At 49.4% G+C, this 53983-nt stretch overlaps 1 protein-coding gene across 1 annotated transcript; it reads right to left on the bottom strand.

The window, feature by feature from the left end:
- Positions 1–25124: 25124 nt before the first annotated feature.
- On the bottom strand, positions 25125–38728 carry LOC140722080 (zinc-binding protein A33-like). Its single transcript, XM_073036879.1, has 6 exons — positions 38318–38728; positions 38144–38239; positions 37039–37272; positions 35990–36012; positions 35775–35893; positions 25125–25740 (listed from the first exon to the last, which is right to left on the bottom strand). Exons 1-6 carry the CDS (start codon positions 38726–38728, stop codon positions 25208–25210), a joined length of 1416 nt encoding a protein of 471 aa, XP_072892980.1. The 3' UTR covers positions 25125–25207.
- Positions 38729–53983: the final 15255 nt, after the last annotated feature.

Genomic DNA, 53983 nt, shown 5'->3' with positions numbered 1-53983 from the left:
TTCTTTCTCAATAAAAGAACAAACCAGTTCCTCTCCATCTGGAAGGACTGGTGCTCACCCTCACCAATTTTCCTTCCGCTCCTCCCACCTTCTCCAGACTCGAGGGCTATCCACGGGTATCTGCATGAGCCCCAGCAATGCCTGTCGAAGAACAGCCCATATTCCAGGCCTTCCCCAGTAACGCTCCCCAAATCTTCCTCAGAAACATTAATGACTGCATTGGTGCTGCTTCATGCACCCATGCTGAGTTTATCAATTTCATCAACTTTGCCACTAACTTCCACCCTGCACTTGAATTCACTTGGTCCATTTCAAACACCTCCCTCCCCTTTGCCCTTCTCTCTGCCTCCATCTCTGGAAACAAACTGTCAACCGACATATTTTATAAAGCTACTGATTCCCACAGGTAGCTTGACCATATCTCTTCCCACCCAGTCTCCTGTAACTTTTCTAAATTCCTTCATTTCCACTGAATCTGTTCCCAGAATGCAGTTTCCCCTTCCAGAACATCAGGTATGTCCTCCTCTGTAAAGAACAGGGTTTCCTTTCCTCCGCTACTGATGTTGCCCTTACCTGCATCTCCTTCATTTCCCGAACATCTGTGCTCACCTCATCTTCCCTCTGCCTCAACAGTGATAGAGTTCCTCTTGTCCTAACCTACCAGCACGTAAGTGTCTGCATCCATCACCTCATCTTCCATAAACCTCCACCATCTCAGAATCAGAATCAGGTTTATTCTCACCGGCATGTGTCATGTGTCATGTACTGTATTTTGTTAACTTAGCAGCAACAGTTCAATGCAATACATAATATAGAAGTACAATATCTATCTATATATATATGTAAATCAATTACAGTATATGTATGTTGAATAGATTAAAAACTGTGCAAAAACAGAAATATATATTAACAACGTGTGGTAGTGTTAATGGGTTCAATATGTGCATTTAGGAATCGGATGCAGAGGGGAAGAAGCTGTTCCTGAATTGCAGAGTGTGTGCCTTCAGGCTTCTGTACCTCCTTCCTGATGGTAACAGTGAGAAAAGGGCATGTCCTAGGTGCTGGGGGTCGTTAATAAAGGACGCTGACTCAGAGACATTGCTCCTTGAAGACATCTTGGATACTTTGAAGGCTGGTACCCAAGATGGAGCCGACTAAATTTATGACCCTCTGCAGATTTTTTCGGTCCTGTGCAGTAGCACCCTCCCCCCCCCCACCCCCACCCCCCATACCAGACAGTGATGCAGCCTGTCAGAATGCTCGCCACGGTACATCTATAGATGTTTTTGAGTGTTTTTGTTGACATGAAGTATAATCGCTGTCTTGCCTTCTTTATAACTGCATCAATATGTTGAGACCAGGTTAGGTCCTCAGAGATCTTCACACTCAGGAACTTCAAACTACTCACTCTACGTGTTCCTTCGTCTTACCCTTCCTGAAGTCCACAATCAGCTCTTTCGTCTTACTGACGTTGAGTGCCAGGTTGTTGCTGCGACACCACTCCACTAGTTGGTATATCTCACTCCTGTACGCCCTCTCGTCACCACCTGAGATTCTGCCAACAATAGTTATATCATCAGCAGGTATATGGATGGTATTTGAGCTGTGCCTAGCCACATAGTCATGGTATCCGATCACCAAATTCATCTTTACCTCCTCCCTTCTCTACATTCCGCATGGATCACTCCCTCCATGACTCCCTTGTCCATTCACTCTCCCTACTAGTCTCACTCCTGATACTTAACCCTGCACGTGGCCAAAGTACCTATTCACCTCCTCCCTCACCTCCATTCGAGGACCCAAAATGTCCTTCCAGGTGAGGCAACACGTCATCTGCTGGGTCATTTATTTGGTCTGCCGCTCCCAATGCAGCCTCCTCCACACTGGTGAGACCTGTTGTAAACTGGGGTTCTGCTTCATCAAACTCCTCTGCTCCATCTGCCAAAGATGGAACATTTTACTTCCAATTCTCATTCCCATTCCGACCTGACAGTCCACGGCCTTCTCTTGTGCCACGACGGAGCTACCCTCAGGCCGAAGGAAAAACACCGTGTAGTATGTTTGGGTCGCCTCCAAACAGATGGCATGAATATTGATTTCTCCTTCCCGAAAAAAAATTCCCTCCCTCTCCCTTCTCCTTCTATCCCCCACTCTGGCCCCTTACCTTCACCTTCCTGACTATCATCTCCCCGTGCGTCCCCTCCTCCTTCCATTTCCCCTATGGGCCATTCTGCTCTCGTATCAGATTCCTTCTTCTCCAACCCTTTACCTTTCCAACCTACCTGGCTTCACCTATCCCTTTCCAGCTATCCTCCCTCCCATCCCCCACCTTTCTATTCTGGGGACATTCCACTTCCTTTCCAGTTGTGAAGAAGGATCTCAGCCCGAAATCCCATTTCCATAGATGCTGTCTGACCGGTTCCTCCAGCATAGAACATAGAAAATCCACAGCACATTATAGGCCCTTCCGCCCACAATGATGAGCCAGCCATGAATCCTGCTCCAGAAGCTGCCGAGAATTTCCCAACCACACAGCCCTCTATTTCCCTAAGCTCCATGTACATATCCAAGAGTCTCTAAAAAGCTTTTATTGTATCCGGCTCTACCACCTTCACTTCACATTCAATGCACCCACCACTCTTTGTGTGAAAAATTCACCTCTGACATCCCCTTGTACCTCCTTCCAAGCACCTTAAAACTATGCCCCCTCATGTTAGCCATTTCAGCCCTGGGAAAAAGCCACTGGCCATCCACACGATCAATGCCTCACATAATCTTATACACCTCTATCACGTCTCCTCTCATCCTCCGTCACTTCAAGGCCAAGTTTACTCAACTTGTCTCATAAGATATGCTCTCCAATCCAGGCAACATCTTTGTAAATCTCCTCTGCACTCTCTCTATAGTATCCACAATCTTCCTGTAGTGAGGTGACCAGAACTGAACACAGTACTCCAAGTGGGGTCTGACCAAGGTCTTATATACCTGTAACATTACCTCACGGCTCTTGAACTCAATCCCACAGTTGATGAAGGCCAACACAACATACGCCTTCTTAACCATACTGTCAACCTGCGCAGCAGATATGAGTGTCCCCTGGACAAGGTCTCGCTGATCCTCCACACTGCCAATATTCTTACCATTAATATTACATTCTGTCTTCAAATTTGACCTACCAAAATGAACCACCTCACACTTACCTCAGCTGAAGTCCATCTGCCACTTCTCAGCCCAGTTCTGCATCCTATCGATGTCTGCTGTAACCTCTGACAACCCTTCAGACTATCCACAACACCCCAACCTTTGTGTCCTCAGCAAATTTACCAACCCATCCTACTGCTTCCTCATCCAGGTCAATAATTAAAACCACAAAGAGGAGGGATCCCAGAACAGATCCCTGCGGAAAGCCACTGGTCACCATCTTCCATACAGATAGGAACCATCTACAACCACTCTTTGCCCTCTGTGGTCAAGCCAAAAAGCAAGGTCTCCTTGGATCCCTCGAACTTCTGGTAATGCCCCCAATCCCTCTCCTTCACCATTCCCCATCCCCCTTTTCCCTCTCCCACCTTATCTCCTTGCCGCCCATCGCCTCCCTACGGTGCTCCTCCCCTCTTTTTTCCTTCCATGGCTTTCTGTCCTCTTCTGTCAGACTCCCCCTTCTCCAGCCTTATACCTCTTTCACCAACTTCCCAGCTCTTTACTTCACCTCTCCCCCTTCAGGTTTCACCTCTCACCGAGTGTTTCTCTCTCCCCTCCCCACCTTTTAAATCTCCTCAGCCTTTTTCCCACCAGACCTGCCGAAGCGTTTCGGTCCGAAGTGTCAATTGTACTTTATTTCCATAGAGGTTGCCTGGCCCGCTGAGTTCCTCCAGCATTTTGTGTGTGTTCACCGTGTACATCGAGTCCTTCCTGGTGACTTGTGGTCGGTGGTGTTAGTCTGGAGGAACTCTGCCCAAGTTCATTAACGCAAAGTTCACATGCACAGGCGATAAACAAAGTTACTGGCGGGTGCTTCCTCACCGGGGATTGGGGCCTGTTGTCCGCAGCTGCCTGAGGGTGACCGGCCTTTCCTCGCCGGGGATCGGGGCCTGTTGTCCGCAGCTGCCTGAGGGTGACCGGCTTTTCCTCGCCGGGGATCGGGGCCTGTTGTCCGCAGCTGCCTGAGGGTGTCCGGCCTTTCCTCGCCGGGGATCGGGGCCTGTTGTCCGCAGCTGCCTGAGGGTGGATGGCCTTTCCCCGCCGGGGATCGGGGCCTGTTGTCCACAGCTGCCTGAGGGTGGATGGCCTTTCCCCGCCGGGGATCGGGGCCTGTTGTCTGCAGCTGCCTCAGGGTGCCCGGCCTTTCCCCGCCGGGGATCGGGGCCTGTTGTCTGCAGCTGCCTCAGGGTGCCCGGCCTTTCCTCGCCGGGGATCGGGGCCTGTTGTCCGCAGCTGCCTGAGGGTGGCCGGCCTTTCCCCACCGGGGATCGGGGCCTGTTGTCCGCAGCTGCCTGAGGGTGACCGGCCTTTCCCCGCCGGGGATCGGGGCCTGTTGTCCGCAGCTGTCTGAGGGTGCCCGGCCTTTCCCCGCCGGGGATCGGGGCCTGTTGTCCGCAGCTGCCTGAGGGTGACCGGCCTTTCCCCGCCGGGGATCGGGGCCTGTTGTCCGCAGCTGCCTGAGGGTGACCGGCCTTTCCTCGCCGAGGATCGGGGCCTGTTGTCCGCAGCTGCCTCCGAAACCCGCCTCCTGCTGCTGGGAGATCGGAGCTGCTGATGGATCTCTGGTGCTCTCACCTCTCTCCCGTGCAATCCGACAGACTGAAGGGCGAGGGAGGATGGGGACCGATGACCCTTTCTGCCGTCCTCAACCCTCCTCCACTCCCTGGTCACCCCGCTCTGGATCTTTTCATTGCAAACTGCCGACGAGACATCAACCGTCTCCACTTCCCCACTCCTCCCTCCAATTCCAACCTCACTACTTCCAAACTCCCTGCTCTCCACTCCCTCAGCACTATTCCTCACCTCACCTCAAACCCGCGGATCAGTGGGGTGCTGTAGTAGTCTGGCGTACTGACCTCCACCGCTGAGGCCCAGCGACAATTCTCAGACATCTCCTACTTACTTACCCCTCGAACAGGACCTCACAGAGGAGAACCAGGCCACTGTCTCCCTCACCATCACCGACTTTATAAGCTCTGGGGATCTCCCATCCACTGCCTCCAACCTCATAGTTCCCGTACCTCCCCTTTCTACCCAAGATCCACAAACCTGCCTCTCCAGGCAGACCCATTGTTTCAGCTTGTTCCTGCCCCTGAACTCATATCGACATATCTCAACTCTGTTTTATCCCTCCTGGTCCAGTCCCTTCCTCCCTACAACAGTGGCACTTCACACTCTCTGGATCTTTTCAATGATTTCACGATCCCTGGCCCCAATCATCTGATTTTCACTCTGGATGTCCTGTGCCTATATACCTCCAACCCCAACCAGGAAGGCCTCAAAGCTCTCCATTTCCTACTGAACAGCAGACCCAACCAGTTCCCCTCCACCGCCACTCTCCTCTGTCTGGCAGAACTGGTCCTCACTCTCACTCATTTCTCCTTTGGCTCCTCCCACTTCCTTCAAACCAAAGGTGTAGCTATGGGCACTCACAAGGGTCCCAGCTTTGTCAAGGGTACCTTTTTGTCAGCTTTGTGAAACAGTTTATGTTACAAGCCAACCCTCGTGTCCGTCCCCCACTTTGCCTAGACTACATCGACGACTGAATTGGTGTTGTTTCCTGCACTGATTCTGAGCCCTTCGATTTCATCAACTTTGCCTCCAACATTCACCCCGCCCTCAAATTTACCTGGTCCATTTCCGACACCTCCCTCCCCATTCTCGATCTCACTGTCTCTATCTCTGGAGACAGCTTATTTACTGATGCCTATTATAAACCCACAGACTCTCACAGCTACCTGGATTATACCTCTTCCCACCCTGTTACTTGTAAAAACAACATCCCCTTCTCTCAATTCCTCTGTCTCTGCCACATCTACTCTCAGGAAGAGGCTTTTCATTCCAGAAAGATGGAGATGTCCTCTTTCTTCAAAGAAAGGAGCTTCCCTTCCTCCACCATCAATGCTACCCTCAACCACATCTCTTCCAGTTCACGATGTCTGCTCGCAGCCCATTCTCCCGCCAGCCCACCAGGGATAGGGTTCCCCTTGTCCTCACCCGCCACCCCACCAGGGATAGGGTTCCCCTTGTCCTCACCTGCCACTCCACCAGGGATAGGATTCCCCTTGTCCTCACCTGCCACCCCACCAGGGATAGGGTTCCCCTTGTCCTCACCTGCCACCCCACCAGGGATAGGGTTCCCCTTGTCCTCACCTGCCACCCCACCAGGGATAGGGTTCCTCTGGTCCTCACCTGCCACCCCACCAGGGATAGGGTTCCTCTGGTCCTCACCTGCCACCCCACCAGGGATAGGGTTCCCCTTGTCCTCACCTGTCACCCCACCAGGGATAGGGTTCCCCTTGTCCTCACCTGCCACCCCACCAGGGATAGGGTTCCCCTTGTACTCACCTGCCACCCCACCAGGGATAGGGTTCCTCTTGTCATCACCTGCCACCCCACCAGGGATAGGGTTCCCCTGGTCCTCACCTGCCACCCCACCAGGGATAGGGTTCCTCTGGTCCTCACCTGCCACCCCACCAGGGATAGGGTTCCCCTTGTCCTCACCTACCACCCCACCAGGGATAGGGTTCCTCTTCTCCTCACCTGCCACCCCACCAGGGATAGGGTTCCTCTTGTCCTCACCTGCCACCCCACCAGGGATAGGGTTCCTCTTCTCCTCACCTGCCACCCCACCAGGGATAGGGTTCCTCTTCTCCTCACCTGCCACCCCACCAGGGATAGGGTTCCTCTTGTCCTCACCTGCCACCCCACCAGGGATAGGGTTCCTCTTGTACTCACCTGCCACCCCACCAGGGATAGGGTTCCTCTTGTCATCACCTGCCACCCCACCAGGGATAGGGTTCCCCTGGTCCTCACCTGCCACCCCACCAGGGATAGGGTTCCTCTGGTCCTCACCTGCCACCCCACCAGGGATAGGGTTCCCCTTGTCCTCACCTACCACCCCACCAGGGATAGGGTTCCTCTTCTCCTCACCTGCCACCCCACCAGGGATAGGGTTCCTCTTGTCCTCACCTGCCACCCCACCAGGGATAGGGTTCCTCTTCTCCTCACCTGCCACCCCACCAGGGATAGGGTTCCTCTTCTCCTCACCTGCCACCCCACCAGGGATAGGGTTCCTCTTGTCCTCACCTGCCACCCCACCAGGGATAGGGTTCCTCTTCTGCTCACCTGCCACCCCACCAGGGATAGGGTTCCTCTTGTCCTCACCTGCCACCCCACCAGGGATAGGGTTCCTCTTCTCCTCACCTGCCACCCCACCAGGGATAGGGTTCCTCTTCTCCTCACCTGCCACCCCACCAGGGATAGGGTTCCTCTTGTCCTCACCTGCCACCCCACCAGGGATAGGGTTCCTCTTCTCCTCACCTACCACCCCACCAGGGATAGGGTTCCTCTTCTCCTCACCTGCCACCCCACCAGGGATAGGGTTCCTCTTGTCCTCACCTGCCACCCCACCAGGGATAGGGTTCCTCTTCTCCTCACCTGCCACCCCACCAGGGATAGGGTTCCTCTTGTCCTCACCTGCCACCCCACCAGGGATAGGGTTCCCCTTGTACTCACCTGCCACCCCACCAGGGATAGGGTTCCTCTTGTCATCACCTGCCACCCCACCAGGGATAGGGTTCCCCTGGTCCTCACCTGCCACCCCACCAGGGATAGGGTTCCTCTGGTCCTCACCTGCCACCCCACCAGGGATAGGGTTCCCCTTGTCCTCACCTACCACCCCACCAGGGATAGGGTTCCTCTTCTCCTCACCTGCCACCCCACCAGGGATAGGGTTCCTCTTGTCCTCACCTGCCACCCCACCAGGGATAGGGTTCCTCTTCTCCTCACCTGCCACCCCACCAGGGATAGGGTTCCTCTGGTCCTCACCTGCCACCCCACCAGGGATAGGGTTCCCCTTGTCCTCACCTACCACCCCACCAGGGATAGGGTTCCCCTGGTCCTCACCTGCCACCCCACCAGGGATAGGGTTCCCCTGGTCCTCACCTGCCACCCCACCAGGGATAGGGTTCCCCTGGTCCTCACCTGCCACCCCACCAGGGATAGGGTTCCCCTGGTCCTCACCTGCCACCCCACCAGGGATAGGGTTCCCCTGGTCCTCACCTGCCACCCCACCAGGGATAGGGTTCCTCTGGTCCTCACCTGCCACCCCACCAGGGATAGGGTTCCTCTGGTCCTCACCTGCCACCCCACCAGGGATAGGGTTCCCCTGGTCCTCACCTGCCACCCCACCAGGGATAGGGTTCCTCTTCTCCTCACCTGCCACCCCACCAGGGATAGGGTTCCTCTGGTCCTCACCTGCCACCCCACCAGGGATAGGGTTCCTCTTCTCCTCACCTGCCACCCCACCAGGGATAGGGTTCCCCTTGTCCTCACCTGCCACCCCACCAGGGATAGGGTTCCCCTTGTCCTCACCTACCACCCCACCAGGGATATGGTTCCTCTGGTCCTCACCTGCCACCCCACCAGGGATAGGGTTCCCCTTGTCCTCACCTACCACCCCACCAGGGATAGGGTTCCTCTGGTCCTCACCTGCCACCCCACCAGGGATAGGGTTCCTCTTGTCCTCACCTGCCACCCCACCAGGGATAGGGTTCCCCTTGTCCTCACCTGCCACCCCACCAGGGATAGGGTTCCCCTTGTCCTCACCTGCCACCCCACCAGGGATAGGGTTCCCCTTGTCCTCACCTACCACCCCACCAGGGATAGGGTTCCCCTTGTCCTCACCTGCCACCCCACCAGGGATAGGGTTCCTCTGGTCCTCACCTGCCACCCCACCAGGGATAGGGTTCCTCTTCTCCTCACCTGCCACCCCACCAGGGATAGGGTTCCTCTGGTCCTCACCTGCCACCCCACCAGCCTCTGTGTCCAGCACATAATTCTCCGTAACTTCCACTATCTCCAACACAATCCCACCACCAAGCACATCTTTCCCTCCCCCTCACTTTCTGCTCTCTGCAGGTTTCTCCCCCTACACGACTCTCTTGTCTATTCACCCCTCCTCACTGATCACCCTCCTGGCAAACAGAACATGTGGTACACATCCTCCCTCACTACCATGCTGGACCCCAAACAGGTGAGGTGACACTTCACCTGTGAGTCTGTCGGGGTCGTATACTGTGTCCGGTGCTCCCGGTGTGGCCTCCTGTACATCAGTGAGACCTGACATAGATCGGCAGACTGCTTCGCCAAGCACCTATGCTCCATTTGCCAGAGAAAGCAGGATCGCCTAGTGGCCACCCATTTTAATTCCACTTCCCATTCCCATTCCGACACGTCAATCCATGGCCTCCTCTACTGTCGCGATGAGGCCACGCTCAGTTTGGAGGAGCAACACCTTATATTCTACTTGGGAATCGTCTGACCTGATGGCATGAACATCGATTTCTCACCCCCTCCTTCACCATTCCCTGTCCCCTTCTCCCTCTCTCAATTTATCTCCTTGCCTGCCCATCGCCTCCCTCTGGTGCTCCTCCCCCTTTCCTTTTTCCCACGGCCCTCTGTCCTCCCCCATTGGATTTCCCCTTCTCCAGCCCTGTACCTCTTTCACCAATCAACTTCCCAGCTCTTCACTTCACCCCTCCCCCTTCCCGGTTTGACCTCTCACCCTGTGTTTCTCCCTCCCTCCCCCCACCGTTTAACCTTCCCACCTGGGTGGGTGACACAATCCTTGCTTGGGTGACAAATGATCATGTGAGCGAGGCTGAGTGATGGATGGGCCGAAAGGGGCAATGGAACAGTGAGTGAAGGAGGGGCAGAAAGAAACCCACACTCAGACATCGTGTTAATGCTCTGAACTCAGGATTCCGCCAATCCAGCTGATAAACGTTTGGACGTTCAGTTCATGGCGGTACCGCTTTCAGCCAGGTGATGGGGATAGTGAGCTGTCCAAGGATCAGTTTGACGGTGAACATCCCCACCTGCTGCTGGGAACCGGTACTGCAAGGGGTGCAGGGAAAAAGAAAGTCAGATTCTCTTCAGCCCTTCTTCACCTCTTCCCACCCCAGACTCACCTGGTATATCTATCACATGTCATTTGTACTCCTTACCCTCCTCCGCCTTATTCCGACTTTAACCCTCTCATTCCCAGTCCCGATGAAGGGAAACATCGTCTGTTTATTCCTTCCATAAATGCAGCCGTTCCCGCTGAGTTCCTCCAGCATTTTGTGTTGCTCGGGATTTCAAGCGTCTGCAGACTCTCGTCTGTCAGATCCATTTGTTGTTGCTTGCTTGTTTGTTTATTTGAATCAGATGCTCAAATAACTCAAAATAAACTGAAAATACTTGACCTGTATTCCCAGATCTCTTGGTTCTGCTGCACTCCTCACTCAGGTAGGCCCTACCAAAGTGCAACATTTTGCAGTTGTCCACACTGAATTCCATCTGCCATTTTCCAGTCCGATTTCCAGCTGGACCAGATCCCACTGCAAGCTCTGTTAGTCCTCCTTGCTGTCCACTACACGCCCAATCTTGGTATCATCTGCAAATGTTCTAATCTTCAGCAATGAGACCATTTACACGGAGCCCTGCCACAAGAAAGCAGCAACCGTCATCAAGGACTCCAACCATCCACACCATGCTCTCTTCTCTCCCCTCCCATCGAACAGGACGTTCAGAACCCTTAGGTCCCACACTGCCAAGTTCGTGGACAGCTGTTACCCTACAACCATCAGGCTCTTGAACCGGCGTGGACAACTCACTCACCACAACTCTGAACCGATCCCACACCCTAGACTCACCTTCAACAACTCTTTACAAGTAATTTTTCTTCATTCTGACAGCAGTGCACACTGCCCACCGTCCCACTATTTCAGTCTCCTGCAACGCTGCAGTCGGTGACATCAGCGAGGAACCGCGTGGTCCACAGGGCCGCGTCCAATGGCGCGCGTCTTCCAGGCCACACCTGGAGATACTGAAACGCGGGACCACACGATGAGAACCCACTGCCCGTGGAGAACCATAGTCTGAACTTCGACTGTAGAGCACTGACAGGACCCCAGCCATCTTGAAATGAAATTAGCCTATCTGAACATATCTTAAAAGCTCCATATGTACCCACACCACCCCAGGCACCCAGCACTCTCTGTGTAAGAAAAAACTTGCCCCTCACATCTCCTTTGAAAATACCCCCCTCGTCTTAACTGCATGCCCTCTGGTATTAGAGATTTCAACCCTAGACAACAGATACTGTCTGTCTACTCTATCTGTTCCTCTCATAATCTCTATCAGATCTCCCCTCAGACTCCGTCGCTCCTGGGAACACAACCCAGCCTCCTATTATCATGTTGTGTAATCCAGGCAGTTCCCTGGTAAACCTCTTCCGCATCCTCTCCAAACCCTTCCCGCGATCCCTCATGGTCTTACCTATCAGATCCTCTTCTGCTCCATGTGGAATAACCCCAGGGTCTCCAGACTATGCATGGAACGACCATCTCTCATCCCCGGACTAATTCCAGTCAAACATTTCTGCACTCTCTCTACATCCTGCACATTTTCCCTGAAGCCTGGCCCTCCTCCCCAGGACTGAATCCAATCCTCAGGGTCACAGATTCATCATCACCGCTTGCATGTGTGGTTTTGCAGCAGCAAAGTTCAAAGTGAAAGTAAACTTTATGATCAGAGTACAGACACGTCTCCACACACAACCCCGAGATTCTTCTTCTGTGGGCACACTGAGCAAATCTATAGAACAGTATGTAAACAGGATCAACGGACAACAAACCATGCCAATGCAAATATAAATAACTAGCAATAAATAATGATCATGAAATAACAACATAAAGAGTTTGTAAAGTGAGACAATTGGCTGTGGGAACACCAGAAGCAGAATGAGTGTATTTATCCCCTTTTGTGAAAGAAACTGATGGTTGAGGGGTAGGAGCTGTTTTGAATGTGGTGGAGTGGCCAGTCGTGACACTTGTACCTTCTGCCTGATGGCAACAGCGAGAAAAGGGTTAAATGTGATGACATAGGAACACTATAAACTACAAAAGTAAATACAGTGTAATAAAAAGGAATAAAGAAGAAAATATAGAGGTCCGATGGGTTAGATTGTCCGGGGTCAGAGGTCAGTTGTCTGCGAGTCTGAGCCAGGATGTGGGGTTGCAGTCAAGGACTGAAGGCCTGTCCTGTGTTTGGCCCAGAGGAAGCCTGTCCAACACCAAGGACCAAAGGCCTAGAGGGAGCTTGACAGAGCCAAGGACTGAAGGCCTAGAGGCGGCCTGTCCTGTGGCAGGCCTAGAGGAAGCCTGTCCAACACCAAGGACTGAAGGCCTAGAGGCGGCCTGTCCTGTGTTTGGCCCAGAGGAAGCCTGTCCAACACCAAGGACTGAAGGCCTAGAGGCAGCCTGACAGAGCCAAGGACTGAAGGCCTAGAGGTGCCCTGTCCTGTGTTTGGAAGTGTGTGAGAGAGAGAGAGGGTGGGAAAGAGGTTGTTTTGCTGTTGTGGTCTTGTTTTTGTTGTGTTGTTGTTCTGACCGTTCTGGGCACCCTATGGCAGAATGTGTGGTGATACTTTCGAGCTGCCTCAGCAAATCCTCGGCTGTGTTGGTCTTTAAACAAAGGACACATGTCTCTGTACGTTTTGATGTAGGTGTGATAAAAAGAATCGGAATCTGAATCGTTCATGGGCTCACGGATATTGTGTCCATATAGGACCGTTCAAAGATCTGATGGAGGAGGGGAAGAAGCTGTTTCTGAATCATTGAGTGTGGATCCTCGGGGTTCTGTACCTCTTCTCCAAAAGGTCTTGGGCAATCAGTGACACAAGAGATTCTGGAGACACTGGAAATTCAGAACAACTCACACACAAAATACTGCAACAGAAATTTTATTGTTTTCTTTATTTTTCAAAATATCAACTATTTATTTCTCTCCATAAATACAACACAGTACAGGCGCTTTGGCTAATGATGGAGTGCTGACATTTTAGCCTGCTCTACCATAAACAGAACCCTTCCTTCCACATAGCTCTCCACTTTTCTTTCATCCTCGTGCTTGTCTGAGCATCTTAAATGCCCCGAATGTATCTGCCTCCCCCACCACCCTTGCAGAGCGTTCCACGCACCCACCAATCTCTGTGTAAAAATCTACCTCTGACAACCCCCCAGACCTTCCTCCATTCTTCTTAAAATGATGCCCCCTCGTATTAGCCATTGCTGACCTGGGAAATACTTCCTATGGTTTATGCTGATTGCCCTCCAGGTGAAAACACTGTCCCTCAGATTCCTGTTAACTCTTACCCATCTCTCAAGGATTCAAACCTTATCACTATTGACTAAGGATGTAATATCAACTAAATCTTGCCTTAAGTAAACACTAGCATCGGTGACAGTGACATTTTTACAGGATTGTTGTAAAAATCCACCCAATTCGGGTGTCACAGTAGCCCAGTCGTTAACGTAACACTATTTCAGAGCCTGTGCCCGGGGTCAATTCCCGCTGCTGTCTGTAAGGAGTTTGTAGATTCTTCCTGTGACCGTGTGTGTTTCCTCCGGATGCTCCGGTTTCCTCCCACATTCCAACGATGTATAGGTTGGGGTCAGTAAGTTGTGGACGTGCTGTGTTGGGGCCAGAAGAGTGGTGACTCTCGCCCGGAGCACAGCCTCAGAATGTGTTGGTGACCGACACAAACGACCCATTTCACTGTATGTTTCAGTGTGACAGGCAAAGCCAATTTAAATTCACAAATGCTGTTCAGGGAGGACAGCTGCCTTCCTTATCCCCTCTGGACTGGACGAGACTTCGGATTCTTGGCAATATCACCGTCCCAGAGTTTCCCCCGCTACGCTGATCGTCAAGCCACCCGACCCAGGAGTGAAGGATGAGGGACAAAATGGGCCAGGGAAGGGAACCGATCGTCCCTGGAGTACAACAGTAAGACACTTTGAAAAGCAGCTGACTGGAAACTGGCTGTCAAAGAGTGAAGAGCAAATTTAGGTCAACAGGTTTTGAAGGAAGTCAAGTTTCAGAATGAGAAGGCAACGGGATAGAATTACAGTCGTGTGTTACCAGACTTAACCCACACAAGGCGCTGTAATGATTAACAAATGGAATGCCAGGTTATTGGGTGAGACAGGGGACAAGAGAAAAATATATCAGCACTATGCGTGGGGGTGGGGGAGACTGGTGAGTCATATCTCTTCCGAAAGAGATGACAGGTGAGCAAGGCAGGAAAGCTGAGAGCAAAAGCTGTGAACAGAAACTCTGGCAGGGAAATGACAAACAATGGGAACGTCTCCGCAGCTGAGCGATAGAGACTTGGTTCCAATTCTGCTCACCGCACTTTAGGAAGACAGGATTTCCCAGTGTGGGTCAAGAACTAGAATCAGAATCAGGTTTATTATCGCTGACATATGTTGTGAAATTTATTGGTCTGCGGCAGCAGGAGAGCGCAGTAAATAATTTTACTGTACGTTACAATAAGAAATAAATCCGTGGTGCAGAGTAGTGAGACTGCTGATGGTCCATTCAGAAATGTGATGGTGGAAAGAACAAAGTGTCCCGAAAACATCAAATGTGTCTTCAGGCTCCTGTACCTTCCCCTGATGGCATCGGAGAACTTGTCCTGGATGGCGAGGATTTTAATGATGGACTCCACACTCTGGAGGCAGCCTCATTTGAAGATATCCATAATGGTGGGGAGGCTAGTGCCACGATGGAGCCGGCTGAGTTTTCAAACCTCTGTGATGGTTTCCGATCCCGTGCAATGGTACCTCACACTGTCGGTATGTGACTGGAATGAATGCTCCCTACAGGACATGTGTGGAGTGAGGGATTTTGATTGTGCAAAAAGACTGGGGAGGAGGGAAGAGGGCTGTCCTCCAAGCAAAGAGAGATCAGGTGAAGTCCTGCCGAATTTATTGTGGTGTGTACAAGGCATCGTTACAGTCTGGAGACACGACAGGCTGCAGATGCTGGAATCCAGAGCAACACACAAAATGCTGGAGGAGTGTCAGTGGGCCAGGCGGTATCTGTGGAGGGAAACAGGCAGTCCAGTTCTGTTCAGAGGAAGGGTTTTGAGGGGAAATGATGACTGTCCATCTCCCTCCATAGATGCTGCCTGACCCCTAACCCCGCTGAGGAATCAGACACCCCACCATCTCCAGCAGCTCATGTGTTGCAATGAAACACTTTCAGCAGCAATACAGGCACAGACAATGGCAGAAAACTTAAATTCTGCATCAGGTTTACAAAGCAGTGAAGGAAGTGAGCTAGAAAGGACGAGGGGAGAGTGAACGGAGGAGTTTCCCATCATGAACGGTTTACAGAGGATAGTTAACAGAAGACCAGGCAGTAAACAGTTTAATGGGGGTGGGGGGAATGGTGGAAGTGAAGGAAATGAATTCTGTGCTAAACACGAAACAGCAGAACCTCACTTCGGGAAGTCTGATCACCTGTCTGTACTTCTACTCCCGGAGTACAGGCAGAGACTGAAGACTGCAGCACCAGCAGTGAGGACCAAGAAGGTTTGGACAAGGGAAGCACAGGAGCACCTACAGGACTGCTTTGAATCGGTGGACTGGACTGTATTCAGGGATCCATCTTCGAATCCAGATGAGTCTGCCGCAGTTGTTTAATGCCGGCTTCATTAAAACCTGTGTGGATGAGTGTGTGCCTATTAAAATTTGCCGTACATTTCCAAACCAAAAGCCGTGGATGAACCAGGAGGTATGTCGTCTGCTGAGGGCTAGATCTGTGCTATGAGTCTTGGCAACCCAGGTCTGAACCAGAAAGCCAGTCAGACTTGTGGAGGGCTGTTTCAAGAGTGACGAAACAATTCCGAGCAAAGCTGTAGGCAACATCGGATGCATGGCAAATCTGGCAGGGTTCGCAGGACATTACTTCCTACAAAGCGAAACCCCATAGTATGACTGGCACCGATGCTTCACTACCAGATGAGCTCAACGCCTTCTATGCCCGCTTTGAAAGGTGCACCTGGTGACTCTGTGATCTCTGTCTCGGAGGCCGATGTCAGGCTGGCTTTCGGGAGGGAGAACCCTCGCCAGGCAGCAGGCCCTGTTGGACTACCTGGTCATGCTCTGAAAACTTGTGCCAACCAACTGGCAGGTACATTTTCAACCTCTCGTAGTACCTCCATCAGGATGCTGTTCATTCACTGTAGCTCAGCGTTTAACACTATCATTCCTACGGTCCTGATCAATAAGCTACGGAACCTGAGTCTCTGTATCTCCCTCTGCATCTGGATCATTGACTTCCAAACTGGAAGACCACAATATGTGCGGATTGGTAATAATATCTCCACCTCGCTGATGATCAACGCTGGCACACAACAGGGACGTGTGCTCACCCACAGCTCTACTTTCTCTGTGTGGCTGGGTAAAGCTCTAATGCCATCTATGAATTTGCTGATGATAGAACCATTGTTAGTAGGATCTCAGGTGGTGACGAGAGGGAGTACAGGAGAGAGATATTCCAGCTAGTTGAGTGGAGTTATAGCAACAACCTTGCACTCAACGTCAGTAAGACCAAAGAACTGATTGTGGACTTCAGAAAGGTTAGGACGAGGGAACATGAATCAATCCTCAGAGAGGGATCAGAAGCGGAGAGAGTGAGCAATTGGCTCCTGGGTGTCAGCTCTCTGAAGATCTAATCTGGTCTAACCAGAACAGGAGCTATTTTTCATTGGGATTTTGAGGAGATTTGGTTTGTCACCTAAACCAGTTGAAAACTTCTATAGATGTACCATGGAGAGCATTCTGACAGGCCGCATCACTGTCTGGTTTGGGGACGGTGTGACTGCATGGGATCAAAAGCAGCAACATAAAGTTGTAGAATTAGTCAGCTCCATCTTGGCTACTAGCCTCCATGGTATTCAAAACATTTTCAAGGAGCGGTGCCTCAGAAAGGCAGCGTCCATCATTATGGACCCCCATCACCCAGGACATGTCCTCTTCTCCTTGTTACCATCAGGAAGGAGGTACGGAAGCATGAGGGCACACACTCAGTGATTCAGGAACAGTTTCTGCCCCTCTCCCATTCGATTCCTAAATGGACACTGACCCTGTGAACACTACCTCAACTTTTTAATAGAATTGCTTTTGCACAATTTTTAATCTAGTCAATATTATCTGGATAGACAGGGTCTGATTAGGAATAGTCAGCATGGATTTGTGCGTGGAAGGTCATGTTTGACTAATCTTATTGAATTTTTTGAAGAGGTTACGAAGAAAGTTGACGAGGATAAAGCAGTAGATGTTGTCTATATGGACTTCAGTAAAGCCTTTGACAAGGTTCCGCACAGAAGGTTATTTAGGAAGATTCAATCGTTAGGTATTGATATTGAAGTAGTAAAATGGATTCAATAGTGGCTGGATGGGAGATGCCACAGAGTAGTGGTGGATAACTGTTTGTCAGGTTGGAGGCTGGAGACTAGTGGTGTGCCTCAGGGATCTGTACTGGGTCCAATGTTGTTTGTCATATACATTAATGATCTGGATGATGGGGTGGTAAATTGGATTAGTAAGTATGCAGATGATACTAAGGTAGGTGGTGTTGTGGATAATGAAGTAGGTTTTCAAAGCTTGCAGAGAGATTTAGGCCAGTTAGAAGAGTGGGCTGAACAATGGCAGATGGAGTTTAATGCTGATAAGTGTGAGGTCCTACATTTTGGTAGGAATAATCCAAATAGGACATACATTGTAAATGGTAGGGCATTGAAGAATGCAGTAGAACAGAGTGATCTAGGAATAATGGTGCATAGTTCCCTGAAGGTGGAATCTCATGTGGATAGGGTGGTGAAGAAAGCTTTTGGTATGCTGGCCTTTATAAATCAGAGCATTGAGTATAGGAGTTGGGATATAATGTTAAAATTGTACAAGGCAGTGGTAAGGCCAAATTTGGAGTGTTGTGTACAGTTCTGGTCACCGAATTATAGGAAAGATATCAACAAAATAGAGAGAGTACAGAGAAGATTTACTAGAATGTTACCTGGGCTTCAGCACCTAAGTTACAGGGAAAGGCTGAACAAGTTAGTTTTTTATTCTTTGGAGTGTAGAAGGTTGAGGGGGGACTTGATAGAGGAATTTAAAATTATGAGGGGGTTAGATAGAGTTGATGTGGTTAGGCATTTTCCACTGAGAGTAGGGGAGATTGAAACAAGAGGACATGATCTGAGAATTAGGGGACAGAAGTTTAAGGGTAACACGAGGCGGAATTTCTTTACTCAGAGAGTGGTAGCTGTGTGGAACGAGCTTCCAGTAGAAATGGTAGAGGCAGGTTCGGTATTGTCATTTAAAGTAAAATTGGATAGGAATATGGACAGGAAAGGAATGGAGGGTTATGGCATGAGTGCAGGTCGGTGGGATTAGATGAAAGTAAGCGTTCAGCGTGGACTAGAAGGGCCGAGATTACCTGTTCCCGTGCTATAATTGTTATACGGTTTTTTGGTTATACGTATACTGTAATTGATTTACTTATTTATTTACTTATTAGTTTTTGTTCTTCTGTATGATCTATTGCATTGAACTGCTGCTGCTAAGTTAACAATTTCACAACACATGCCGTTGATAATAAACCTGATTTGATTCTGATTCCTTCCTCGGTTTAGCGATCTGTCTGTGTATGAGTGGGCCACAAGTACCTCATTTCGACTTTCTTCTGGGCAGTCGGTGGGCAGTTAATGTTGGCCCAGCTACCAATGCCCACATTCCAGCCGAGTTACAGCATTGTGTTCTGCTCCTCCTGCAGTACCGGTTCCCAGCAGCAGGTGGGGATCCTGCACCGTGAAACGAGAAACAAGGGAAAATCCGCAGTGCTGGAAATTGTTAACTTCTCCCTCTCCCAGTGTGGAGCACCTTCCTGCTTCAAATTATCCTCCATCGTCCCTGTACCAAACAAGACCAAGGTAACAAGCCCGAACGACTAACGTCCTGTTGCACTCACCTCAATGATAAGCAAATGCTTTGAGAGTTTACTCAAGGACTACATCTACAGCTTGCTACCACCCACCGGACCCCCTACAATTCACAACCGATCAACAGATGATGCAATAGCCACTGCTCGACATACCGTCCTTACATATCTGGAGAAGAATGATGCTTATGTGAGAATGCTGTTCTTGGACTACAGCATTCAACACAATTCCCTCCAGGCTCGACAGGCAGCTCAGAAACCTCTGCCTTGTGCATCTGGATCCTGGACTTCCTGTCAGATCGCCAGCAGCTCCCTCACCTCCACCCCTCTGACTCTCAACACACGAGCTCCTCAGGGCTGTGTCGACACCCACAGCTCCAATCTGCTAATTAAATTTGCTGACGACACGACAACCTGTACACAATCAGAGCAAGGTACGCAAACCTGTACGCAAGGTGTTCACCCTGTACACATCAGACTTCCAATATAACTCGGAGTCCTGCCATGTGCAGAAGTTCGCTGATGACACGGCCATAGTGGGGTGTGTCAGGAATGGACAGGAGGAGGAGTATAGGAAACTGATACAGGACTTTGTGATATGGTGCAACTCAAACTACCTGCGTCTCAATATCACCAAGACCAAGGAGATGGTGGTGGACTTTAGGAGATCTAGGCCTCATATGGAGCCAGTGATCATTAATGGAGAATGTGTGGAGCAGGTTAAGACCTACAAGTATCTGGGAGTACAGTTAGACGAGAAGCTAGACTGGACTGCCAACACAGATGCATTGTGCAGGAAGGCACAGAGTCGACTGTACTTCCTTAGAAGGTTGGCATCATTCAATGTCTGTAGTGAGATGCTGAAGATGTTCTATAGGTCAGTTGTGGAGAGCGCCCTCTTCTTTGTGGTGGCGTGTTGGGGAGGAAGCATTAAGAAGAGGGACGCCTCACGTCTTAATAAGCTGGTAAGGAAGGCGGGCTCTGTCGTGGGCAAAGTGCTGGAGAGTTTAACATCGGTAGCTGAACGAAGGGCGCTGAGTAGGCTACGGTCAATTATGGAAAACCCTGAACATCCTCTACATAGCACCATCCAGAGACAGAGAAGCAGTTTCAGCGACAGGTTACTATCGATGCAATGCTCCTCAGACAGGATGAAGAGGTCAATACTCCCCAATGCCATTAGGCTTTACAATTCAACTGCCAGGACTTAAGAACTTTTTTTTTAAGCTATTATTAATGCTTTTTGAGTTAGTGATTTAGATGCATATCATATTTTTACTGAGTTAAGTATTGTATGTAATTAGTTTTTGCTACAACAAGTGTATGGGACATTGGAAAAAAGGTTGAATTTCCCCATGGGGATGAATAAAGTATCTATCTATCTATCTATCTATCTATTGATTGGCCTAATCTCAAACAATAGCGAGGTGACCTACAGGGTAGGAGTCATCTCTCTGATACAGTGGTGTCAAGAAAACAACCTCTCCCTCAATGTCACAAAAACAAAGGAGCTGGTTGTGGATTACAGGAGGGATGGAGACGGGCTAACCCCTATTGAATCACTGGATCTGGGGTTGAGAGGGTAAAGAGCTTCAAGTTCCTCAGCATCCACGTCACCGAGGAACTCACGTGATCTGTACACAACAGCGCCTCTTTCACCTCAGACGGTTGAGGGAGTTCGGTAGGGGTCCGCAAATCCTAAGAACTTTCTGCAGGGGCACAATTGAGAGCATCCTGACTGGTATATGGGAACTGTACCTCTCTTAATCGCAGGATTCGGCAGAGAGTGGTGCCGACAGCCCAGCACATCCGTACGTGTGAACTTCCCATGATTCAGGACATTTACAAGGACAGGTGTGTAAAAAGGGCCCGTAGGATCACTGGGGACACAAGTCACCCTGACCACAATCTAATCCAGCTGCCACCATCCGGGAAGCGGTACCACAGCATAAACCCCAGGACCAACAGGCTCCAGTGCAGCTTCTCCCATCGGGCCATCAAACATCACACTGACTGTTCTGTTCATTATAAATTACTATGATTGCACATTGAGACGGAGATTTTTACTCCACATGTATGTGAAGGATGTAAGAAATAAAGTCAATTCAATTCAATCCGAGCAACACACACAAAATGCTGGAGAAACTCAGCAGGGCAGGCAGCATCTACGAAAAAAAGTACAGTCGACATTTCGGGCCGAGACTCTTCAGCAGGACTGGAGAAAAAAACATGAGGAATCAGTCAAAAGGTGGTGGGGGGGGGAGGGGGAGAGAAACACGAGGTGATGGGTGAAACTATGTTCCCAATCTATGTCGGGTCTCACCGATGTACAGGCCACACCAGAGGCACCAAACACAGTGTATGACCCCACCTGTCACACAGGTGAAGTGTCGCCTCACCTGGAAGTGCCAGGAGGGAGTTCAGTGGGAAGGGACGAATGGACGCGAGTCGTGTAGGGAGTGATCCCTGCTGAAAGCAGAAAGTGGGGGAGAGGGAAAGATGTGCTTGGTGGTGGGATCCTGTTGGAGACGGTGGAAATTACAGAAATTATTAAGAGTGAGGACAAGTTCCGCTAGACGGAAGAGAGTGGTGGTGGAAGGGAACTGGTTGGGACGGGTGTCCAGAAAGAAAGAGAGAGCTCTGAGACCTTCCTGCTGGTGGATGAAGTTGTACAGGGACTGGACATCCACAGTGAAAATAAGATGCTCGGGGCCAGGGAACGTGAAATCATTGAAAGATCCAGAGTGTGCGAAGTCACTGAGGGTTCACTCCATCCTGTGACAGTGACCCCTGACCCTCAACTCCTCAGACAGGGGAAACATCCTCCCTGCATCCTGTCTGTTGAGCCCTGAACGATTTTGCGCTTCCCCGAGATCTCCTCTCATTCTTCTAAACAGGAGAATGTTATGTTCTCTGAGAACATACAACAGTACGGAACAGGCACAGAAACTGAAATTTCTGATGTGGACTGTGAAGTTTGTCTAAAGTTACAACAGGATCTCAATCAACTGGGAATATGGGCAAAGGAATGGCAGAAAGAATTCAAAATAGAAATGGGCAAAGTGACAACAGTACATTACAGCACAGGAACAGGCACAGAAACTGAAATTTTCGGAATATACACAGTGAATGTCAGGGCCCTGGGGAGTGTTGTAGAATAGAAACACCCAGGGGAACAAGTACATAGTTCCTGAGAGTAGAGACACAGGTAGATGGTGTAGTGAAGAAGGGGTCTGGTACACTGGCCTTCATCGATCGGGGATTAAGTACATGAGATGGTTTGTCGTGTTACAGCTGTACAAGACATTGGGGAGACCACACTCAGAGTACTGGGTGCAGTTCTGGTCACCGAGCTGTAGAAAGGATGACATTCAGCTGGAATGTGTGCAGACAAGATTCACAGGAATGTTACCGGGGCTCAAGGGCTTCAGGAGAATCTGGATCAACCTGGACTGTTTTCCTGAAGCAAAGGAGACTGAGGGTTGACATTATTGTGATTGATGAAATCCTGCAGGGCAGTGATGAGGTCGATGGTCACAGTCTTTCCCCAGGGGAGGGGAGTCTAAAACTAGAGGATATAGAGTTAAGCTCAGAGGGTAAAGATTAGCAGGGGACCTGAGTGGCAAATTTCCCACACAGTCGGTGGTTGGTAAATGGGATGAGCTGCCGGAGGAAATGGTAGAGGCCGATAGAATTGAAACATTTTTAGGACATTTGGACAAATTCTTGATTGAAAACGTTTAGAGGAATGCTGGCCAAATGCTGTCAAGTGGGACGTGCTGAGGAAGCCACCTTGGTTGTCAGGGACATGTTACGTCGAAGGGCCGGTGTGTGTGCTGTCACCTCCATTAGTCTCATTAGGAAGAGTGGGACCTCACATCAGAGCAGGGCTGTACAGGGGGGAAGTCAGGAAGTTTTCCTGCATCCGTGTTTGAGTAATCCCAGTGTATCCAAACCTCACAATCTTCTGCTGCATCAAGATCCCCCATTTCAGTGTCGAAGATATTTGCCTGACAATTTAAATAATCGATATTTAATCACCTTTCCACCCTCCTGCTTTACACCTCTATTTATTCCCCGGACCCTTCTATCCTCCCTCTGGTCAGTCTGTACACTGCTCTGAAGAACATCAGAAACAGAAGCAAGGAGGCCATTCAGCCCCTCACACCTGCTCTCCCATTAGACATGATCAATACCACTTCCCTGTGCTCATGCTGTTTCTACTGATTCACGTTGTATCCAAAACTCTCTCCACGTCTCTCCTCAACATAGTTAATGTGTAAATGTGCAGAGCCCTGTTAGATTGTGAGCTGTGTAAATACATTTATTCACCTCTGAATGGTCGTCCCCTCACTGTGTCTCCTCATCCTGACACCCCCGTTACCAGAAACATCATCCCTGCATCAACCTGGGGAGCCTGGAGTAAATCTCAGACTCTCTCTCTGTCTCCGCCATACACAAATACACACAGGGGGCTTCACCATTTACATTTCTCCATTGCGTCAGTCTGCCCGAGGATTGTGCTGGGATCAGCCTGCATGTGTTGCCACACTTCCGGCTCCAAAATATCATGTCCACGTCTCTCTCCCCTTCACCGTACCTCTCTGGGTAGTTCCAACCTGAGCATCGATGTCTCTAATGGTCCACTCCCCTCTCCTATCACATTCCTCCTTCTTTATCCCCCTTCCAGAGGAAATTACACTGCACTCCCATTTTTTCTTCAATCAGATGCTGGAAGAACTAAAACAAAACAGAAATTACTTGAAACCCACAACAGAGCAGGCAGTGTTTGAATCAATTCCGGGAGAGGTCACCGACGTGGAACGTGAAACCTGTTCCTCTCTCCACAGATCCTGACCAACCTGCTGTGTTTTTCCAGCATTTCCTGCATATAAACTGGGTCCAAAACTGAATATCTGATTCAAAGTAGAGATCCGGACTCTATTTGCCTCGTAAATTAGAGGAACAGCTCCCCATTTTCCGTCAGGGTGATTGGCAACCTGGCAGCATCAACATCGAACTTTCAAACTTCTGGAAGTCGTTCCCTGTCACTTTTCCTGTTTAATTGTCTCTCTCCTCCTGCTCCACCAGCCCCATCACCCTCTCTCTTTCCCCTCCTTCCCCACCCTCTCCATCTGTCCATCACCCACACACTCCCCCCCACCCTCTCCATCTGCCCATCACCCACACACTCCTCCCCACCCTCTCCATCTGCCCATCACCCACACACTCCTCCCCACCCTCTCCATCTACCCATCACCCACACACTCCTCCCCCACCCTCTCCATCTACCCATCCCCCACACTCCTCCCCACCCTCTCCATCTGCTCATCACCCTCACACTCCTCCCCACCTCTCCATCTGCCCATCACCCACACATTCCTCCCCACCCTCTCCATCTGCCAATCACCCACAACCTCCTCCCCACCCTCTCCATCTGCTCATCACCCTCACACTCCTCCCCACCTCTCCATCTACCCATCCCCCACACTCCTCCCCACCCTCTCCATCTGCCGATCACCCACTCTCCTCCTGACCCTCTCCATCTGCCCATCACCCTCACACTCATCCCCACCCTCTCCATCTGCCCATCACCCACTCTCCTCCTGACCCTCTCCATCTGCCCATCTCCCACACACTCCTCCCCACCTCCCTCCCTTTACTCTGGGGTCACTTTCCCCTCCTGTCAGATTCCAAAATCTTCAGCCCTTTGTCACTGACAGCTCTCACCTCCCAATTTCTGACACATTTCCACCCGTCCCTCATCTATCACCCCTCCCTCAGGTATTACCCCTCACCTGGATGCACCCCTCACCTGCTCATTTCCCTCCATAGATGTTGCCTGACACGGTGGGAGACCCAGGCGCTTTGTGTGTTACCACCACAACATGTCCCGTGTTACCAAGATTAACCCTGACCTCCCTCTCCCAGTCAGCACCACCACCACTTGCCCCAGTTACCCTGTCAGTCCCGGTAGACTTTAGCAGCCGGGGAGCTCAGGACCCGCCGCCCGCGGCTGCTGCTGAATCCGCAGTGTTTCTGTTCCGTTGACGGATGCGGTGAACGAGTTAAAATTAATGGATCGATAATTCTCACATCGTGTTTATTTCACTCTCCGCACATTTATATTTACACTGACTTACTCCTGACGCCGGTCCGGGACCCGACCCGTTTACAGACCCGGAGCGGAACCGGAGCAGATTCTCAGCCACTCGTTTTTATATCCAGTCCCGAAGAAAGGATAAAGTTTCTCCGTGAATTTATTCCCAGTGAAGGTGTGGAGATGGGACTTGGTCTCCGCGTTGTAAAATGAAACTGTCCCGGACTCGTAACTGAGATAAACTCCCACCCTCCCGGGGATGGGATCGGCAGGGAGACGGGACAAAGGGGAGGTGAGAACCCACATCACGTCATCACGCCGCGCGATGATCCAGAATCCGGTCTCCGGACTCGGTGTGACCCCTCCCTTCCTCTCCACAGACTCTGCGGCGACTCCCAGATACCACCACCGATTCCCCGTCACCTCCACCTCCCAGTAATGTCTCCCCGATGTGAATCCCTCCGATCCCAGCACACAAGCCCGGTCTGTGAACCTCTTCCCGGTGTCAGGGAGATTCCTCCGGGTCCCGGTCAATCTCACACTCTTCCGATCCTCAGACACCTCGAGCCGCGGATGCGCCGTTTCCACATCCAGGGTGACAGAGACTGGGGGGAGAAGCAGAGAATTAGAGAGTCCCCGGGGATCGGGGGGGAGACTCGGGCAGCGCGGCCCCCGGGATCGGGGGGAGACTCGGGCAGCGCGGCCGCGGGGATCGGGGGGAGACTCGGGCAGCGCGGCCCCGGGGATCGGGGGGGAGACTCGGGCAGCGCGGCCGCGGGGATCGGGGGGAGACTCGGGCAGCGCGGCCCCGGGGATCGGGGGGGGGACTCGGGCAGCGCGGCCCCGGGGATCGGGGGGAGACTCGGGCAGCGCGGCCCCGGGACCGGGGGGAGACTCGGGCGGCGCGGCCCCGGGATCGGGTGGGCGACAGGACCCTTTCCCGGGGTTTTACCCAAATACAGCGGATGGACAACCGGCATCGTCCCGAGGTTTTTCCTCGACATGGAGAGCGGATTTTCCTCGATCAACAAACACAAAATTCTGGAGGATCTCAGTGGGTCAAGCAGCGTGTGATAAGGGAGATGTACAGTCGCTGTTTCAAGCCGAGACCTTTCCTCGATTGGAAAGAAAGACGGGAGATAGCAGTGGAACCGGGTATGAGAGAGACCCAGAATATTCAGCCTCTCCTTATAACCCAAACTCTCCAGTCCCAGTAACATCCTTGTAAATCTGTTTTATACCCTCTCAGTTTAATGACATCCTTCCTGTAGAAAGATAACCAGAACTGTACAGGGTGATCAAAATCATAAAGACAAGAAAGTCTGTAGATGCTGGAAATCCAAAGCAACACACACAAAACCTTGGCCCAAATCATCAACTGTTTATTCATATCCATAGATGCTGCCTGACCTGCTGAGTTCCTCCAGCAGTTTGTATGTTACTCTGCTCCAAATGTGGCCTTCCCAATGTCTTGTACACTCATAACGTGACGTCCCAGTTCCTGTACTCAGTATTCTGTCTGATGAAGGCAATCACCTCCTGGTCTCTCTGTTCCACAACACTCTCCAGGGCCCCCGATTGATGTGTAAATCCTGTCCTGGTTTACCTTCCAAAATGCAACACCCTCATCTCTCTGAATTAAAATCAAATTCCATCCAATGGCCCAGAGACCCAATTAATCAAGATCTCTTTGTAATCTTGGATAAACCATGAGCAAGAGGGTTATGTAGTGGATAACACAATACTGTTGCACCTTGGGGCATTGCAGAGTTCAGAGTTCAATTCCAACACCATCTGTAAGGAGTTTGTACTTTCTCCCCAGGACCTCGTGCATTTCCTCCGGGTGCTCCCGATTCATCCCTCAGATTGGGGAGGAGTGGACAGCGAGGAAGACCATCATTACTTGCAGTGGGATCTGGAGCAGCTGGGAAAATGGGCTGAAAAGTGTCAGCTGGAATTTAATGCAGACAAGTGTGAGCTGTTGCTCTTCGGTAGGACCCCAGTGTCGGTCTTTCACAGTGAATGGTCGGGCACTGAGGACTCTGTTCTACAGCAGATCTGGGAACACAGGTCCAGAATACACCGAAAGTGGTGTTACAGGTAGATGGATGTTACGTTGAAGTTGTCTGAGACCTGGGGCCGCCTAATTTGGGATATTGTGTACAGTTTTGGTCACCTACCTACAGGAAGGATGTAAATAAGTTTGCAAGAGTACAGAGAAAATTTCCAGGGATGTAGCTGGGACTGGAGGACCTGAGTCATGAGGAAAGATTGAATAGTTTAGGACTTTATTCCTGTAACATAAAGACTGAGGGGAGATTTGATAGAGGTATACAAAATTATGAGGGGTATAGATAGGGTAAATGCAAGCAGGCTTTTTCCACAGAGGGTGTGTGGGATTACAACCAGAGGTCATGGGTTAAAGGTGAAAGATGAAAAGTTTAAGGGGAACATGAGGGGAAACTGCTTCATTCAGAGGGTTGTGAGAGTGTGGAACGAGCTGCCAGCCCAAGTGGTGCAAGCAAGCTCGATTTAAACATTTAAGTGAAGTTTGGACGGTACATGGATGGTCGGAGTTGGAGGACCATGGTCTCGGTGCAGGTCGATGGGAGCAGGTAGTTTAAATGCTTCAGTATAGACCAGATGGGCTGAAGGGCCTGTGTTGTTAGTTTCTATCACTCTGTAACGCTTGTACAAAGACATAACGGTTTGTAGGTTAAATGGTCATTGTACATTGCCCCGTGATTAGGCTGGTTTTAAATAGTTGGGGTGCTGGGTGGAGCGGGTCGTTGGTCTGGGACGGCCTGTTTCACACTGTCTCTAAATAAATAAATAACCTCTTCACTGTCCATGAAACCACCAAATTTAGAGTCCTTCACAAACCTACTAAACACTTCACCTACATTCTCTCCAAATCATTCATATGAATGATGAAAAACAGTGGACCCAGCACCGATCCCTGCAGAACAACCACTGGTCACAGGACTCCACCCAGACAACTCTGTATCCTATTCCAGATCGTACCGTATCCCATGTGATCTAACTCTCTGCTACCTTGTCCAATCCCTCGCTAAACTCCATGGAGACGATGTCTACTGCACTTTCATCAGCTGTAATTTATTTATTGAGATACAGTATGGAATAGGCCCTTCCGACCCTTTGACCCCCACCACCCAGCAACCCAAATTAATCCGAGCCTGACCATGGAACAAGTTACAATGACCCCCACCACCCAGCAACCCCTGATTTAATCCGAGCCTGACCATGGGACAAGTTACAATGACCCCCACCACCCAGCAACCCCTGATTTAATCGGAGCCTGACCATGGGACAAGTTACAATGACCCCCACCACCCAGCAACCCCTGATTTAATCCGAGCCTGACCATGGGACAAGTTTCAATGACCCCCACCACCCAGCAACCCCTGATTTAATCGGAGCCTGACCATGGGACAAGTTACAATGACCCCCACCACCCAGCAACCCCTGATTTAATCCGAGCCTGACCATGGGACAAGTTACAATGACCCCCACCACCCAGCAACCCCTGATTTAATCCGAGCCTGACCATGGGACAAGTTACAATGACCCCCACCACCCAGCAACCCCTGATTTAATCCGAGCCTGACCATGGGACAAGTTACAATGACCCCCACCACCCAGCAACCCCTGATTTAATCCCAGCCTGACCATGGGACAAGTTACAATGACCCCCACCACCCAGCAACCCCTGATTTAATCCGAGCCTGACCATGGGACAAGTTACAATGACCCCCACCACCCAGCAACCCCTGATTTAATCCCAGCCTGACCATGGGACAAGTTACAATGACCCCCACCACCCAGCAACCCCTGATTTAATCCGAGCCTGACCATGGGACAAGTTACAATGACCCCCACCACCCAGCAACCCCTGATTTAATCCGAGCCTGACCATGGGACAAGTTACAATGACCCCCACCACCCAGCAACCCCTGATTTAATCCGAGCCTGACCATGGGACAAGTTACAATGACCCCCACCACCCAGCAACCCCTGATTTAATCCGAGCCTGACCATGGGACAAGTTACAATGACCCCCACCACCCAGCAACCCCTGATTTAATCCGAGCCTGACCATGGGACAAGTTTCAATGACCCCCACCACCCAGCAACCGCTGATTTAATCGGAGCCTGACCATGGGACAAGTTACAATGACCCCCACCACCCAGCAACCCCTGATTTAATCCGAGCCTGACCATGGGACAAGTTACAATGACCCCCACCACCCAGCAACCCCTGATTTAATCCGAGCCTGACCATGGGACAAGTTACAATGACCCCCACCACCCAGCAACCCCTGATTTAATCCGAGCCTGACCATGGGACAAGTTACAATGACCCCCACCACCCAGCAACCCCTGATTTAATCCGAGCCTGACCATGGGACAAGTTACAATGACCCCCACCACCCAGCAACCCCTGATTTAATCCCAGCCTGACCATGGGACAAGTTACAATGACCCCCACCACCCAGCAACCCCTGATTTAATCCGAGCCTGACCATGGGACAAGTTACAATGACCCCCACCACCCAGCAACCCCTGATTTAATCCGAGCCTGACCATGGGACAAGTTACAATGACCCCCACCACCCAGCAACCCCTGATTTAATCCGAGCCTGACCATGGGACAAGTTACAATGACCCCCACCACCCAGCAACCCCTGATTTAATCCCAGCCTGACCATGGGACGTTACAATGACCAATTAACCTGCCAACCAGTACAGGTTTGGACTGTGCAACTAGAGCACCTGGAAGAAACCCACGTGGTCATGGGAGAACGTACAAACTCCTGACAGGCAGTAACGGGACATGAACCCGGGTCGCTGACAACATAAGGACGTACCTGAATGAGAGAGAGGCTGAGATCCTGTCAGAGTCTGCTAAGTTAGCAGACGAGTCTGCTTTAACCCACAAGGTAAAGTTTTTCCCGAGCAAGAGCTACCAAAGGAGTAGCAGGGATAACAAAGATAACCCACCGGCTAAACCAGAGAGTAAACCGGGGACTAGTGATAAAAGTCAGGAGGAAGGGAAGCAGTCAAAAGAAAAATTTCCCAGTTTCAAGTGTTACTTTTGTGGGAAGCCTGGTCATGCGGCATCCAATTGTTTTGCTATGAAAAGGGAAAACAGGACAGAGAGAGAGAGAACCCCAAATGCCTGCGTTCAGACGGTTGAAACACCGCTGAAGAAGGAGGGGTCTGACCGAGTTCAAGAGGGATTTGAGAGATTTATTTCAAATGGGTTTGTGTCTGTGAAGGAGGGATCAACTCCGGTTCCAGTGAGAATCTGGAGCGATACTGGAGCTTTTCAGTCACTGATATGAAAGAGTGTTTTGGAGTTCGGTGCTGAGATGGAGATTTGAGAGTCGGGGGCGTTGAGAGTAAGTGTTCAGCACGGACTAGAAGGGCCGAGATGGCCTGTTTCCGTGCTGTAATTGTTATATGGTGATATGGTGGTGAATATTATCAAAGGTATTGGAAAGGGGACTGAGACCGTGCCTTTGCATAAGATAATTCTGAAATGCGACTTGGTATCTGGACCAGTCACAATAGGGGTGCGATCTGAACTACCGATAGACAATGTTGATCTCTTACTCGGAAATGACCTTGCAGGTGGGCATGTTTACCCAGAAAGTGGTGAAATGCCATCGGTCATTGTAAAGCGTTAGGCTGCAGTCGGTCAACGATCGGAACAATTTTAAAGGATAAAGTGAGAAAGGCTCTGCCCCGATGAAAGCTACAATGATTACTAAGCAACGCAGTGGTTTAATTATTGGGTTTTGGGTTTTTGATCCTCCACATCAAACCGGCACGGTGAAGAGCACACTTGGGAGTGGTCTGTCACTGTATCGAACCTGGCGCTGAAATATTGGTTCTTAAGTGTTTTATATGCTGTTGTGACGGAAAATAACTGGTTCTTTGAGTCTCAACAGTAGAGGCCTGGACACACACAGTTTTAATACTAAGGAATTTATTTACAAGGGCAAGTCGGGTCAACACAAGCAACTACAATACACAGGAAGCGGTGTGGGGACAGGGTACGGTTACACAAACAAAGAACAAGGGAAAGGCACTACAACAGCTATCCCCCTTGACCTTGGATAGTTGTGGCTCCCTTATCAGGACAAACGATAGACCTTACCAAGCATAAATCAATGCACTTACCTCCAATGTGGTTGCCTGTAAGAGAGGGCGAGCTAAGGGCAAGTCTCACCTTTTAAATCATGGGGCTGGGCGCAATAATCCAATTAAGGTGACCAATAATTTAGGTGTGCATTGATTAGTTGGGAGGGACCAATGTCTAACCATGTCAGCAACTTCCCTATAATACCACGGGCTCTTAACTTGGGAAGCAGCCTCATGTGTGGCACCTTATCAAAGGCCTTCTGAATCTCCAAATATACAACATCCACTACATCCCCTTTATCTATCCTACTTGTAATCTGCTCAAAGAATTCCAACAGGTTTGTCAGGCAGGATTTTCCCTGAAGGAAACCATGCTGATTTTATACCATCTTGTCCTGAATCACGACGTCCTGTGTCACCATGTGCTCCATCACCTCATCCTTAACAATTGACTCAAACTTCTTCTCAACCACTGAGGTCAGGCTAACTGGTCTATAATTTCCTTTCTGCTGCCTTCCTCCTTTCTTCAAGAATTTTCCACTCCTCTGACACCATGCCAGACTCCAATCATTTTTGAAAGGTCATTTCTAATGCCACCATAATATTTAATGCTACATCTTTCAGAACCCTAGGGTGCAGTTCCCGTGGTCCAGGTGACTTATGTACCTTTAGGTCTTTCAGCTTTTTGAGCACCTTCTCTCTTGTAATAGTAACTGCACCCACTTCTCTTCCTTCACACACTACATCAGGCATACTGTTAGTGTCTTCCACAGTGAAGACTGATGCAAAATAGTCATTTAGTTCATCCGCCATCTCCTTGTCCCCGGTTTTTATTTTTCCTGCCTCATTTTCTGGCGGTCTTATATCCACTCTCATTTCTCTTTTATTTTTAACATACGTGAAAAAACTTTTACCATCCACTTTGATATTATTTGCTAGCTTGCTTTCACATTTCATCTTTTCCTTTCCAATGATTGTTTTAGTTGCTCTGTTTAGGTTTTTAAAAACTTCCCAATCCACTATCATCCCACTAATTTTTGCTTTGTTGTATGTCCTTTCTTTTGCTTTTACAATAGTTTTGACATCCCTTGTCAGTCATGGTTGTACTATTTTACAATTTGAGTATTTCTTCGTTTTTGGAAGAAATGAAAACATACTCACGTCCTGCAGCTTCCTCATTTCCCCAGAAACACACACCATTGCTGCTCTGCTGACATCCCTGCCAGCAGCTCTTTCCAATCTACTTTGGCCAACTCCTGTCTCCTACCACTGTAATTTCCCTTACTCCGCTGAAATACTGCTACGTCAGCATTTACTCTAGTGATCACCAACCTTTTTAAGCCCAGGATCCCCTACCTCGGCCATAGTCAAAGGCAACATCGACCCCCAGATTGATTAGTTACACACATGCGCACTGGGGCAGGAAAGACCGGAAGTAAAACCCCGCAACCCGGAAGTAGAAATAATGTATAAACTCCAGGGGTACACACCCTTTTTTGCACCGCGGACCGGTTTAATATTGACAATATTCTTACCGACCGGCCGCCGGCGGGGGGTGGGGGGGGGGGATTAAACACGACCGGAATACAGCGATACTCGAAGCAGGTTCCTTATGTCCAGTCTATTCCACAAATTAGTTTTTGCGGCTCTCGGCACTTAGCTTTTGTCCCACTTGCTCACGTTTTCTCCGCTCAAAAAACTCAGCGGGTTTGTCTTTAAGTGCGGGGTGCTTGGAATCAAGGTACCGAAGCAGTTTTGAGGATTTCACTGCCTCATTAGACAGCCTCCAGGCCCAAACTGCAGCCTCCGCCCTCCGCCAGACACCCTGGCCAAATGTGGCTGGTTGTGGGTGGGGTGAGAGGACAAGGTCAGGGCCGGAGGTCCCCGTGCCGGTTCCAGTCCGGAGAAAGCGACAGAGCGGGGAGTGTGACAGGGCGCCCGCCCACCTTGTAGGATCTATCAGCTGACAAAAGTTTGTATCAGCAGATCGCAGCGCGGTAGCTGCTCTGCTACTTACGGAACCCTGAGCCCGAATTAGTTCGTCTGCGAATATTTTAGCACCGGGTTCCCCACGAACATTCGGTGTGGTGAACAGGTTTAGAGGCGACGCCCACCTCTCCGCGCTCCAGGCCAGTACCAACGGCACTTCTCGCCGGCCGCGTGAGGCGAACCAGTGATTCCTGGCGCGAGGGTATCACTGCATTTAGGCGACTGATGACCTCGCATGGGTTCAAGTTGAACAGTGGGCAAGACAGGGAGTGAGGAAAGGTGCAGCTGACTCATATCGTTTCCTCACGGCCCGGTGGTTGGGGACCACTGACTTACACTGTGTAAACACAAAGTACACTGCAGATGCTGTGGTCACATCAACACGTACAAACAAGCTGGATGAACTCAGCAGTCAGCAGGTTGACTGCTCATTTCAACGGACGCTGCCCGACCTGCTGAGTTCATCCAGTGTGTTTGTACGTGTTGAATTACACTGTGTAATGCGGGGGAGCTACACACACGCGCACTGGGCAGAAAGAACGGAACAAAACCCCGCAACCCAAAAACAATCTTTCAACGGTATTTGTGTATTTATTTTTGAATTTTTTTCGGGATCTACTGGGAAAGTCTCAAAGATCGACCAGTCGATTGTGATTAACGGGTCGGCGACTGCTACTTTACTTTCTCTCTTATCAAATTTCAAGTTAAACTCAATCATACTGTGATCACTGGTTCCTCAGGGTTTTTTACCTTCAGCTCCCTAATCGCCTCTGGTTCATTACGTAACAGCCAATCCAGTATAGCTGATCCCCTAGTAGGCTCAATGACAAACTGCTTTAAATGCCATCTCTTAGGGATTCAACAGACTCACTCTTGAGATCCATTATCAACCTGATTTTCCCAATCAACCTGCATGTTAAAATCTCCCATGACTACCAGAACATTGCCCTTTTGACACAGCTTTTCTATTTCCTGTTGTAATCTGTGGTCCACCGCCCAGCTCTGTTGGAGGCCTGTGTATAACTGCCATCAACGTCCTTTTACCCTTGCTGTTTCTGAACTCAACCCACAAGGATTCAATATCTTCCGATCCTATGTCACATCCTTCTACTGATTTGATGCCATTCTTTACCAGTAGAGCCACACCACCCCCTCTGCCTATCTTCCTATCACTCCGATATAATGTGTAACCCTGGACATTCAGCTCCCAACTACAACCATCCTTCAGCCACAATTCAGTGACGGCCACAACATCATACCTGGCAATCGGTAATCGTGCAACAAGATCATCCACTTTATTTCTTATACTACGTGCATTTAGATACAACAGCTTGAGTACCGTATTTGCTGTCCTTTCTGATTCTGCATCCCTAAAGTTTTGATACTCAGCCTGTTGGCTGCAACTGAGTTCCATCACCTGCCTGCCCTTCCTGACAGTCTGACTGCAGGCTATCATTACCATTTTTACCATCCGTCCTATCCTGAGTCCCTTCACTCCAGTTCCCACCCCCCTACCAAATTAGTTTAAACCCTCCCCAATAGCTCTAACAAACCTGCCAGCAAGAATATTGGTCCCCCTTGGGTTCAGGTGCAACCCATCACTTCTGATCAGGTCATACCTCCCCCAGGGGGATCCCAATGATCCAAGAACCTGAAGCCTGCCCCCTGCACCAGCTTCTCAGCCACACATTTACCTGCCAGATCATCGTGTTTCTACCCTCACTGGCACCTGGCACAGGCAGCAATCCAGAAATTAGTACCCAGGAGGTCCTAATCTCTGGATTAGAGAGAGGCAGGAGTGGATATCGGACTGCTGGAAAACAATGCTGGAGAGGTAGTAATGGGGGACAATGAAAGGGTGGATGAACTGAAGACATATTTTGCATCAGTCTTCACTGTGGAAGACACTAGCAGTATGGTGGAAGTTCCAAGTGTCAGGCGACGTGCCGGGCGTGAAGTTAGCATTACTAGAGAACAGGTTCTTGGGAAACGGAAAGATCTTTAGGTAGCTGTCACCTGGACTAGACAGTGTACATGCCAGAGTTCAGAAAGAGGTGGCTGAAGAGATCATGGAGGCATTTGTAACGATCCTTCAAAAATCACTAGATTCTTCAATGGTTCTGGAAGACTGGAAATTTGAAAATGTCACTCCACTGTTCAAGAAGAGAGAGACAATAAAGGAAACTCTAGGCCAGTTAGTCTGACCTCAGTGGCTGGGAAGATGGTGAAGTTGATTATTAAGGAGGAGTTGTCAGGGAACTTGGAGGCACATGATAAAATAGGCCATGGTTTCCTCAAGGGAAAATCTTGCCTGACAAATCAGTTCGAATTCTTTGAAGAAATAACAAGCCAGATAAACAAAGGAGAACCAGTCGATGTGGTGTACTTGGATTTTCAGAAGGTCATTGACAAGCCATATTTGGCATCTAATTACGACTTAGTAGTGTCTCATAAACAAGCACAAGTGAATCTTATGTCTTACCGTGTTTAATGCCGCCAATCACTTCTTCCGATGCTATGTCGAGCAAATAGGGGTGATCGAATTTTTCAACCAATAGGGCACCATCTGTCACTGACAATGTGTGGGTATCATCACTAATCCTGTAAATATTATACAGATGGTTATAAACTGACCATCAGTGATATTTGAACTATTTTACAAATCCATACAGAGTTTCAGTGAAGACCATGTCCTACCTCCTCTTCCGACGAGCTTCCTCCTGAAATAAATAAAACACAGATCTCAATTGACTGAGATGACCGTCGGCATCCGAACAGCAGGAATCTTAGACAGGTTATTAAAAACTGCTGAAAATTCCCACTGAACTCATTCCCACTGAAACGAACTGAGAAAGAGGGACATTGAACCATGGGAGAAAGTACAAGGAATATTTATGAGAATTATATGATAACAGAGAGAAGGAACTTACAGGAGAGACTGGACAGGTTTTAAGATTCTGAATGTATTTGATCGAAAATATTTCTGCTTGTGTGGAGACAATAAGTCAAAGATAAAACATCAGTTGGTTGTTAATAAATCCCACAAGAAATGTAGTGAAGAGAATGTGGAACTCACTGCTACAGGAGTGGCTGAAGTGGAACAGCAGAGATTGAATGTAATGGGGAAGCTGGATAAACACATGAGGGACCATGGATTTGGGGACACTGTTACTGGGTGTGGTGAGTAGGTGGGAGGAGGCTTGTGCACCAGGGAAACTGATAGGAGAGAATGGACTGAAAGTCCTGTCTCTGATGAAAATTGGATATAATCTGATGAAAAATATTTCTGAAAAACAAAAGACAGTGCAAAATTCTCCAAAACAATGAACCTGATACAAACCAGATATAGATGGTAAATCCGATGTGTAGGTCACATTCTGGAATTCAACCTCAGTTCCCACTGATCAACAGAGAGACCCTCACACCCACTGCACCAGACACACTCACAGTCTGTGACTTCAGTGGGATGTTACTCTGAGTCTCAGGGGATATTATACGTGGGAATCACAGAAGTGATCACTGGCTCAGTGCTACGATCAGAGTAAACATTCCCGAGAAGGATGCAGACTGTCCAGCGATGTACAGATGTTGTGAGAGGCCGGTTTGGAGACAACAACCCTGAACAGTCAAAACATCCGTCTGGTTTCAATCAGTTTACAACTCCAGTATCTGTAAATCCCACACTGAGTTAAAATACATCATTTTGTGCCTATGTACTTTTACAGGACCAAACTGAAATCTCTCACCATGAGGAATATGATATTGTCTTGTTGATCCATCTGTTCCTGTAACTTTGATATTTCCTTGTAGATGGCATTTAAATTCTCTTGAATCTCCTGAAGATTTTTCTCCATTGGATTTAGAATCCTCTCCTCTTCTTCCCTGAGATCTCGGAGTGCACGCTGCTCTTTCTCGGTGATAATCCGGCGCAGTTCATCAAACTGGGATGTGATGTGGGACTGAACATTTTGTGACTGTTCCTGTCGAATGAAAGGAGAGGCTGGTTTATTATTTGGCCCTGATGTATTTCCTTATGATATGGAAGGGTCTGTCCAGCCCATTATCATCCAAGAGGACCACAACCTTGCCGTTGGGTTTGGAGGCTTGTGTGCCTCAATGGCCCAAAGAACTCTGTTGGCTGGAATGTGGGCTTTATGCTTTGACCCTTGGTAGGGTCACCCATGCCAAACAGGTCAAAGGGTAGAGGCCAGAGTAAGAGTGGTCCACTGGTCCTCCAGGTTCATGGGTTCAGCTCAGGGCTAACAATACTGACTGGTAAAACAAAACTGTTACGGAAACAATGAAGAGTCTTTCTACATCTGAGTGCCATGTTATTCCCGAGTCTCCACTCAGGACCTGCATGACTGACAGTAGTGAAAACCGAGAAGTAGCTACTGACATGTTGAATGAAGACATGAACACTGCCGGAGATGGAGGACCTTCCCCAAACTCCAGTGGCATAACAGGCAGCAAGTGAGTGGTTCCCAGATATTCGATCACATTTCCCTCAAACCCAGTCTTCCTCACTGACCCATTAACTCCCACCTGATTCACATACAATACCCCTTCACAGGGTTAATTACAGTTGCCAATTTACTGTTCAATCCTGAACAGTCAAAACATCCGTCTGGTTTAAATCAGTTTACAACTACAGTGTCTGTAAGTACCACATTGAGTTGACTGTCGGCTAAAAGAAGGTACTGGTTACAGAGAGAACGTGCAAACTCCACGCAGACAGCACCAGAGGTCAGGATCGATCCCAGGTTACTGGAGCTGCGATACTCTGCTATTCTGCATTAAAGGGAACAAAACTACACAACAAGATTGTAAATTCTGCTCAGGAAGCCTCACCCGAACTCCAGAAATCTTCTCTTTCTGCTGCTGCTCCATTTCCTGAAAGTCTGATTTCCTTTTTACGAGAGAGTCCAAGGAAGATTTAACCCGATCCTGGGAATTAAAGAGTTAATGGATTAGACAAAACAAAAAGACAACATAAACAGACGATCGAAAGCGGGTTAGTTTTACCTGGTAAATTTTAACGGCTTCCTTAACCGGCATGAAGTTGTGAGACTTGTGATCCCGCGCAGTCGCACAGATCAGGCAGATCAGTTTCCTGTCCGTCTCACAAAACAGCTTCAGTTCTTCCTCATGTTCCTCGCAGTGAAGTTTACTTTCCTTCCCTTTCGGATTCAGGTTTAGTTTCCGAGCTTTCTCAGACAGATTTGCTAAAACCCGATTGCCCTTGAGGGTGCGGTCTGCAAACTCCTCTCTGCATTCCGGGCAGGAGTTTCTCTCCTCCCTTTCCCAACACCGTGTGATGCAGGAGCGGCAGAAGTAGTGACCACACTCCAGTGACACCGGATCGGTGAAGAAATCCAGGCAGATGGGACAAATTACCTCCTCGATTAAACTCTCGACCTGTCCTTTCGAGGCCATGTTAACTCCCGGTACTTCCGGGTTCAGGATCCTTTCACTTTCGGGAGCTGCTGAACCCTGCAGTACCGGGAATGTCCACTAGGCGCGCTGCAGTCTCGGGAATGAACAACGTTGCTCCAAGTGTTCTCTGGGCAGGAATCGCGGCAATTTCCACGTCAGGGTGGGATGAGAAACACTTTAAAGAGGTCTGAATATAAATAAATAAGAGTCTCTAAAAAGCCTTTATTGTACCCGGTTCTACCACCTTCACTTTGCATTCAATGCACCCACCACTCTTTGAAAAATTTACCTCTGACCTCCCCTTGTACCTCCTTCCAAGCACCTTAAAACTATGCCCCCTCATGTTAGCCATTTCAGCCCTGGGAAAAAGCCTCTGGCCATCCACACAATCAATGCCTCACATCATCTTATACATCTCTATCACGTCTCCTCTCATCCTCCGTCACTTCAATGCCAGTTTACTCAACTTGTCTCATAAGGTACGCCCTCCAATCCAGGCAACGTCTTTGTAAATCTCCTCTGCACTCTCTCTATAGTATCCACAATCTTCCTGTAGTGAGGTGACCAGAACTGAACACAGTACTCCAAGTGGGGTCTGACCAAGGTCTTATATACCTGTAACATTACCCCACGGCTCTTGAACTCAATCCCACAGTTGATGAAGGCCAACACAACATACGCCTTCTTAACCATACTGTCAACCTGCGCAGCAGATATGAGTGTCCCCTGGACAAGGTCTCGCTGATCCTCCACACTGCCAATATTCTTACCATTAATATTACATTCTGTCTTCAAATTTGACCTACCAAAATGAACCACCTTACACTTACCTCAGTTGAAGTCCATCTGCCACTTCTCAGCCCAGTTCTGCATCCTATCGATGTCTGCTGTAACCTCTGACAACCCTTCAGACTATCCACAACACCCCAACCTTTGTGTCCTCAGCAAATTTACCAACCCATCCTTCTGCTTCCTCATCCAGGTCAATAATTAAAACCACAAAGAGGAGGGATCCCAGAACAGATCCCTGCGGAAAACCACTGGTCACCATCTTCCATACAGATATGAACCATCTACAACCACTCTTTGCCCTCTGTGGTCAAGCCAAAAAGCAAGGTCTCCTTGGATCCCTCGAACTTCTGGTAACGCCCCCAATCCCTCTCCTTCACCATTCCCCATCCCCCTTTTCCCTCTCCCACCTTATCTCCTTGCCGCCCATCGCCTCCCTAAGGTGCTCCTCCCCTCTTTTTTCCTTTCATGGCTTTCTGTCCTCTTCTGTCAGACTCCCCCTTCTCCAGCCTTATACCTCTTTCACCAATCAACTTCCCAGCTCTTTACTTCACCTCTCCCCCTTCAGGTTTCACCTCTCACCGAGTGTTTCTCTCTCCCTCCCCACCTTTTAAATCTCCTCAGCCTTTTTCCCACCAGACCTGCCGAAGCGTTTCGGTCCGAAGTGTCAATTGTACTTTTTTCCATAGAGGCTGCCTGGCCCGCTGAGTTCCTCCAGCATTTTGTGTGTGTTCACTGTGTACATCGAGTCCTTCCTGGTGACTTGTGGTCAGTGGTGTTAGTCTGGAGGAATTGTGCCCAAGTTCATTAACGCAAAGTTCACATGCACAGGCAATAAACAAAGTTACTGGCAGGAGCTTCCTGTGAATCTGAGAACAAACTCAGCACTTCCATCAGACTGAAATCTTCCATGGCTTTCTGTCCTGAAGGTGCCCGGCCTTTCCCCGCCGGGGATCGGGGCCTGTTGTCCGCAGCTGCCTGAGGGTGGCCGGCCTTTCCTCGCCGGGGATCGGGGCCTGTTGTCTGCAGCTGCCTGAGGGTGCCCGGCCTTTCCCCGTCGGGGATCGGGGCCTGTTGTCCGCAGCTGCCTGAGGGTGGCCGGCCTTTCCTCGCCGGGGATCGGGGCCTGTTGTCCGCAGCTGCCTGAGGGTGCCCGGCCTTTCCCCGCCGGGGATCGGGGCCTGTTGTCTGCAGCTGCCTGAGGGTGCCCGGCCTTTCCCCGCCGGGGATCGGGGCCTGTTGTCTGCAGCTGCCTGAGGGTGGCCGGCCTTTCCCCGCCAGGGATCGGGGCCTGTTGTCCGCAGCTGCCTGAGTGTGGCCGGCCTTTCCCCGCCGGGGATCGGGGCCTGTTGTCCGCAGCTGCCTGAGGGTGACCGGCCTTTCCCCGCCGGGGATCGGGGCCTGTTGTCCGCAGCTGTCTGAGGGTGCCCGGCCTTTCCCCGCCAGGGATCGGGGCCTGTTGTCCGCAGCTGCCTGAGGGTGACCGGCCTTTCCCCGCCGGGGATCGGGGCCTGTTGTCCGCAGCTGCCTGAGGGTGACCGGCCTTTCCCCGCCGGGGATCGGGGCTTGTTGTCCGCAGCTGCCTGAGGGTGACCGGCCTTTCCTCGCCGAGGATCGGGGCCTGTTGTCCGCAGCTGCCTCCGAAACCCGCCTCCTGCTGCTGGGAGACCGGAGCAGCTGATGGATCTCTGGTGCTCTCACCTCTCTCCCGTGCAATCCGACAGACTGAAGGGTGAGGGAGGATGGGGATCGATGACCCTTTCTGCCGTCCTCAACCCTCCTCCTCTCCCTGGTCACCCCGATCTGGATCTTTTCATTGCAAATTGCCGACGAGACATCGACCATCTCCACTTCCCCACTCCTCCCTCCAATTCCAACCTCACTACTTCCAAACGCCCTGCTCTCCACTCCCTCAGCACTAATCCTCACCTCACCCTCAAACCCGCGGATCAGTGGGGTGCTGTAGTAGTCTGGCGTACTGACCTCTACCGCTGAGGCCCAGCGACAATTCTCAGACGTCTCCTACTTACTTACCCCTCGAACAGGACCTCACAGAGGAGAACCAGGCCACTGTCTCCCTCACCATCACCGACTTTATAAGCTCTGGGGATCTCCCATCCACTGCCTCCAACCTCATAGTTCCTGTACATCCCCTTTCTACCCAAGATCCACAAACCTGCCTCTCCAGGCAGACCCATTGTTTCAGCTTGTTCCTGCCCCTGAACTCATATCGACATACCTCGACTCTGTTTTATCCCTCCTGGTCCAGTCCCTTCCTCCCTACAACAGTGGCACTTCACACTCTCTGCATCTTTTCAATGATTTCACGATCCCTGGCCCCGATCATCTGATTTTCACTCTGGATGTCCCGTGCCTATACACCTCCACCCCCAACCAGGAAGGCCTCAAAGCTCTCCATTTCCTACTGAACAGCAGACCAGGTTGGGGTCGTATACTGTGTCCGGTGCTCCCGGTGTGGCCTCCTGTACATCAGTGAGACCTGACATAGATCGGCAGACTGCTTCGCCAAGCACCTATGCTCCATTTGCCAGAGAAAGCAGGATCGCCTAGTGGCCACCCATTTTAATTCCATTTCCCATTCCCATTCCGACACGTCAATCCATGGCCTCCTCTACTGTCACGATGAGGCCACACTCAGTTTGGAGGAGCAACACCTTATATTCTACTTGGGAATCGTCTGACCTGATGGCATGAACATCGATTTCTCACCCCCTCCTTCACCATTCCCTGTCCCCTTCTCCCTCTCTCAATTTATCTCCTTGCCTGCCCATCGCCTCCCTCTGGTGCTCCTCCCCCTTTCCTTTTTCCCACGGCCCTCTGTCCTCTCCTATTGGATTTCCCCTTCTCCAGCCCTGTACCTCTTTCACCAATCAACTTCCCAGCTCTTCACTTCACCCCTCCCCCTTCCCGGTTTGACCTCTCACCCTGTGTTTCTCCCTCCCTCCCCCCACCGTTTAACCCTGACTCTTCTTCTGTTTCTCTCTGGTCTTGATGAAGGGTCTCGGCCCGAAACGTCGACTGTACTCTTTTCCTTAGATGCTGCCTGGGCCTGCTGAATTCCTCCAGCATTTTGTGTGTGCTGCAAAGGTAAACTTGTGTTTTAAGAAATTAAACTTTATTTGTAATAAAATATCTGCAAGAGATTTAAACAGTTCCAATGATATTTGACATTCTTAATGTCCTATGGTCAATACATTCGGTAGTGTTAACACTGTTTAAACCATTGCCATTCAGATCGTCTCAGGGATGTTACAACATTTCAGTGTTTGTGGGGCTTCCCCACCTGACCCAGGCCCTCCATGTGAGGTAGCAGAAGGAGCCTCGACAGTGGTCCTCCCCCCAGAGACTTTGCACTGTCTGCCCCGAGATCCTCTGTGTCCCTCAGCACATCCTCCTGCAGCCTGGACTGTGCCTGTCGACGGCATTCCCTGACGGACATCTGGCTGTGCTGGGAGTCCAACAGGTTTTGGGCAGAACAAAGAGCGTCTCTCACTGAGCTGATGGTCTTCCAGCAGCAGTTCCCGTGCTGAATGACTCAATGGAGAACGTGGTGGAGGGATTGTCTGCTGAGTCAGTGTGGGTGGAAGTGAGAAACAGGAAGGGAAAAGTCCTCTGTTTGGAGCGAGGGGATTGGGAAGATTTTCAAAACAAATAAAGGCAACTAAAAGACAGGTTAGCAAAGATGAAATATGAAGTTTAGCTGGTCAATAATATAAAGGAGGATATCAAAAGTTTTATCAGATAAATAAGAGTAAAGGAGGGGTGAGAGTGAATATCGGACCACTAGAAAGTTACATTGGAAATGGTGGACAAAGTCATGAAGTACGTTGTGTCTGTCTTCATTGTGGAAGACACCAGCGGTGTGGCAGAATTTTGAGAGTGTCAGGGCACTGAAGTGAGTGTTGTCACTATCACTATGGAGAAGGACCGTGGAAAACAGAAAGATCTGAAAGTAGACAAGTCACCCGGAGCAGATGAGTGAGACCCAGAGGTTCTTAAAGAAGCAGCTGAAGTGATTGTGGAGACATTAGTGCTGATCGTTCAGTTTTCATTGGGGGTTTTGGGGGAACTGGAAAATTGTAAATGTCACTCCACTCTTTAAAAAGAAAGGGAGGCAAATGACAGGAAATTATAGGTGATTTCTTCTGACTTCACTTGTTGGCAAGAGTCTGTTATCAAGGATGGGGTTTCAGAGTAATTGAAGGACATGATGGGTGAAATCAGCAAGGTTTCCCTATGGAGAAACCTTGCCTGACCAATCCGTTGCATTCTTTGAGGAAATAACAGGAAGGATAGACAAAGGAGAGTTAGTAGATGTTGTTTACTGGGATGTTCAAAAGACATTTGACAAGGAGCCACACATGAGGCTGCGAAACAAGATGAGAGTCCATGGAATTACAGGAAAGATACTAGCATGGATAGAAGATAGACTGATTCTCAGGAGGCAAAGACGGGGAATAAAGAGGTCCCTTACTGGTGTTGGTGACGAGTGGTGTCCGCAGGGGCTGGTGTTGGGACCACTTCTTTTCATTTGATCAGTCAGTGATACGGGTGGCAGAATTGCTGGTTTTGTGGATAATACAAAGATAGCTGGAGGGGTAGGGAGTGTTGAGGAAGCAGGGAGTCTGCAGTGGGCCTTAGATTGCAGAATGGCAAAGAATTGGCAGCTGGAATATAGTGTAGGGAAGTCCATGGTCGAGCATGTTGGTAGAGGGAATAAGGGATTTATCCACCTTAATTGGCTTTAAGATCGTCAGCACCTACTCTCTTGTAATGTGAGATTTTCCAAGATGTTAATGTTCATTTTCCTTCATTCCGTGGATTCCATGATGTTTTCCCTGGGAAACAGAGATGGGAAATATTGATTTCAGACCACTCCTCTCCCGAGCTGATGAGAGGTCAGAGTGAGAAGGTGAGGGGAGGGAAAGAAGAAATATAAGTTTGTAGGTGACCGGTGAAACCGGGAGAGGGGGAGTGGTGAAGTAAAGAGCTGGGAAAGAGATTGGTGAAATCGATAAAGGGCTGGAGAAGGGGGAGTCTGATAGAGGACAGGAGGCCTTGGAAGAAAGGGAAGGTGGAGGAGCACCAGAGGGAGGTGATGGGCAGGAAAGGAGACAAGGTGAGAGAGCAAAATGGGCATGGGGAATGGTGAGGGTGTGGCCATTACCGGAAGTTCGAGTAATTGATGTTCATGCCATCAGGTTGGAGGCTACCCAGAGGGAATAATGTTTTGACAAGATATGTGTAGATAGTTCGAACAGAGAAGGGATTACAGATGACCGCCTCCCAGTAAGTCAGGCTGGGACCAAGTGGTTAATGTGTCACTTTGCCCCAGTGAGCATCTTTCTGTTTGTTTTGAAATATTTATGGGAAAATTGGACCAGTGCTGAGCCTGCATCTACCTGGAAAGCAGAGAAGATGTCTCAGGCTCTCTCTCTCGCATTCTCTGCCTCTGACAGAGAGAGAGAGTGAGACACACACACACACACACACGCGCGAGCTCAGACATTTACCTTTACCCACAGGCTCGTCTTCATTCACACTTACACCCAGTTTCATCTGAACCTCCCTCAACTTTGATCCCTCTTGTCCTCTCCCTCAGGATTTCTCCTGCCCCTTACCTTCTGTGCACCCTTCCTCAGACCTCATGCCTCCAACACTTCCCCACCCCTCCCTTTGCTGCACCCTGTGCTACCTTCCTGTGACCTCTGCGTTGGGCTCTCCTTCCCACCCGGGTGGGTGACACAGTCCTTGCTTGGGTGACAAATGAACATGTGAGCGAGGCTGAGTGATGGATGGGCCGAGAGGGGCAATGGAACAGTGAGTGAAGGAGGGGCAGAAAGAAACCCACACTCAGACATCGTGTTAATGCTCTGAACTCAGGATTCCGCCAATCCAGCTGATAAACGTTTGGACGTTCAGTTCATGGCGGTACCGCTTTCAACCAGGTGATGGGGATAGTGAGCTGTCCAAGGATCAGTTTGACGGTGAACATCCCCACCTGCTGCTGGAATCCGGTACTGCAGGGAAAGCCGAGAAAAAGAAAGTCAGATTCTCCAGCCATTCTTCACCTTTTCCACCTGTCACCTCGCAGCTTCTTCCTTCATGCCCCCTCTCCCACCCCCGACTCACCTGGTGTAACTATCACATGTCATTTGTACTCCTTACCCTCCTCTGCCTTATTCCGACTTTAACCCCCTCCTTCCCAGTCCCGATGAAGGGAAACATCGTCTTGTTTATTCCTTCCATAAATGCAGCCATTCCCGCTGAGTTCCTCCAGCATTTTGTGTTGCTCGGGATTTCCAGCGTCTGTAGACTCCCGTCTGTCAGATCCATTTGTTGTTGTTTGCTTGTTTGTTTATTTGAATCAGACGCTCAAATAACTCAAAATAAACTGAAAATACTTGACCTGTATTCCCAGATCTCTTGGTTCTGCTGCACTCCTCACTCAGGTAGGCCCTACCAAAGTGCAACATTTTGCAGTTGTCCACACTAAATTCCATCTGCCATTTTCCAGTCCGATTTCCAGCTGGACCAGATCCCACTGAAAGCTCTGTTAGTCCTCCTTGCTGTCCACTACACCCCCAATCTTGGTATCATCTGCAAATGTTCTAATCTTCAGCAATGAGACCACTTACACGGAGCCCTGCCACAAGAAAGCAGCAACCGTCATCAAGGACTCCAACCATCCACACCATGCTCTCTTCTCTCTGCTCCCATCGAACGGGACGTTCAGAACCCTTAGGTCCCACACTGCCAAGTTCGTGGACAGCTGTTACCCTACAACCATCAGGCTCTTGAACCGGCGTGGACAACTCACTCACCACAACTCTGAACCGATCCCACACCCTAGACTCACCTTCAACAACTCTTTACAAGTAATTTTTCTTCATTCCGACAGCAGTGCACACAGCCCACCGTCCCACTGTTTCAGTCTCCTGCAACGCTGCAGTCGGTGACATCAGCGAGGAACCGCGTGGTCCACAGGGCCGCGTCCAATGGCGCGCGTCTTCCAGGCCACACCTGGAGATACTGAAACGCGGGACCACACGATGAGAACCCACTGCCCGTGGAGAACCATAGTCTGAACTGCAACTGTAGATCACTGACAGGACCCCGGCCATCTTGAAATGAAATGAAATTAGGCTATCTGAACATATCTTAAAAGCTCCATATGTACCCACACCACCCCAGGCACCCAGCACTCTCTGTGTAAGAAAAAACTTACCCCTCACATCTCCTTTGAAATTAGCCCCCTCATCTTAACTGCATGCCCTCTGGTATTAGAGATTTCAACCCTAGACAACAGATACTGTCTGTCTACTCTATCTGTTCCTCTCATAATCTCTATCAGATCTCCCCTCAGACTCCGTCGCTCCTGGGAAAACAACCCAGCCTCCTATTATCGTGTTGTGTAATCCAGGCAGTTCCCTGGTAAACCTCTTCCACATCCTCTCCAAACCCTTCCCGTCATCCCTCATGGTCTTACCTATCAGATCCTCTTCTGCTCCATGTGGAATAACCCCAGGGTCTCCAGACTATGCATGGAACGACCATCTCTCATCCCCGGACTAATTCCAGTCAAACATTTCTGCACTCTCTCTACATCCTGCACATTTTCCCTGAAGCGTGGCCCTCCTCCCCAGGACTGAATCCAATCCTCAGGGTCACAGATTCATCATCACCGCTTACATGTGTGGTTTTGCAGCAGCAAAGGTCAAAGTGAAAGTAAACTTTATGATCAGAGTACAGACACATCTCCACACACAACCCCGAGATTCTTCTTCTGTGGGCACACTCAGCAAATCTATAGAACAGTATGTAAACAGGATCAACGGACAACAAACCGTGCCAATGCAAATATAAATAACTAGCAATAAATAATGATCATGGAATAACAACATAAAGAGTTTGTAAAGTGAGACAATTGGCTGTGGGAACACCGGAAGCAGAATGAGTGTATTTATCCCCTTTTGTGAAAGAAACTGATGGTTGAGGGGTAGGAGCTGTTTTGAATGTGGTGGAGTGGCCAGTCGTGACACTTGTACCTTCTGCCTGATGGCAACAGCGAGAAAAGGGTTAAATGTGATGACATAGAAACACTATAAACTACAAAAGTAAATACAGTGTAATAAAAAGGAATAAAGAAGAAAATACAGAGGTCCGATGGGTTAGATTGTCCGGAGTCAGAGGTCTGTTGTCTGCCAGTCTGAGCCAGAATGTGAGTTTGTAGTCAAGGACTGAAGGCCTAGAGGCGGCCTGTCCTGTGTTTGGCCCAGAGGCAGCCTGTCCAACGCCAAGGACTGAAGGCCTAGAGAGAGCCTAACAGAGCCAAGGACTGAAGGCCTAGAGGTGCCCTGTCCTGTGGTTGGAAGTATGTGTGAGAGAGAGGGTGGGAAAGAGGTTTGTTTTCCTGTTGTGGTCTTGTTTTTGTTGTGTTGTTGTTCTGACCATTCTGGGCACCCTATGGCGGAATGTGTGGTGATAGTTTCGAGCTGTCTCAACAAATCCTCGGCTGTGTTGGTCTTTAAACAAAGGACACATGTCTCTGTACGTTTTGATGTAGGTGTGATAAAAAGAATCGGAATCTGAATCGTTCATGGGCTCACGGATATTGTGTCCATATAGGACCGTTCAAAGATCTGATGGAGGAGGGGAAGAAGCTGTTTCTGAATCATTGAGTGTGGATCCTCGGGGTTCTGTATCTCTTCTCCAAAAGGTCTTGGGCAATCAGTGACACAAGAGATTCTGGAGACACTGGAAATTCAGAACAACTCACACACAAAATACTGCAACAGAAATTTTATTGTTTTCTTTATTTTTCAAAATATCGACTATTTATTTCTCTCCATAAATACAACACAGTACAGGCGCTTCAGCTAATGATGGAGTGCTGACATTTTAGTCTGCTCTACCATAAACATAACCCTTCCTTCCACATAGCTCTCCACTTTTCTTTCATCCTCGTGCTTGTCTGAGTATCTTAAATGCCCCGAATGTATCTGCCTCCCCCACCACCCTTGCAGAGCGTTCCACGCACCCACCACTCTCTGTGTAAAAATCTACCTCTGACAACCCCCCAGACCTTCCTCCATTCTTCTTAAAATTATGCCCCCTCGTATTAGCCGTTGCTGACCTGGGAAATACTTCCTATGGTTTATGCTGACTGCCCTCCTGGTGAAAACACTGTCCCTCAGATTCCTGTTAACTCTTACCCATCTCACAAGAGTTTGAACCTTATCACTATTGACTAAGGATGTAATATCAATCCACCCAAATTCGGGTGTCACGGTAGCCCAGTAGTTAACGTAACACTATTTCAGAGCCTGTGCCCGGGGTCAATTCCCGCTGCTGTCTGTAAGGAGTTTGTAGATTCTTCCTGTGACCGTGTGTGTTTCCTCCGGATGCTCCGGTTTCCTCCCTCATTCCAACGATGTATAGGTTGGGGTCGGTAAGTTGTGGACGTGCTGTGTTGGGGCCAGAAGAGTGGTGACTCTCGCCCGGAGCACAGCCTCAGAATGTGTGGTGACCGACACAAACGACCCATTTCACTGTATGTTTCAGTGTGACAGGCAAAGCCAATTTAAATTCACAAATGCTGTTTAGGGAGGACAGCTGCCTTCCTTACCCCCTCTGGACTGGATGAGACTTCAGATTCTTGGCAATATCACCGTCCCAGAGTTTCCCCCGCTACGCTGATCGTCAAGCCACCCGACCCAGGAGTGAAGGATGAGGGACAAAATGGGCCAGGGAAGGGAACCGATCGTCCCTGGAGTACAACAGTAAGACACTTTGAACAGCAGCTGACTGGAAACTGGCTGTCAAAGAGTGAAGAGCAAATTTAGGTCAACAGGTTTTGAAGGAAGTCAAGTTTCAGAATGAGAAGGCAACGGGATAGAATTACAGTCGTGTGTTACCAGACTTAACCCACACAAGGCGCTGTAATGATTAACAAATGGAATGCCAGGTTATTGGGTGAGACAGGGGACAAGAGAAAAATATATCAGCACTATGTGTGGGGGTGGGGGAGACTGGTGAGTCATATCTCTTCTGAAAGAGATGACAGGTGAGCAAGGCAGGAAAGCTGAGAGCAAAAGCTGTGAACAGAAACTCTGGCAGGGAAATGACAAACAATGGGAACGTCTCCGCAGCTGAGCGATAGAGACTTGGTTCCAATTCTGCTCACCGCACTTTAGGAAGACAGGATTTCCCAGTGTGGGTCAAGAACTAGAATCAGAATCAGGTTTATTATCGCTGACATATGTTGTGAAATTTATTGGTCCGCGGCAGCAGGAGAGCGCAGTAAATAATTTAACTGTACGTTACAATAAGAAATAAATCCGTGGTGCAGAGTAGTGAGACTGCTGATGGTCCATTCAGAAATGTGATGGCGGAAAGAACAAAGTGTCCCGAAAACATCAAATGTGTCTTCAGGCTCCTGTACCTTCCCCTGATGGCATCGGAGAACTTGTCCTGGATGGCGAGGATTTTAATGATGGACTCCACACTCTGGAGGCAGCCTCATTTGAAGATCTCCATAATGGTGGGGAGGCTAGTGCCACGGTGGAGCCGGCTGAGTTTTCAAACCTTTGTGATGGTTTCCGATCCCGTGCAATGGTACCTCACACTGTCGGTATGTGACTGGAATGAATGCTCCCTACAGGACATGTGTTGAGTGAGGGATTTTGATTGTGCGAAAAGACTGGGGAGGAGGGAAGAGGGCTGTTCTCCAAGCAAAGAGAGATCAGGTGAAGTCCTGCCGAATTTATTGTGTTGTGTACAAGGCATCGTTACAGTCTGGAGGCACGACAGGCTGCAGATGCTGGAATCCAGAGCAACGCACAAAATGCTGGAGGAGTGTCAGTGGGCCAGGCGGTATCTGTGGAGGGAAACAGGCAGTCCAGTTCTGTTCAGAGGAAGGGTTTTGAGGGGAAATGATGACTGTCCATCTCCCTCCATAGATGCTGCCTGACCCCTAACCCCGCTGAGGAATCAGACACCCCACCATCTCCAGCAGCTCATGTGTTGCAATGAAACACTTTCAGCAGCAATACAGGCACAGACAATGGCAGAAAACCTAAATTCTACATCAGGTTTACAAAGCAGTGAAGGAAGTGAGCTAGAAAGGACGAGGGGAGAGTGAACGGAGGAGTTTCCCATCATGAACGGTTTACAGAGGATAGTTAACAGAAGACCAGGCAGTAAACAGTTTAATGGGGGGGTGGGGGGAATGGTGGAAGTGAAGGAAATGAATTCGAAACAGCAGAACCTCACTTCGGGAAGTCTGATCACCTGTCTGTACTTCGACTCCCGGAGTACAGGCAGAGACTGAAGACTGCAGCACCAGCAGTGAGGACCAAGAAGGTTTGGACAAGGGAAGCCCAGGAGCGCCTACAGGACTGCTTTGAATCGGTGGACTGGACTGTATTCAGGGATCCATCTTCGAATCCAGATGAGTCTGCCGCAGTTGTTTAATGCTGGCTTCATTAAAACCTGTGTGGATGAGTGTGTGCCTATTAAAATTTGCCGTACATTTCCAAACCAAAAGCCGTGGATGAACCAGGAGATATGTCGTCTGCTGAGGGCTAGATCTGTGGTATGAGTCTTGGCAACCCAGGTCTGAACCAGAAAGCCAGTCAGACTTGTGGAGGGCTGTTTCAAGAGTGACGAAACAATTCCGAGCAAAGCTGTAGGCAACATCGGATGCATGGCAACTCTGGCAGGGTTCGCAGGACATTACTTCCTACAAAGCGAAACCCCATAGTATGACTGGCACCGATGCTTCACTACCAGATGAGCTCAACGCCTTCTATGCCCGCTTTGAAAGGTGCACCTGGTGACTCTGTGATCTCTGTCTCGGAAGCCGATGTCAGGCTGGCTTTCCGGAGGGAGAACCCTCGCCAGGCAGCAGGCCCTGTTGGACTACCTGGTCATGCTCTGAAAACTTGTGCCAACCAACTGGCAGGTACATTTTCAACCTCTCGTAGTACCTCCATCAGGATGCTGTTCATTCACTGTAGCTCAGCGTTTAACACCATCATTCCTACAGTCCTGATCAATAAGCTACGGAACCTGAGTCTCTGTATCTCCCTCTGCATCTGGATCATTGACTTCCAAACTGGAAGACCACAATATGTGCGGATTGGTAATAATATCTCCACCTCGCTGACGATCAACGCTGGCACACAACAGGGACGTGTGCTCACCCACAGCTCTACTTTCTCTGTGTGGCTGGGTAAAGCTCAAATGCCATCTGTGAATTTGCTGATGATAGAACCATTGTTGGTAGGATCTCAGGTGGTGACGAGAGGGAGTACAGGAGAGAGATATTCCAGCTAGTTGAGTGGAGTTATAGCAACAACCTTGCACTCAACGTCAGTAAGACCAAAGAACTGATTGTGGACTTCAGAAAGGGTAGGACGAGGGAACATGAACCAATCCTCATAGAGGGATCAGAAGCGGAGAGAGTGAGCAATTGGCTCCTGGGTGTTAGCTCTCTGAAGATCTAATCTGGTCTAACCAGAACAGGAGCTATTTTTCATTGGGATTTTGAGGAGATTTGGTTTGTCACCTAAACCAGTTGAAAACTTCTATAGATGTACCATGGAGAGCATTTTGACGGGCTGCATCACTGTCTGATTTGGGGACGGTGTGACTGCATGGGATCAAAAGCAGCTACATAAAGTTGCAGAATTAGTCAGCTCCATCTTGGCTACTAGCCTCCATGGTATTCAAAACATTTTCAAGGAGCGGTGTCTCAGAAAGGCAGAGTCTATCATTATGGACCCCCATCACCCAGGACATGTCCTCTTCTCCTTGTTACAATCTGGAAGGAGGTACGGAAGCATGAGGGCACACACTCAGTGATTCAGGAACAGTTTCTGCCCCTCTCCCATTCAATTCCTAAATGGACACTGACCCTGTGAACACCACCTCAACTTTTTAATATAATTGCTTTTGCACAATTTTTAATCTAGTCAATATTATCTGGATAGACAGGGTCTGATTAGGAATAGTCAGCATGGATTTGTGTGCGGAAGGTCATGTTTGACCAATCTTATTGAATTTTTTGAAGAGGTTACGAAGAAAGTTGACGAGGATAAAGCAGTAGATGTTGTCTATATGGACTTCAGTAAAGCCGTTGACAAGGTTCCGCACAGAAGGTTATTTAGGAAGATTCAATCGTTAGGTATTGATATTGAAGTAGTAAAATGGATTCAACAGTGGCTGGATGGGAGATGCCAGAGAGTAGTGGTGGATAACTGTTTGTCAGGTTGGAGGCTGGAGACTAGTGGTGTGCCTCAGGGATCTGTACTAGGTCCAAGGTTGTTTGTCATATACATTAATGATCTGGATGATGGGGTGGTAAATTGGATTAGTAAGTATGCAGATGATACTAAGGTAGGTGGTGTTGTGGATAATGAAGTAGGTTTTCAAAGCTTGCAGAGAGATTTAGGCCAGTTAGAAGAGTGGGCTGAACAATGGCAGATGGAGTTTAATGCTGATAAGTGTGAGGTCCTACATTTTGGTAGGAATAATCCAAATAGGACATACATTGTAAATGGTAGGGCATTGAAGAATGCAGTAGAACAGAGTGATCTAGGAATAATGGTGCATAGTTCCCTGAAGGTGGAATCTCATGTGGATAGGGTGGTGACGAAAGCTTTTGGTATGCTGGCCTTTATAAATCAGAGCATTGAGTATAGGAGTTGGGATATAATGTTAAAATTGTACAAGGCAGTGGTAAGGCCAAATTTGGAGTGTTGTGTACAGTTCTGGTCACCGAATTATAGGAAAGATGTCAACAAAATAGAGAGAGTACAGAGAAGATTTACTAGAATGTTACCTGGGCTTCAGCACCTAAGTTACAGGGAAAGGCTGAACAAGTTAGTTCTTTATTCTTTGGAGTGTAGAAGGTTGAGGGGGGACTTGATAGAGGAATTTAAAATTATGAGGGGGTTAGATAGAGTTGATGTGGTTAGGCATTTTCCACTGAGAGTAGGGGAGATTGAAACAAGAGGACATGATTTGAGAATTAGGGGGCAAAAGTTTAAGGGTAACACGAGGGGGAATTTCTTTACTCAGAGAGTGGTAGCTGTGTGGAACGAGCTTCCAGTAGAAATGGTAGAGGCAGGTTCGGTATTGTCATTTAAAGTAAAATTGGATAGGAATATGGACAGGAAAGGAATGGAGGGTTATGGCATGAGTGCAGGTCGGTGGGATTAGATGAAAGTAAGCGTTCAGCGTGGACTAGAAGGGCCGAGATGACCTGTTCCCGTGCTATAATTGTTATATGGTTTTTTGGTTATACGTATACTGTAATTGATTTACTTATTTATTTACTTATTAGTTTTTGTTCTTCTGTATGATCTATTGCATTGAACTGCTGCTGCTAAGTTAACAATTTCACAACACATGCCGGTGATAATAAACCTGATTTGATTC

Source organism: Hemitrygon akajei, chromosome 2 (assembly GCF_048418815.1).
Source record: "Hemitrygon akajei chromosome 2, sHemAka1.3, whole genome shotgun sequence".
NCBI classification, from domain to species: domain Eukaryota; kingdom Metazoa; phylum Chordata; class Chondrichthyes; order Myliobatiformes; family Dasyatidae; genus Hemitrygon; species Hemitrygon akajei.
The sequence above is the reverse complement of the archived record's forward strand: the minus strand, read 5'-3'. Positions and strand labels throughout refer to the sequence as shown.

Coding starts and splice junctions, on each gene's coding strand:
- LOC140722080 (XM_073036879.1), bottom strand. CDS start 38,728: ATGGCCTCGAAAGGACAGGTCGAGAGTTTAATCGAGGAGGTAATTTGT. Junction 37,273..38,143: donor AGAAGATTTCTGGAGTTCGG/GTGAGGCTTCCT, acceptor TTCATTCGACAG/GAACAGTCACAAAATGTTCA. Junction 25,741..35,774: donor GATTGGCGGCATTAAACACG/GTAAGACATAAG, acceptor TTCTCCCCCCAG/TCTCTGTCACCCTGGATGTG.